The sequence below is a fragment of the Numenius arquata genome, chromosome Z (assembly GCF_964106895.1).
Source record: "Numenius arquata chromosome Z, bNumArq3.hap1.1, whole genome shotgun sequence".
NCBI lineage: Eukaryota > Metazoa > Chordata > Aves > Charadriiformes > Scolopacidae > Numenius > Numenius arquata.
In genome coordinates this window covers 11,492,345-11,548,143 of record NC_133616.1, presented here as the reverse complement: position 1 = coordinate 11,548,143, position 55,799 = coordinate 11,492,345, and the positions used below count along the sequence as shown (strand labels likewise).

At 54.1% G+C, this 55,799-nt stretch overlaps 2 protein-coding genes across 2 annotated transcripts; both read right to left on the bottom strand.

Annotated features, from left to right (window-relative positions):
• Positions 1 to 1,066: 1,066 nt before the first annotated feature.
• On the bottom strand, positions 1,067 to 26,076 carry LOC141477196 (receptor-type tyrosine-protein phosphatase F-like). The gene is given in 29 exon segments (XM_074166283.1): positions 1,067 to 1,642; positions 2,223 to 2,358; positions 2,624 to 2,790; positions 3,376 to 3,501; positions 3,928 to 4,062; positions 4,485 to 4,564; positions 5,081 to 5,180; positions 5,360 to 5,509; positions 6,643 to 6,778; positions 6,858 to 7,015; positions 8,091 to 8,207; positions 8,378 to 8,475; positions 9,242 to 9,278; positions 9,691 to 9,761; positions 10,375 to 10,462; positions 10,605 to 10,747; positions 11,040 to 11,107; positions 11,280 to 11,385; positions 11,942 to 11,981; positions 12,262 to 12,508; positions 12,647 to 12,758; positions 12,989 to 13,181; positions 13,710 to 13,807; positions 14,103 to 14,393; positions 15,155 to 15,397; positions 16,938 to 17,186; positions 17,584 to 17,832; positions 18,274 to 18,501; positions 25,897 to 26,076. Coding segments are annotated over 29 exon segments (4,044 nt in total). The 5' UTR covers positions 26,000 to 26,076; the 3' UTR covers positions 1,067 to 1,567.
• A 12,020-nt stretch (positions 26,077 to 38,096) lies between these two features.
• Positions 38,097 to 54,257, bottom strand: RUSC2 (RUN and SH3 domain containing 2). The gene is made up of 11 exons (XM_074166266.1): positions 52,286 to 54,257; positions 49,395 to 50,183; positions 48,668 to 48,868; positions 47,271 to 47,414; positions 46,115 to 46,191; positions 43,827 to 44,001; positions 42,960 to 43,065; positions 41,830 to 41,876; positions 39,404 to 40,382; positions 38,576 to 38,749; positions 38,097 to 38,277 (listed from the first exon to the last, which is right to left on the bottom strand). The coding sequence occupies exons 1-11, from the start codon at positions 54,255 to 54,257 to the stop codon at positions 38,097 to 38,099; spliced, it is 4,845 nt and encodes a 1,614-aa protein (XP_074022367.1).
• Positions 54,258 to 55,799: the final 1,542 nt, after the last annotated feature.

Genomic DNA, 55,799 nt, shown 5'->3' with positions numbered 1-55,799 from the left:
CAGCAGCTCTGGGGTCCCATCCAATTCAGCAGAGCAAGGAGGATTGTGAGCTTTTTATTTCCTCACCGCCTTCACCTCCCAGCTTTCACTTGCTGCTGTTTTAAGGCCTTTGAGTGTGACTTTCTGTAGTTATTTTTTTTTAGGCTTTGCTTTAATTTTTACTTTCCTGGAAGCAGGAACTCTGCAGCAGGTTTCCCAGTGCCTGACTCACATGGGCTCAGGCTGAGGGAAGGTTCGTGCTCCTTCCATGTCCTGGGTTCCCATACTCTCTCCCCGGTTTGTCTGCTGGTATTTAGCCAAACTCTGGTCTCTGCTGGATCTTGGCCTGCCTGGGCTGCCTTTGTGACTCTGCCTGCTCTGGCTGGACAACCAATAAAGGCTTGTGGTTTGGAGGAAGGGGCTGCCCACCCCTCTACAGCTCCTTCCTGGCCTCCTCATTGCCCTGTGGGGTCATATCATCCTGCAGGGAGCTAACTGCACGTTGTTGAGGGGAGGCCATGAGCAGGGCTGCTCTTACCCTGTGTCCCTGGGTGCTGGGGACCACCTTTACGACCCCCAGGGCTGTGCTGGGCAGCTCTCAAATGAGTTTGGATGGGGTGCCTGGTGGGAATGAGTGAAGGGAGATGTCCCTCAACACACATCTTGGGCAGGAGTGTGTTCTATGCCCATGCTATGGCCAGAGCTGAGGGACCTGTGTGCTCTTAGCTCCTTTTCAGCCCCTGTGTCAGGTCAAACGTGGAAGAAAAGAGGAGAGGTCACCACCACCATGGCCACAGCACGGTCTTTATTGGTGAGACACAGAACAGAGCCATGGGGTCAGTCCTGGCTCTGATACCCCTTGCCCTTGAGCAGCAAAGGCAGAACTAGTCTCTGTGGTGCAGCAGCCTTCTGGAACAACATCCAGCATGTCTGAACAACCAGGGATTTCCATGGTGGAGTCAGACAGGCTGGTGAGGGAGCCTCTCTGGAGTTGGCAGGGCTGTGGCACCTGCATCAGCATCAGGCAGATGGAACTCCAGGAGGGGATTGCGTGGGGTGGGAAGGACCAGGCTAGCACTATGGGACTGGATTGTTCCTCCTTTGGCTTTTATTGGCCTTGGGCTTCACGATTTTCCCAAAGTAGGACAGATAACCTGTGCTTCTGAGACTCGCGGATCTTACAGTGATGCTCCCCTGGCAAAACACAGTTTGGGTGTTGGTGGAGCTACCCACTTTCCCTGAGGCTACCTGAAGAGACAAGGGAGCCTGAATGGGACAGCTGGTTCTCTTCATCCCTGGCACAGTCAAGTCCTGGTGCCTCTGCTCTGATCTGCATACTCAGGCTGTAATTCCAGGTAAGTTCCTGTGCAAACTCTGGGCAAAGGGTCAGGTTCCGTCTTCAAAGCCTGACCACAATTTGGAGACAGTCCAGCCTGTGCTCTCCAGCCGCAGAGGACACTTGGGGTGGCTTTTCATGGGAGTTAAGCATCTTGGAGCTGTGCACGCCCCTCTTGACTCTTCTGGTTTCCACTGTGACTGGTGGAGGGCTGTTGAGAGAGTCAAAGTCCTGGCCAGAGATGGGCTGCCTCTACTTGAAATTCCCGTAGGTTTCAAATGAATTCAAGTAACTGAGGGCTAGTTCGTAGCAGAGCCCATACTGCTCCTGTGGACAGAAAGGTGTATGTGAGAACCTGGTTACACCAACACCTGCAGTGGAAGGTCAGCCTTGGTTGACAACAGCTCCCTGAGCAAGCCAGGTGCGCATCCTGTCCACTTTCCTCCTCCCAGTTGGAGCCCACCTTCCACCACTAAGGAATTACAGGCATGCGCTCCAGTAGTTAAGAGCTGGAGCCAAACGCTGGAGCCATCTGGTCTTGGGAGGAGAGCCAGCATCCATGGCAGGATGCAGCTGCAACTCACTCCCATGCAGGGTGCTCACCCTATGATGGCCTCTAGCACCCAGACTAGGTGGTGAGGTGGGTGTAGGACATGCACCTGAACATCCACCAGTGCACCCCCAGACCCACTGAGCAGGTCAGGTGGACCAGATAGTGGCAACTCAGCCCACAGGATGCTTCTGCAGCATGTGCTCCTGAGTGAACGGGCATGTGCCGGTGGCAGAAAACATGGTTTTCAGAGGTCTCATCTGCCCTTTCTGGCCCAAGGGCAGCTGCTGGGACAGTCCAGGCTGTGGTTTTTGCTCTGGTGTTGCCATCCTGGCTGAGTTTGAAGTCAGCACCTACCACATCTTTAATCAGCTGTCTCCGCCGCCTCTTCAGTGTCCTCACAGCCTGGGATACATCCACCAGCCCCTCGCTTTGGATCTGCTCACACAGGAAACTTGCAGCACAGAAGATTCCGCTCCGACTGGCACCATCGCTGCAGAGGAGAGCAAGGGGAAAGTCACCTGTCCTAGGATCACCTGGCAGTGCTGAGCCTCAGAGGTGTCCCACTGGCCATGCAGGCTCTCAGGATGGTCTTGTCCACAGATCCTGCACCCAGCCAGCCTCCCCAGGGAAGCCTTCCTCCCTGAACACAGCCGAATTCATGTCCATAAGTCCACCCAAGATGGAGCTGTGACCCAAGTTCACTGACGCAGCCTGAACTGAGCGAGCTCTGTGCCACGGCTGCTCCTCTGAGAGACATCACTCACCAGCAGGTGATGAGGATATGTCCATTTTGGCTTTGGCGATGGTGTGTCTCCACCTTCCCTAGCAAGCTGATGATGGTGGCAGGGTGTGGGGGAAGACGTTGCTGAATGGGCCAGTTTTTCAGTTGCCAGAACCGGACTTCCAGTGCAGACTTTTTGGGCTAGTGGAGAAGAAAGACAGTGGGCTGGACAGAGAAGAAAGCCGTTGGCTTCATGGAGGGAAGGGAAGGACAATGTGTGTCAGTCCTGGCTCAGTCATGCACACTGGATCAAGGGAGCAGCTTCACGGTGGGATGGCCCACTGCCAGACTTTGCTCTTCTCCATTGACTGCTCTGAGATCGGCAGAGCACAAAATAAGAGCTGAGCACCAGGTGCAGCTCAGATTGATGCCAGCCCAGCACCCAGCTACCTGTGATAGCTGTCACCATCCACGAACCACCACTGAGATGCACAAACTCTATTCACATCTGCTGTCCTCCAACTTAGAAATGTATCTCTGCCTTGTACCCCTGTCTCCAGCCTCACCCTCTTGGGACTAACCTCTCTCTCAAGGCAAAAGACCCTGCTCTGACCAGTGCCCTTCCAGGACCCCGTCAGACCCCTCTGACCGTTGTGGCCTCTGCCATCCCTAGCTGTGACTTTGACCCCAAATCAAAACCTGCTCATGTTGGAGCCTAGTGGGTCCTCCCAGCTCTTGCAAAGGCTGATCTTAAAGGACTTCTCCCTCACTGTGCAAAGAGCCCACCTGCTGCCTGTTGGTAAGGGCAAGTGTCCAGGCTGTGATGTCATCTCCTGGCTCCTCTGAGATCAGGTGCACGTGGAAACGGCCATAGGCAGCTTCACCCTGGGTGGGCCAGAACTCCACGTATGTCTGCAGGGGAGACACGCATGATCACACACATCCCCAACCTATGTGTGGCAGAGCTCAGCACCTCGCATGGGTATGATGGTACCAGCCCATAAGCCACAGCGCTCATGTGGGTGCTCTGTCTGCCATTTGCTGGGGACCAACTCATGGTGCTGCAACCAGAAAAATAACATTCCCACAAAAGAGAACACCTGGGAAGGGGTAAGCAAAACCTGAGGGATGCTCCCTTGCTCTGAGACTGGGGACACCCCACCGCTGTAGTGCCATGGTGCTGGGACTATCCTCAGGGGTGTCCCAGGTGGAGCCCACAAGCTTGCAGTGGGCTCCTGTGGCAAGCTGGGCTCTTGTGAGAAGAGCTGTGTGTGGGCAAAGGCAGAAATAGCCATGCAGGGAGCCAGGAGAGGGGAGGGCTGCCTGTGGGCTGCTGACCTTGTCCAGCTCCTCCAGCTGGTTCAGCACAACCACCGACGTGCAGGTGTAATCCCAGACCAGAGCCCAGAAGTCCACCAGCGTGCTGAGGAAAGGCAGCTGGGTGATGATGAGCCTGTCCTCCTCGGTGTAAGTCTGCAAAACACACCCACCGGCGCTCTGGGGGAAGAGGTCACACAAATCCACCCCCGGAGACCCCCTCCGGCAGCGGGAATGGCTTCCTGTCTCCTTGCGGTCAGGGCTTTGCAGGTCCGAGGGGACGCAGGGCATCCCAGCCCTGCTCGCACGCTGCTGCTTCCTCAGCTCATCACACCCGGTCTCTGCTCCGAGCAGGAAAAAGCCAGCAGCCCTGCCGTGCAGGCAGGTCTTAGGCTGATCACGGGGGCCACCTCCTGGCAGCAGGGACCCAACAGCCGGGAAGTAGTCACTGTGAAGAAGCCCCAGGGCTGGGGCACCTCAAACCAGGGCGGCACGGTCTAGCCGTGCCCGGCGCAGTGGTGCCCCGGGGGTGTCTCTGCTGCTCTCAGCAGCCCCCACCCCCACACCGGGGCTCTTACGTTGGCAAACACGGCGTTGATGTAGCCTGGCGAGCCCTCTGCATTCAGCGAGGACATCAGGATGGGCCGGTAGGAATCAGCTGCAAGGGGCAGAGGAAGAAGTGATGAGCCATCCTCTCCCCGCACAGAGGCACGGGGCTTTCCCTGCAAGCTGGAGGGGGGGTGGTCAGCGTGGCTCCCCGCAGCAAGGGCTGGGGAGGCTCGAATGAACAGGCACTACCAGCTCCATGGCCATGCAGCTCAGGGCTGCCTGACACAGGATGTCCGAAACCCCGTGGAAGTACAGCAGCACCACCCTCCTTATTGCTCCCTGATGCCTCAGAGATTAGACCCAGAGATGTGTTTATCCCAGGTGTACCCCATGAACGCGTGCCTCCAGGAAGCCCAGAAGGAAGCAGAGGTGGGTGTCTTGCTTCCATGGAGGGACCAGCCTAATCTGTATTTTTTGCCAACCAGAAAATGACAGTTGGACCCTGGGCAGAACCTGCCAGTGGCATAGTGCTGGGGAGGGAAGTAGCAGGGCAGCATCATCCCCACACACTGCTCTCAGGCGGTGGATCACAGAGCAAGAGGCTGCCCAGCCCTGCCCCTGGTACCTGGCAGAATCCCTGGCTTGCGGTTCTTGGGCTGGTTGCTGGGCTTCTCCGCTTCTCTGCATGGCAAGAGCTGGAACAACTCAGAAAACTTCTGCAGGTTCTGTAGGGATGATTCAGCCAAGCAAGCCCTGCCTGTCAGCTCCTCCCCTTCTTCAGCCACCCCAGAGAAACGCTCACCCATCTCCATCCCACAGCTGGGAAGAGGGGAGCAGTAGTGGGGAGGCACCACAGACCAGCCCCCCACAGCACCAGACCCAGCACAACAGATCCTGGTGGTACCTTGAACTCCTTCTCCAGGACATTGTTGTGCCTTGAGGTCTCAGCTTCTCGAAGGCAGCGGACATGGCTGGCGATGTTCTCCACTGGGATCCCGGTGCTGCCGCAGAGCAAGCCTTCCAGCAGCACCTCATACAAGAAGACATACTGCTCCTGTGTAAGGACATGAGTCAGCTGCACAGCCTGGAGCAGCTCCATGAGGACCCCTGCGACTCCAGACCATGACCTCATTGGCATCAACCTGTGCCAGGAATGAGCCAGGTTCATCCTTCACCTTCCTGCTGTGGGGCCCCGAGGCCAAACAACTCTCAGTGCAGGCAGCTCTGCTCTGAGAAACAGCCAGCAACTGCAACAACCCAGACAAGACCATCTTCCTATGATTTAATGCTCCCTCTCAGACCAGACCCCTGCTCTGGGGAAGGAAACCCGGAAAACAAGTGAACTAGTTAGTCTGACAAGAAGCTGTATGATCCTGCCCAAACTAGTTTCCTCTACAGGGTCCCAGTGCTGAGCACACCATGGGGTTATAGTCCCTTGGCCAGGACACTGCTGCCCAGGAGATGCCCTGAGGGCAGACATCCTGAAAGCCTGAAGGGCATGTGGACTCTCATTCATGCTCCTATCACAGAATCATAGAATGGTTTGGGTTAGAAGGCACCTTAAAGATCATCTAGTTCCAACCCCCCAGCCATGCGCAGGGACACCTCCCCATTAGACCTGGTTGCTCAAAGCCCCATCCAGCCTGGCCTTGAGCACTTCCAGGGATGGGGCATCCACAACGTCCCTGGGCAACCTCTTCCAGTGCTTCACCACCCTCACAGTAAAGAATTTCTTCCTAATATCTAATCTAAATCTCCCTTCTTTCAGTTTAAAACCATTACCCCCCTTCCTACTGCTATATTCCCTGATCAAGAGTCCCTGTCCATCTGTCCCATAGGCCCCCTTTAGGTATTGGAAGGCTTCTATAAGGTCTCCCTGGAGCCTTCTCTTCTCCAGGCTGAACAACCCTAACTCTCTCAGCCTGTCGAAGACAAGCTTGCCTACAAGACAGCCTTTCTATACTAGGATGACTGGTGTGTATGAATGCTGCTGGCACCTCAGAGGGTCTGGGTTTGGACTCAGCATTGAAAATAAGATCCTACAGTCTCCACCACCCGGCAGCTCCAGTCCCTGTGGCTAGACCGTGAATGGCATGGCCAGTGTGGCTTTGCACGCCACATCCCTGGGAAGGGTGGGAAGCAGATCTGCAGCCCAACAGCGTGCAGGGAGCAGGTAACTCTCCTCACCTGGGTCTGCACCATGCTGACCCGCTGCTCCCGCAGCCTCTGCACACAGTGAAACACATCCACCTTCCCCTCAGCCTTCCCCATCTTCAGGAGGAAGTCCAGGGCGATGAAGGTACCTGTCCGCCCGATCCCTGCACTGAGGACACAGAGAATTGGGGGGTCAGCGCTGCCCTGGACAGCCTTGCCCTGGCACCCAAACCCTCCCAGCCCAGTACCTGCAGTGCACCAGCACAGGTCCAGCAGGTGCGTCCAGCCCCCTCTTGTTCACCACCTCTACTAACCACAGGAGCTGGGCAGGGTTTCTGGGGACCCCATGGTCTGGCCACAGCAGGTAGTGAAACTGCTCCACCACTCTTGGGAGAGCACAGCCTGCCTACAAAGAGACGGACATGGCTTAGAGCAGGAACCAACCTAGAAAGCTGAGTGAAGTAATCGCATGCCAACAAGTAGGGAGCAGTGGATGAAACCACTTCAGGGAGGCACCAGCACACAGTGTTCCCCCCCGCCCTACCCCCTGCTGCTCCACTACAGCTCATCAGACAGCAAAGGGCAAATTCACCCAGCTCACTGCCACACGATTCACTTTGTCCTCTGCTTACCCATGCTGTGAACACTGAATCCAGAGCAGTAAAAGCCTCTTGTGCCCCAGAGGAAAAAAAAAATAAATTGCATCATAGGATGTGTCTGTAGTCATCAAAAAGCCCTGGTTCCCCCAAAAAAGTATTTCCTAAGGCTGATACTGCACTGAAGTGAGTGTAATCACTTTTGTTACCATCATGTTTTTGTCCTAAAAATCCCATTCACTTGTCCTGTACTAATGAACTGTTATGTCCCTCTGTATGTCCCTCTCAGAGCTTTACCTTTCAGCTAGACTTTGCTCTGGACACAACAAGAAAATACAAGAACATGCATAACTACATTTTCTTTATATTGTACCTGTTTCCCCCTCCTTGCAGCTCCTTCAGTTCCTGCTTATTGTCTGAGCTCCAACTTCAGCAGAAGTACCCGTCTTGAGAAATGTCATTATGTAAGTTATCTTAAACCATGAACTATCTGTTTGGGTTTAGGAACTGTGCTTCAATATGGACATTCTGCAGATTGGCCCAGGTGACAGGCAGGCACCTGTCCCATCATCCTGGATGTACAGACATGCCATTTGATACCCTTTGTGATCACCTCATCCAAGCCCTCAAGGATGCACGATCTGCCCATGTGCATCATCAGTCCAGATTCAGCTGGGGTGACCACTGGAGCCGACCAATTGCCTTTGGCTGGCACAGAAACCTGGGGACGATGCCCTGGCATGGCATCCAGTGATAGCAATGCTGATTTGCCACTGCTGGAGACCAGACAGGGTTCCCCACATGGTTTCTTGGACGACAGCACCCACCAGCTGCTGAAACCCAAAAGCATCCTTCATCCCCTTCTCAGCTACAACCCAGGCTTACCTTATGCAGGCAGAAGATGCGTGTGACAAAGCCCGTGGTGGTCCTGGTGTTGTTGAGTGTCACGGTGAAGTCCCCATAGACGTGCTCTTGTTCTGGCCAATACTGTTCACATTTGGTCTGTCAAATGCAAGACCGCTAAGCATGAGCAAACTCGTGAGGGGAGTGTTGCAAGCCAGCAGCGGTGCAGAGCTGCTCTCTGCTGTCATTGACAGCTGAACTGAGAGCAAAGCAAAGCAGAGCAGGCAAGGAAGCCTGGGCTCTGGGGTTGCCCAAGCTGTTTTCTCTACCTTGTTCTGTTCCACTAAGCCCGTTAGCATCACAATGACTGAGATCTTCTCCTGCCAGACCATCTGCCAGAAATCCACCACCGTCCCAGGCAAGGGGCCTTGGGGAGGAAGAGGAGAGCCCTGTGCTAGTGTCCAAGCTGTGGGGCTGTAGCTGTTTCCAGGTGTTACTCAGACATTCCCAGGCTACGAGCAGCCCTGGGCTTCCCTCTGCTGGGGGACTAACACTGCACAGCCTTGACACAGCAGCACCTGGCAGGGGGTACTGGGCACCTTGGCTTCATCACCAATGTTAGAAACTGGGACAAGGAAGAGGGAGGGCAGGTGAGCCCAGGATATGTCAGGGATTCACTGATGCTTCTGGGGCTTCCCCATCCAGACCCTCAAGATGACCCCGAGCTGCTCCCACACTTAGGATCCTATTTCCCAAAGAACATTTCTGCAGCTCTACAAGGAGCCTAGGACCTCCTCACCACAAGCTGCATGGAGCAGACTAACCCATCCCAGCTTTGGACCATTGGAAGGAGCCTGTCTCTGAGTGCATGGAGCACAGACACGTCAAGCATTTGCAGGTTTGTCCCTGTCACACCAGCCACCAAAGGGAACAAACCAGGCTTGTGGGTGGAAGGACCATCTCCGCAGCCTGGGCAGTGCAGGGCCCAGCTCCAGCTGGCTGCCGCCAAACGCCCACTGAGGCCTTCCATGTCCTGCTGCAGCCATAACCACCATCCAAGGCAGAGGCCTGGGACGTGCAGGGCTTGGACTGGGCCATTAACAGCTCCTAAGCTGCTATCCCAGTTCCCCACTCCCCTTAGTGCTCAGGGCAGCGACCAGCATCTCCTGAGCATGAGGGCTGGGAGCACCTACCTTGAGCTGCAATGAAGAAGCGTGGACTCCGGTAGGTCTATGGGGGAGAGGTTCAAACAGCTCCAATCACACAGGTTAAACATTTAATGGGAAATTAAATAAAGGACCCATCCCCACAGGCACCAGAGACCAGAGCTCCCCGCACAGTTTATCCCACAACACCACTCCTGGTCAGCACAGAGAGTGGGTACCCAGGGGCTGCATCTCAGCACCTGTCCCCTCACACACGTCCCTTTTTGGCAGCCATGAGAACTGCACATAAACCCACAGTACTGTGAGCAGCTCAGAGGATACAAGGAAAGCGATATCCCAAGATCTACCAGCACCTGAGGGCAGCAAGTGCTAGCCCTTGGCGCCACCCGTGTGAGCAGGATTGTCCTCACCCAGGGCAGCCAGGCATCTCTCCTACCCTGCCCAGGCACCTCTCCCCTGTATCCTTCACTACCTACATCCACATAGCTGGCATTGATGTAGCCATTCCCCGTGTCAGAGGGCTGCAGCACCACACGGCAGTGATCATCTGAAAGAGAAGGGAGGTGGGAGTTGGTGGACTGTCTCTTTGAGGCAGCAATGAAAGAAGGGGGATGCAATTTAGGAAAGTCCGTGACTGTCTGCCCCCTCCTCAGCAGCACTTCAGGCCTCAGGACATTTTCAGAGGAAAAGAACAGCTAAGGAGACAAAAGGTGATATGGCACAGCAGGAGATGCAACATGGTTTTCAGGGAAGGCTGTTAATGCAATGGCCAAAAGCGCATAACGTGGGGCCCAAAGAAGCTTTAAGTTTTGATAGACATTGGGTCACTCCCTCTGCTTTCCCACTGGAATAATAGCCACCTCTGGATGGGATACGGCAGCGTTCAGCAATGACTAACAGCAGGAACAGGAATACAATGATGAATGATTAAGCTTGCAGGGAGATTTGAGGAGCAGAACCAGGGTTCTCCAACTGGACATAAAACAGTGGAGCCAACATGAGGATTTTGGAAAATTCCTCTAGGTTTCAGTGGCCACAGAGGATGAGACGAGAGGCTCAGCACTGCTGGATAGCTGGAGGGCCCCCTACACCAGCCCAGCACCCTGTACCGCCCAACTACCTCCAAGTGCCTGTGCCAAACTCTGGAGAGCTCTGCTTACATGGGATGATGCTGGTGTAGCGGTTCTTGCTCTGATTGCACAGCTCCTTCCCGGCATTGCAGGGATGCAGCAAAGTGGAGGACAGTTGCTGCAGAGGAAGAAGACAAGCCGGCTTTGCATTGGTGTGTATTCTGGGGCTGGCCAAGGCCCACTGCACCCCTTGGGCATCACACACCCAAGGGTTGAGGGCTGGGTGGACAGGGCAGCCAGGTGGGAAAGCTAAACCAGACCTGATACTCTCTCAGACGCCCAGCACCATGCCTGTCGACTGATTCATCCTCTGCCTGCTCTGCCTCTATTTCTGCCCTCTTAAACCTCTTCAGAGCCTCCAGCAGTTCCTCCACTGGGATCTGTGTGCTCAGCTTGCACACACCTACGGAGACCACGAGGCCAGGAGTTTAGCACGCACCTGATGGCTGGCCCTGCAGCTCTGCAGCTGAGACTGAGCTGGCATTGTGGTGGTCAGGACCCCACCAAACCCTAGATTGTCCCTCCCCATGCAGATCCCTTTCTCCTGGGAGGTGATGCCAGCCAGCTCATGCCAGCCACCTCTGGTCCCTTGTCCCTGTAAGGACCTTACAGGCCCTGTGAACACTCTGCCTGTGCTTTTAACAGCCAGCCTGCTGTTTAACAGACAGCGTGCAAGGCTTCTACTCATACTGCACCTCCTCGACATCTTCGCAGGGGGATAGTGCTGCTGTTCTCTGAGGATTTTGAACGGTTGTAGTTTCGCCTGCAAAACAACAAGTCAGACCCACAGAGCAGCAGAGGACAGAGACACAGGAGAGGCTGCTGCCCATGTAACAGCCCTGCCTCCCACTTTGCTTTATCTCAGCGTCCACTTGACCACCCCCTGGCAGTGCAAGGTGCTGACCGAGAGCAGGAGATGCAAGGCACATACAGACCTGAAGAGCACGAAGAGGAACAAAATCCCCAATATCAGGAGTACAATGACCAGTGCTACTGCCATAACCAAGGGCATCCTGTCCAGCAGAGACCCCGGCTCCTGCCCTGCAACCAGCACAGCCCAGACTCAGGTTCCAGCACAGCCTGAACCAGGGGTCAGGAGATCCCACAGGGGCATGGGGTAAAAAACACCTTCTCTCAACTCCCTCCTGCCCACCCCAAGACTTTGCATTGGAGAACAGCTAAGCTGGTGCAGAAAGAGTGGGTGCTTGCTTGGTGTGACACCCTCCAGTGTGATCCCTGTCTCCCTGATGGCCCCAGGTGCGGCTAGAGCCTGGTGAGGTGTTCGCGCTTCTGGGTTTGCACATGCACCAGAGGAGCACCAGGACTGAGGTGCAATACACGATCATCGCAGCAGTGATGCACCATGTCCAGCTGCCATCACTGCCACACCTGCCCACGTGGCCTGAGGTTCCCCAGAGCCCATCCACCATATACAGCCTCAAGATCCAGAGAACTTCCAGGAAAATGGAAGTAGGACAATGAGATTGTGCAGGTCCTGCACTTGGCCAGTTCCTCTCTGGAACAGGAACTGGCCAGGCTGGGAAAAGAGAACATCTAGGAGAAACCCTTGGGCACAGGGAGCAAGGAGCCCACTTACCTACAGAAAAGCTGTAGCAGACGCAGGTGAACTTCTCTGCCTGTAGAAGGAGATGGGAGGGAGAGCTCAGGCCACTCCTGCCCCACTGCCCACCCTGCGGGCAAAGGCCTCCCACTCATGGCCACCAAATGCCCCAGCTGTGGCCAAGGACCCGGAGACACTGTCCTGCCAAGGCACTCGGGCTCTCACCGCAGGGGCTGGGAGAAGAGTCACAAGAGTGGCATTGCCACTCGCCATTGGCAGCTGGCCCAGACCCCAGAGAGGGGCCCGGCCATGGCTGGCAGTGTCCCCGGGGAGCAGGAGCCTCCCATGATGGGTACCTGTTGCGAGCGGTGGACATGGCGGAGAAGGGCCATGTAGTCCCATCCCGGCCGGAGGGCAGCGTTGTGGTAGCCTTGCCCATGGGTCCCATTGCCCAGCACAAAGTCCATGGGGGCGGTGAGGTTGAGCACGGCGGCCACGTAGGTGCCAGGCTCCTGGCTGGCGTTGAAGGGCTGTGGCTCCCCCGAGCAGGCGCCTTCCAGCGCCGTGCCGTTGTGGCCCACGGCCACGATGAGCTGGTGCTCCCTGCAAGGCAGGGCGGTGAGAGGGCTGGGGGAGACGGGGATGGCGAGAGCAGGACAGAGGGGGCTGCGGGCAAGTGCTGCTGGTGGGGAAAGCCATCCTGGGGCTGTGGAGAGCAGAGCTGCCGGGGGCTGCCCTCACCTCGCTGCTGTGGGGGGACGGGCGATGGGGCGTAGGGGGAGCACGGCCGTCCCGTGGGATGGGGAGATGTCATGGACGCTGCGGCAGCTGATGTCAAGAGGGTGCGGGGTGTCTGGAAGGGAAGATGCAGAGAGATTCCGGAGGGGAAGAGGGATGAGCAACAAGCGGGCAGTATGGCGGGGGCAGTGCCGGGAGCAGGGGCAGCCCCGGGCAGTGCAGGCTGCAGAGCACAGCTCCTCTGTGCCCAGGCTCCTCCGCATCGTCCAGGAGGCCACCGGGGGCTGCCTCAGCCGGGGCACACGCCATGCCCACCCCGGAGGGATGGGACACAGCGAACCTTACTTGAGCCCTTGGTCTGAAACTCCCAGAGCGACGCAGCCCCGGCTCCGGCGGCCGTGAGTCCCTGAATCGTCACCACGTAGCTGCTGTCGGGGCTGTGCTGAGGCAGCTGGTGCTCAGTGATGGAGCTGCTCAGCCGCAGCCGCTCCATCTCCAGGAAGCTGCCATCCTGCACACTCCTTGTTGTGATGTTCAGCTGGGGAGAGGAGACAGAGCTGGAGGGCAGCAGCTCCCACCTGCCCTCTGGGATCTGCCCACAGCACCCCGAGACAGAGCAAAGAACCCCTGTGAGCCTCCCCTTCCCTCTGACTGCTCCAGGTGTGGAAGCTTCCCGGAGAGGAACCAGCAAGAGCCTTAGCCCCATGCATGGACCTCAAAGCAGAGAAGAGGAGGAGAGGAGGAATTTGAAGCCCACGCTCAAGACGTCAGAGTGGCTGCCTCTGTGAGCAAAGGGTCAATTCTCTGTGAAGGGCTGGGGGCAAGAGGGAGGCCGTTTCTTTGAAGAGGTGTAATGAGCCCGCAGCCAGGTCACTGGGATGATACTGCAACACCGCAGGCACTATGTGACATCCCCCACAAGATGAGCCCTGAACTGCTCTTTGCTCACAGGAGTCATCAAGGCTTTCCCTTCCCCACTCTCCTCACCAGCCTTCACAGAGCTCCAGGACAGGAGGAGCCTGGCAAGGTGAGGGGGACCGTGGGGAGTCTGTGGTCCCCCTGATACCTGGTATCCAATGATCTCTCCTTTGCAGGATGGCAGCGGCTTCCATGTGAGAGACCCCGTGTTGGGATCCAGCCACAGCTTCTCTGGTTTGTCCGGCACTGGAAGCACAGGAGGATGGGGTCACACATGGGGCCAGTGAGGAGGGTCTGAGCCCAGAGCAGGGTGCAGGCAGCTCCTGGCCCAGGGGAGAGTGAGGAGGGACGTGGTGTTTCCAGGGCCCTGCACAGCCCCTTCCCCAGAGACCGGGATCCGAGTAGCCCTGGCTCCAGAACCATCACTACAGGGAGTGGATAATCAGGTTTAGCTGCCGGGCAAAAGGGACATTGATCCACCTCCCCTACCTGTGGCATAGCCCAGGAGTGTCCCTTCTCTCCTGTACTCATCTGCACATACCTGTTTCCTCTGTGCTGACCAACCATGAGAAAAGAATCGTGCTGGGGGGCAGGGAGATGGTGACATTGTAGGAAGTGTAGGGCTGCAGAGGGGGACAGGTGAATGTCCCCTGCTGGCCTTGCAGCATCTCCTCTCCCTGCACCTCCTCAGCCTCACAGGGAGGGGAGGAAGGCAAGGCCAGACGGCACGTGGCCCGCATGTGCTGGCAGGCATCAGGGAACTTGCAGGTCCAGTTCAGTTTGATGCTGGTGCTGGAAATTTCCAAGGTCCCGGGGACAACCTGGAGGACCTCTGTAAAGGAAACATTGCAAGAGAGTTACTTCCTTCCCTTCCCCTGGCAGCCTTGCACAGGTGCTGCGGTCAGACAGCCCTGCTCCCCACCGAGCTGAGTGCGAGGGAAAGGGAGAGGCTGAAAGGGGTGACTCCAGCTCTCTGGCAGGGGAGCACAAAGAGGCTGGACAGGGATGAACGTGGGTGAAATGTCTGGACTACTACTGCTCAAGCCAATTTTTCCCACCGAGTCAAAACTAAAGTATCTCTGGGTCCCAGCATCTCTACGATCCAACAGATGCAGCTCTTAGGAAGACCCAGCCCTTTCCTGCTCTATATAGATTCCAGAAGAAAGGATCGTTTTCCCAGGCTGTATAGTGAGATATGGATCTCTAGGACACCGTATGGAGTAGCCCTCCTAAACCACATCCCCAGGAACGGGCTGTGGGAAAAAGACCCCTTGCTGCTTCCCTCAGGCCTCCCAGGAAAAGCCAGAAGGAGCAGGAGCTCAAGGAACGGGGGAACCCATGAGGGGCTCATACTATGCACAAAACTTGTACAGTGACTGATGGACCAGCATTTGACCCTGGCACCTTGTGGCATAATCGAAGAAGCCAGGGATATTTCATGCCTCATGGACCTGCCACATGAAGTCAGCAAAGCACCCAAGGGGACCAGATGGGGCACCCTGAAAGTTTGGGTCACGCATGGCACAGACCGCCTTCCCCTGCTTAGGAATGGCAGAGCTGGGCAGCCAGAAGACCTCCTGATGCATCCCTTACCAATGCACTCCAGCCTGGACTGAACGCGGGTCCAGTCACCTCTGGTGTTTCTTCCACGCCAGACTTCCCTGTTTACAAGTTTCCCATCATGGGTGGACTGGACTTCACTTGAACACTTGACGTGGGTGAAGGATGGCTGAAAACCATCGATGCAACTCAGCATCACTTCTTCATTCTTCTTGTAATTTTCCTGGTCTGGTGTCAGACGCAGTCTTGTGTCCCATCGGGGCCTTTGGCACATTCCTGGCAGAGGTGAAAGTGGGTGTTAGTTGGTGCAGGAGGTGATGAGGTGGGACATGGAGGGATGGTGGGAGAGAAATCTCCAGCAATCCATCCAGCCCCCCACATCTGCCAGGATGTGACCTGCAGGCAAGTCTTGTTGGGAGGGGGCTTTTCTTCATTTGCCCAAAGTGTGAAGGATCACCCTTCCATGAACCTTCCCCATCCACCCTCATGTCCAGGGGCACTATATTTTCTCCTCTACAGCCCACAGCAGGGACCTTCCCAGGACAATCACCCCTGCACTAGGAGACTCCCTCCAGCCTGTCCTTCAGAAATGTCACCCACTCCGGCACAGGCTGTCCTTGATGGGCCATGGCACCACCAGCCCTGCTGGGATGCATGTCTCTCCAGCTATGGCTCAACTCATCCCTCCCACAGGGATCACAGGTGCCCCTGTTACACTTCTGGAGTCCCTGTGTGGGCTCAGTTGGTCCCTCAGCTGAGTCCCTCACCGAGCTGAGTGGGAGGGAAAGGGAGAGGCTGAAAGGGGTGACTCCAGCTCTCTGGCAGGGAATCAGGAGGTGTGGGGGCTAATGGTATGTTCAGAAGCTGGACATGACCTTTTGGGGAACAAGTGCAGGAAGTGTGTACCCGTCTGGGCTACATGACAGATCAAAAGGACCAACAAAGGGGTCCTCCTGCCCTTATACCCTCTGAGTTACGTGGTTGAGTCTTACTTTGGTGCCACGGGAGAGCACAACAGGACAAATTTCATCCTGCCTTTGCAGGAGCTGGTTTCAGGTCATCACACCTCATGGCACTAGCCCCCAGCGGAAAACCATGACCTTCCCATGCTGACTCTCACCCAGGCACATTCCCAGCATCCCACCCCTGCAAAGTAGCATCCTGCTTCTGATGTCTTCCTTACCAATGCACTCCACCTTGGACTGAATGTGGATGCAGTCACCTCTTCTGTCCTTTCTCAACCATGAATCTCTGTATACAGATTGCCTGGGACAGCCCATGTCCCCATCACCCAAGGGAGGGCATTGCTCTTCCCCCAGCTGCATCTCCCACAGCCTCCAGCCCCAGCGCCAAGGGCTGAGCCAACCCCAGGCACTCGGAGCTCCCTTCAGGCCCCTCCACTCCAACTCCTGGGGCTGCATAAGATGTCCCCAAGGACCCTCACTTGCATGGGCAGCAAGGGGCACATGTAGATTTGTGCACTCCCAAGTGGCACCTGGAGGTGCAGCAAAGACCATAGCACTCCCGTGGGCACCTCATTGCTGGTCCCAGATCCTGCCCCAGGCCCTGGCACCCATCAGCAGGGCCCCATGCCTGGCCTGCTCAGGAAAGACTGCAGGAGCTGCCAGCTTGCCCAGCTGGCTCTAAATTGTCTCTTGTCTCCTGCCTGGCCTGTCCTCTTCAACACTTTGCACAGGCAACACAGCATCAAGGAGGGACTGTGGCGTGCCTGCTGCTCAGCTGGACAATGTCACAAGTGGCTATCAAGGGTGAAGGCAGAGCGGGTACATGGGAGAGTTGCTGCTACTTCACTTACCAACACACTCGACGGCTCTCTCAATGTGTGTCCAGGCACCTGTGCTGTTCCTGCCCCACCAGGCATCTCCATAGACTGCTTCTCCAGGACTTCCATTTATTCCCAGAGATTGTCCTGCACATCTGACATTGGAGAAGGATGGCTGGAAACCATCAGGGCACATCAGCACCACTTCATCGTTCTTCTTGTAATTCTCCTTGTCTGGTTTCAGCTGGAGCCTCGAGTCCCATTTGGGTCTTTGGCATGTTTCTGGCTGTGCTGAAAATGGATGTTAGTTGGGGTGGAAGGTTTCAAGGAGGTCAGGCAGGCACAGGCTGTGGGATACCAGCAATCCCTCCAGCTGTTGAAGGGAGAGGGAAGGTGACATGTCCATCTGCTAGTACATGACCCCTCGGCAAAACTTGTTGGGAAGGGACTCTCCTTCTGTACTGCTCAGGGAATACTGCAGGAGCTGCCAGCTTGCCCAGCTGGCTCTAAACTGTCTCTTGTCTCCTGCCTGGCCTGTCCTCTTCAACACTTTGCACAGGCAACACAGCATCAAGGAGGGACTGTGGCGTGCCTGCTGCTCAGCTGGACAATGTCACAAGTGGCTATCAAGGGTGAAGGCAGAGAGGGTACATGGGAGAGTTGCTGCTACTTCACTTACCAACACACTCGACGGCTCTCTCAATGTGTGTCCAGGCACCTGTGCTGTTCCTGCCCCACCAGGCATGTCCATAGACTGCTTCTCCAGAACCTTCATTTATTCCCAGAAATTGCCCTGCACATTTGACCTTGCGGAAGGATGGCTCGAGATCTCCAGTGCAGTTCAGTGTCTTTTCTTCATTCAGTTTGTAATAATTTTTGTTACGTTCAAACTGGAGTCTTCCATCCCACTGGGGTTTTGGGCACTTTCCTGTCAGGGCAAAAGTGAGATTCCTTCTCAGGACAGGAGATGCTCAGGCAGGAGGGGGATGAGGCTTTGCCATGACTGACTGTGGTGTCAGCATTCAACACCGCGGGAAACCCAAGGGCCCTCCTAAGTGCGGTAAAGGACCGTGTGCCTGGGCAAGGTGGTGATATAGGACATTGGGGAGAGGTGAAATGAGGGACAGGATCTTGCCTCCTCTGACTTCCCCATGTCCTGCAACTCAGGTACAGACAGGGAGGAGATGGAGGGACAGTGACAAAAATCTGTACCGCACTGGAGGCTTCTGTCCCTCCTCATCTTGGAGAATAGTCCCAATTGGGGTGCATCTCTGAGGACAAGGTGTCTCATGGACATGGCAGAATGTCAAAGGTCCCTCCTCGGGGAGAAGCACATGTAGCAGGGGAAACTTAGTGCTCCTGCACTTACCTGTGCGGCAGGTCAGGTTCACTACCACCCGCTGCCATACTCCCTCAATGTCCTTCACCTCCCAAACACTCTTCCAACCTGGAGATATCTCTTTTGCACATCTGATCACAGCAAGGGGAAGAGGATCCTTCATAGGGCAGCCAAGTGTCACCTCTTCATTAGGCTCGTAAATCTTCTTCCTTGGGTTAAAGTGGAACTTTGAGTCCCACTGGGGCTTCTGGCATCCCTCTGCACAGAGGAGAAGAAGTGAGTTTAAGCAGGATGGGAAGGGACCTGCTGTGGGGTCTATTGCCCTGATTTTGACACTGTCCAGCTCCTTTGGTTACCACATTCAATGCCAAATCCCTCTCTTGCAGTCTAGAGCAGAGGTAACAAGAGCAGCAGGCCACCCCAAGAGAAATCCCATCCATCCCCACAGATCCCTACAGGATCCATTCGGGTAAAGCTGACCAGGGACTGCATTCCTCCCCGGTCTTCATCCAGAGGTCCTTCCTTTGCCACCACCTCGGCCATATGCCCAGGCACTGTCTGAAGGCACTGGACTTAGTGTAGCCCCCAGGACTGTCACCTTTGAACCCCTCCCCAGGAGCACAGACCCCTGGCAGCTGCCTGTGGCAAGATGCTGAGATAAAAGGTGCCCTGACACTGCCAGGACAGGGGGGAAAGCCAAGGCACTCAGGTTCCCCCTGTCCTGGACTGTCACCCAGGTGGGGCTGAGGCATGACCATGTCACGGAGGGTCTGTTGCCAGCTGGGGTCACGGTGATGTGGGGCTGTGCTTACTCTTTCAGGTGGCAGTCCTGTTCCACAAGGTCTAAAATCTGCTGGAAAAGCATCCCAGCTAGCAGGACCCAGCAGCCCGGTGGATGCTGCTCTCTCCTGCCCTCTCTCTCCCAGAGAGGGAGAGAGGGTTGGCAGAGGGGCTGTAGGAGTGCACCAGCCCCCGTGAGTCTGAGTCTGCGCTGGCTCCACTCACCTGCATTCCCATCATCCTGATGGGCACTACCTGTTCACACCCTTATGTGTGCTTATTTGCAGCAAAAAGCCCACTCAAGTTGCCAAATTGCTTTCACTCTGCAGGTTACACTTGTTATTTTCTCCTTTCCATCCCTTGCCCAAAATACCTGGCTCCTAGGACTGGGTACCTCCTGTGCTATATCCCTCCCATCCTCACCCAGGATGGGCAACACCCCCACATCTGGGTTGGCAGAAAGGACTCAACAGGGGCTGCAGGTATGTATTTAACCAGCTGCATGTTCAGTTGCATTTTGCAGTATATAGATTGGGCAATTGAGGGAAGTAAATCTCCATATTCATTTTCTGTTAGCTTCTAGACAGGAGTGCTGCTGTCTCTCTGCATGGCACTAATTTGGGCCTCTACCCTCTGACCAGATACCAATTTTCTTGTAGTAAGTAATGTGCCTCTCTGTGAGCTCTCCTCATTCAACAAATTCATCTGTAAGTACCCGAACGTTACCCAAAGTTACCAGGGTGCTTCCAGGCTGGCACAGTGAGTTTACGCTGCCCCCAACACACCCAAATGGCATTAGGGCTCACCGTGAAAACACGATTGCCCTGCACTCGTGCAGCAGGCCAAGAGACCACAGCAGCTGCATCACATCAACCAGAATAATGCCCCTGCCAAATAACTTGAATAAAATCCCACCAGACTGGCAAATCAAGCAGCAATTCCTTCAGGCAGGTGAGAGCTACCTGTGAAGGGACTTCCAATGTTTCATTTTGCATTTCAGGGTCCAAAATCCTGCCTGTACAACGTTTAATCATTGATGGGGATCCTTCCAGCTTAGGGTCACAGCAACAACATGAAAAATTGTTGCTTGAAAAGAGGTTTGCGGGGCCTGACCTAAAGCAAGAAGCAGTTTGAGGGAAGGAAACACCTCCAGGGGAGACAGCCCCAGGAGCTGGGGGGGGCTGCAAGTGCCCATGGCCATGGGTGGGCTCTCCCGTACTGCCCCCATCCTGATCTTCAGAGCAAAAGGGACTTGTCACTTTTCCTTTTATAAGTGCTTCCTTCCATATCTCCTGGTAGCTGTTACAGTCCCCGTAGTGACACAAAACCCACCGGCAGCAGAGGACATGGCAACCTGCCAGGCAGGAAATGAGGAGGGAAAGAGAAATTCTCCTTCCCGTGCAACCTGCTGACACAGGTGCAGATTTCGAGAGATATCGGGGACAGTGACTTCCTACAAACACCGATGCGCTGCTGGCAGGGGTGGTTGCAGATGTACACCAGAGCTGTGCCTTGCTCTGAAGCCCACCAAAACTTTTAGTGCTCTCTGTGTAGCAAAACATTTGCTGCTGATACAGCCATGAAGGAACTTCTCAAGAGGTTTTTGGTCTTGTATGGTGTTTCCTTACAGACACCAGTGGCAGCACTACATTTAAAAAGGCCACATCTCACAGTTGCTGCTTTAGAAGTGTAATACAGCGCAGACTTACTGTAGTACAAAGAATTAGCCTTTGTTTAAAGTTTATGACTTTTTTTTTTTTTTTATACTAAAAGGTGAGGCTTCTGCATGCTGATATTAGGCATATTCAATGTTATACTAACTATTGCGGACAGGCACTCAGGATTGATTCAGCCTTTCCCTTAGATATGGGTTGTTCACTAAACTGGAAGTAAATACGTGCCGTGTAAGGCTCCTGGGCTGGAAGCGGGTGTGAAGCCACATGTTTCTGACTAGGCTGACTATGCCATCTTCATCAGGACTCCAGTGAATCACTTCTCTTAAACCCGGGTGTTTATCAGCCCTTATGCTTTGCCAGAGACATCAACATCTTTTCTCCTTTTTTTTTTTTTTTTTTTTTTTTTTTTGGTGGAAAGGTCCTAGCAGAGGTGCAGTTTTGCTCCAGGGCTTCCTCAGTCCACCCACTGGTGTCTACTGGGGGGTGTCAGGATGCTTCTGTGACCCAGCGTGGTCTCCACTGTGGCATCAGGCAAGGGCAGATGGCTGAAACGTGCTTCTTCAAAGACTGCACGTGTGCCAGCAGTGTGTCTGTGGCCACTTCTGCCCTTTGGGCACAAAGTCTACACTGGTGAGCAGTCCTGCAGGCAAACTCTCTTGCTCCCTGGCTTTGCTCACATTGCCCCTTGCAAACACCAGCAGGATGACTGTCCTCTGCAACTTATCCTTTCCTGTCCAAGCCCTCTGGGCTTTAGGGGTGGTCATTTGGCCACCTTTTTTCTTCCCCACAGGCTCCCCTGTGCTCTTTGGCCTGCCAGATGTGGCCCTGTGTGCTCACGCATGGGTCAGGCAGGGGCTGATAACGGCACCCAGACCCAGGCTGGGCATGGACCACTCCACGCATAGCCTGAGACCTGGGCGGGAGAGATCAGAACAGGCAGGGAGATCCCACAGCTCAGAGGGCTCAGAGCCCTTCCTGGTGGCATTTCTGATGGCCGCTTGAGGGTAAACCCTAGAAATCTCTGCTTCCCCACAGAAGAGAAGACACTTTGAGTCCACCTCAGTTTTTGTCTCAAGAACATCGCTGAATGCAATCCAATTCAGCCTCACTTCTCCAATCAGCCCAAGCCTAGCAGGTGGGTGATTACCTCTTGAGACTCATTGGGAGAAACCAATCCATGGCTGCTGGGTGCAGTGGAGATGCACAGGCTGGCGGGGGACACACACATCTGTCCTTGCCCTCTTTCTCACACTCCTTCCCCAATCACTCTGTAACATTTACATTGGGAAAAGAGCTCCTTGGAGCCAAGAAGCCTTTGCTCTAACCCAGGGTGGCTGTTTGTGCGCTTTGGTGGTGGCCATGGGAAGCTGTGTGGCACAAGTGAGTCAGAGAGTATCAGATCTCCACCAAGCTGGAGCTCACCACTTGTGAGAAGGAGACAGATGCACACCCCTGTGCGTGGGGGGACAGGGCACTACTGGAGAAGGGAGGGTGCTCAGAGAGAAAGGGGAAAGAAACACTCAGCTTCTTGCCTTGTAGGGACTAACAGCATCCGGGAGAATAAAGAAACAGTCATCAGAAAAACTGTTTTTTACCCTGCACTGTGGTATGCAGACAGCCGCCCACAGGCCCTCCGCCCCCAGCTATAGGAAAGAGGCTGAGACAAGTGAAATTTCCGCATGGAAAATATGGTGTAGACGTGACCAAACAGGCACCTCTTGTAACGTACAATGTGTGCTCACTGCAAAACGGGAGAATGCTGAATGCCTAGGCAGAAGTGGTAACAAAACGTTAGTCTATTTGCCTCATATAGTCAGAAATTAACTGTTTTTCTTCATCTGATGCTATTAAATTAATACCCTCCTTGTTAATCTTGTTTAATACCCATGAATATAGTAAGCATTTTACAGAAGTATCTGGACTGTCTGTCCCTGCTGCAAAGGAGTTATGAGTCTGGCAGGCGAAACAAAGCCCCAGCATGCCCCTAGAAGCAGATGTCAGGGAGGATGAGGAGAAAGGAGAAATAGCTGTGCTGGTAATTCAGGTCGGACTCCTGGCTTCAGCCCTTCGTTCACCAGCAAAAGACGTACTTTCTTGTGTTGTATTATCCCACACACAAAGAATAAAAGGCAAGGTAAAATCTAAGGAGCAGCAGGCAAAGTTCAACCCTTTTCCCATGGCAGTTCAGCAGCTAACAGAGGTGACAGCACAGCGCGCTGGGGTTTTGCTGGGTTTGATGCCATGTGCTTGCTGAGGAGCTAAGAAAAGCAATCACTCTTTCCACCAGTGGACAGTGGTATTGCAAACCACGGAGAAGACATGCACCGGTCTTAAAGCCTCTCCTCGCAAGCAACCAAAGCTGCCGAGCAGATCTTTGAGAGTGATGGGTAGTGTGAGGTTGGAGAAGGGGAGGAGAGACCCTGGGGCTGCTGAGTTTCTGGACGGTGCCAGGGAAAGGAGGAGGCGAAGCAGGTGCCTTAACAATGCGCCAAGGGAAGGGGAGGGAAATGGCAGCACTTTAACCTGTGCTGCTCTGCCATACAAAAGGGCATGTGACACGGTTTTAAGAACATGAGGTGACATACTTGTTTCCTGAATCTGTACTCTGGTAACGGGAAGTGGAAGCATGGCGGAGCACACAGTTCACAGCACCAGGGATGTCCAGTCCCAAGGCACTTCTCCGCAGCATCTCTTAGTATTTGTGTTCCCTGCAGGATTTACTCTGAGCACGGTCTGAAATTCAAGTCCGACTGACACAAAAACTTCAGGTTTGAGGTGGCTTTCTTTTACCTAGCCACCCTCCCACCCACCAGGCATTGCAGCTTCCCTCCCAGTTAGGGCTTGCTGTCAGCTGCATTAAATCACTGCGTAATGTCAAGCAAGGCTGATGAGAAAGGGGCCAGGTCCAGCCTGGATCACAGACCCTGCCTCTGCAGGGAAAGCATCCCCTAAAATCTTCTCCTCCTGCCTCCCAGGCACATGGGGACTGTAAGATGAGGAGTGAGGTACCCCAAGGGAGAGAAAAACCCCATGAGAAGAGCACAGCAAGACAGTAAGGTGACAATAGGACAATGAGACAATGCATCCTGCTCGGTGGAGGAGTGGGCAGAGCGGCAGTGCTGCGCTGGCTCACGCTTGTACCACATACAGCAACCACATCCTCTGCCTGCAACTGCTCGGCTCTCTGCCGGGCTCCCAGAGACACCACCGTGTCCCCTCACCTCCTGCCCAGTGACTGGACACAGCTCTGCCTTCCAGCCTCATTTCCTTGGTGATTGCCAGGCTCCAGGGCATGTGGCCCTTCCCCAAAATTATTGCCATGCCTGTGACTTTTCAGGAACCAGCACCGCCAGGGCTGTGTTGGGAGGAGCAGAGACAGGGTGAGTGATGGAAGCTAGCACTGCAGTTTTGGCACTCTGAAAGGGCACAGCCCCACACTTCCTGGCACCCTGGTCCCTTCCAAACGTGGAGGGGGTTTTGTGGGTGCCTTTAAGGGGACAGCACTGTGCAGTAGGGGCAGCTTTGCTGTCCCCACTGGGCTGTTTCCCCTCCCTCATTGTACCCTACCATCTGCTAAGGTCTTGGGAGATGCTCAGGGACCCTGGGAAAGGGGATCCTTTGGGTTACTCCCTGTTCCCATGTTCCTCATCTCTGCCCAATGGCTTTACCCTGCCCCACTGCCACTGTCTGTCCCACAGAGGCCCATTGCACCCAGCGGAGATGGGAGGGACCACCCTTCCCTATCTTGCCCGTTTGCCTTGTCTGGTCCCTCAGTGGAAGAAGACCCGTGATCCATCAGGTGGGGACCTCCACACAGGTCCTGGGACGGAGTGAGGACACATGCAGAGGATGCAGGCAGGGCTGCCTGTGCTGCTGGGTGCGGCTGCCAAATGTTTTTGTCTCGGTTCCTCTTTTCACAAACACCAAGGTGCAAACTCAGCAATACCCTCTCTGCCACAGGCAGCCCCAGGCTCCTCCAGGGACAGCTGGGGGACCGAGATGGGCAGAGGGTGCCAAGAGTCTGCTGGCCACCATGTCCCCACTGTGTCCCCACAGCGTATAGTATGGCCAGGTCCTGGCTTCAGTGCGCACCGTGCAAACGAGCTGGAGAGCCATGCAGCGCTTGGACACGGTTGTACATGCTGGCCTGGGAGGATCTGGGCTTCATTGGAGTATCTGGGCAAGGGGAAGCTGCTCTGGGCAGGAGGATAACCTCTGTTGCAGGTTTATCTCTTGGTTTTTGAGTGACAGTGCACTGTGCTCATGCTCCCTGCAATCACTGGGACACATTTCCTGTGGGAACGGGCTCCCATGGCCCATATCACACAGTACAGACCCTGCCATCAATTCCCATCAGCAGCTAAAGGTCCTGGTCACATTACCTGGCCTATATCATAGCCAGGGTCATTAATCAGCTGGTTTCTCTATCCTGAGTCAGCCCAGACATATCCCTGCAGTGGTTCGGGACAACACAAGTAGATGCTAGTGAGTAGATGCTCGCTCCAGCAAGGTTAGTTTAGAGAAATGCTCCAGGTCAGGAAGATGCAGAGCAACACAAAGTCATGGCCCTGGGACCACAGCTCAAACCCCAGATGGTGCTGCACTGTACTGATTCACCAGCCTTCTGGGAGGTCAGATAACATGTGAGCCTGAAGATTTCCACTAACTGACCCTGCTGGTTTGGAAGTGTGCAGCCTGTGTAGGAAGAGCCCAGCAAAGCTCTGGGGCTGCCCTGCCCCTCCAGCACCAAGCAAGGATGTTCAAGAGCAATCCCAGCACATCATAATTCCTCACAGGGTCTCCTGGAGACATAGAGGCTCAGGTCGTGGCTCCCCAGGTCTTTTCTGGGCAGCAGCACCCATCTCCACTGCAGTGAGGACGTGGCATCTACACACCATGCAAAGAGAGATGGCCACCTGCTGCTTCTAGGGACATTGCCCACCCCACAGAGGAATGACACGGCCCCTGTGGAAGCTTTCCCAGCACACCAAGGTTTGCTGACCTCCATCCCCAAACAGAGCTTCACCCCACTGCAAGCCGACTGATGCCTGAGTGTCTTGGTCCCAGGTATGGACATCAGCTCTGGTCCTCTCTGATACAGCTACTGGATCCTGCATGCAGTAAAGATACATAGCAGCCTTGCAGCAGGAGAACAGTGAAGCCTTCTCTTGCGGGGAGAGGAGTGAGCACTTCTTACCTGTTTCCTTTGGTACTCTGGAGCTGTTGGTGTCTGGGCTGTCCTGCTGCTGTGCTGCCAGCAGAGATGTGAGGAGCGTGAGCAATATCCATCCCAGGTCCATGTTTGCTGATGCTCCCCGGGGAAGACCGAGGTCTCAGCCCCGCTGGCTGCCTCACAGCACACCCGCCTGACTGCAAGAGGTGCAAGCACAGAGAGGAAACAGCCACACAGAGAAATCACGTCTGGTGCAAGAGGCTTCCTCATTGGAGAGGGAACCTCCGTCAGCTTCAGCGCTGCTTTCGTTCTCCTCTCCTGTGCACCGGGGCCACTTCATGCCCCTTTTGCAGTCTTGCTGCTCTCTGACCTCTTGTCTGAGAACCACAGTTTTCAGGCTTTCTGGCAGGAGCAGCTACTAGCCACAGCAGCTGGCTTGTCTCCTCTCCTGGCACAGATCTCAGCAGTCCCAGAAGAACTTGTGAGCTGTGCTCGTTCATGGTCCTCTGGGACTGGGGTTTTTTCAGGAAGACGTAGCTTCCACACTCACACGGTAAAGTCAAGCAGAGACTACATCAGGACAACCCTCACCTTGGTGTTGCCTGATAAGGATTGTGATTAAAAGGGCTTCTGAAGTGCACTGATGATACTAATTACTTGGCAGTGACTGCCATGGGCAGAAAAGCAGATGCTTAGGAAGAAGCTGGTGAGAGCCCTGGCGACCTGGAGCCCAAGTGCTGTGGCAAGTTGTGTTGCTGACACATGCTGGAAGTGGGAATGTCTGTGAAGGGGTGAGAAGGCACCACAGGCATGGCAGTAGGCAGGGAAGGGGCTGATGGTTGAGTCTGTGTGGCTGGCGGCACTGACCACAGCAGCAGACCCGACCATCAGAGCTGGCCCAAGGCAGGAGTTGATGAATTTGTGCTCCAGTCTTCCCAGCCAACCAGCAGCTCTTGCCGGAGGTGCTTGGCCCCTGCCCCAGCTGAAACACACTGCTGGGAAAAAACCAAACCCTGAAATCTTTTCTGAGGCTTTGCAGTAGGGAAGCAGCCCCTTGTGGTGGCCTTCCTTTTTATTATGCTCTTCAGCAAGGCCCATGTCCTGGTTTCAGATGGGATAGAGTTAATTTTCTTCCTAGTAGCTGCTGTGTTTTGGATTTAGTATGAGAATAATGTTGATAACACATATTATTTTAGTTGTTGCTAAGTAACTCTTACATTAAGACAAGGAATTTTTCAGCTTCCCATGGAAGCTGAGAGGGAGCATAGACAGGACAAGCTGGCCGAAGGAATATTCCATACCATAGACATCATGCTCAGTGTACAAATGGGGGTTGGCCAGGGGCAGGAATCCATAATCATAGAATCATAGAATCATAGAATCATTCAGGTTGGAAAAGACCCTTGGGATCATCGAGTCCAACCATCTTCCCTACTCTACAAAGTTTTTCCCTACACCATATCCCCCAACACCCCATCTAAACGACTCTTAAACTCATCCAAGGACGGTGACTCAACCACCTCCCTGGGTAGCCCGTTCCAGTGTCTGATCACTCTCACTGTGAAGAACTTCTTCCTAATGTCTAGTCTAAACCTACCCTGTTGCAACTTGAAGCCATTCCCTCTTGTTCTATCGCTGTTTGCTTGTGAGAAGAGACCAGCACCAACCTCTCTACAATGTCCTTTCAAGTAGTTATAGAGAGTGATGAGATCACCCCTCAGTCTCCTCTTCCTCAAACTAAACAGTCCCAGCTCCCTCAGTCGCTCTTCATACGATTTATGCTCCAGGCCCTTCACCAGCTTCGTTGCCCTCCTCTGTACCCGCTCCAGCACCTTGATATTTCTCTTGTATTGAGGTGCCCAAAACTGGACACAATACTCCAGGTGTGGTCTCACCAGTGCTGAGTACAGGGGGACAATCACCTCCCTACTCCTTCTGGTCACACTATGTCTAATAGAAGCCAGGATGCCATTGGCTTTCTTGGCCACCTGGGCACACTGCCGGCTCATATTCAGCCACTTGTCAATCAGAACCCCCAAGTCCTTTTCCGCCAGGCAGCTTTCCAGCCACGCTTCCCCAAGCCTGTACCGATGCATGGGGTTGTTGTGGCCCAAGTACAGGACCTGGCACTTGGTCTTGTTGAATTTCATACTATTAAGGTTCGCCCATAAATCCAACCTATCTAGGTCTCTCTGTAAAGCCTCCCTGTCCACATGCAGATCAACACTCCCACTTAACTTGGTGTCATCTGTGAACTTGCAGATGATGCACTCTATGTCATTATCAAGATCATCGATAAAGATGTTAAACAGAAATGGTCCCAACACTGAGCACTGGGGAACACCACTTGTGACCGGCCGCCAGCTGGATTTAACTCCATTGAGCACCACTCTTTGGGACTGTCCAGACAGCCAATGCTTGATCCAGCAGATCGTATGCTCGCCCAGGCCGTGTGCAGCTAGATTTTCCCACTAGAATTCTTTGGGGAACAGTGTCGAATGCTTTCTGAAAGTCCAGGTAGATAATATCCACATTATTAGCAGAAGTTACTAGACTATCCTGTTGGCAGTCTTACAGATTTATTATAACAACATGATTCTATAAGAAGGGCAGTTTGGAGCAACTTCTCTGTAAATCCTCCTTCAGCTTCTGTAGAAGCTGAATATGTTCATCATAGAATGGTTAGAGTTGGAAGGGACCTTAAAGATCATCAAGTTCCAACCCCCCAGCCACGGGCAGGGACACCTCCACTAGAGCAGGTTGCTCAAAGCCCCATCCAGCCTGGCCTTAAACACTTCCAGGGATGGGGCATCCACAACTTCCCCGGGAAAGCTGTTCCAGTGCTTCACTACCCTCACAGTAAAGAATTTCCTCCTAATATCTAACCTAAATGTCCCCTCTTCCAATTTAAAACCATTACCCCTTGTCCTGTCACTACATCTCCTGACAAAGAGTCCCTCTCTGGCTCTCCTGTAGGCTCCCTGCAGATATTGGAAGGCTGCTATGAGGTCTCCCCGGAGCCTTGTCTTCTCCAGGCTGAACAACCCCAGCTCTCTCAGCCTGTCTTCATAGGGGAGGTGCTCCATCCCTCTGATCATCTTTGTGGCCCTCTGCTGGACCCGTTCCAACAGGTTCATGTCCTTCCTGTGTTGAGGACTCCAGAGCTGGCCACAGTACTCCAGGTGGGATCTCATGGGCGCAGAGTAGAGGGGTAGAATCACCTCCCGTGACCTGCTGGCCACACTTCTCTTGATGCAGCCCAGGATGTGGTTGGCTTTCTGGGCTGCCAGTGCACATTGCCGGCTCATGTTGAGCTTCTCATCCATGAGCACCCCCAAGTTCTTCTCCTCGGGGCTGCTCTCCAGCCATTCTCCGCCCAACCTGTATTTGTGCCTGGGATTGCCACGTCCCAGGTGCAGGACTCTGCACTTGGTCTGGTCGAACTTCATGCGATTTGCACGAGCCCATCTCTCAAGCCTGTCCAGGTCCCTCTGGATGGCATCCCTTCCCTCCAGCATGTCAACCGCGCCACCGAGCTTGGTGTCGTCGGCAAACTTGCTGAGGGTGCACTCTATCCCACTGTCCATGTCTCCGACAAAGATGTTGAACAGCACTGGTCCCAGTACCAACCCCTGAGAAATGCGATGCTGCTTCTATCTGCCTATAGAGGGCCCCATCCTCCCTGTCACTCTGATCTGGTGGTCTGTAGCAGACCCCTACTGTAACATCACCTGCCCTTGTGCTCCCTTTAATCCTGTCCCATAAGCTCTCCAGGGTCTCCATTCATCCCCAGGTGGAGCTCCACACACTCCAGCTGGTCATTGACATAGAGGGCAACCCCCCCACCCCATCTGCCCAGCCTGTCCTTCCTGAAGAGTCTGTAACCCTCCATTCCAGCACTCCAGTCATAAGATCCATCCTACCACGTCTCAGTAATGCCAATAAGATCGTAGCCCTGGAGGCGTGCGTGCGTGCATCTCTAACTCCTCTTGCTTGTTCCCCATGCTGCATGTGTTTGTGTAAAGGCACTTCAGCTGTGCGCCCAGTGGCGCTCACTTACTAGCTGGAATGGCTCCATTTCTTTTGTGTCGCTCTTCAGGTGGCCTTCCTTTGTGGTGCTTTATCTGTGTTTCCCAGATTCCTTTTGCCTCAGGAGCCTCTAGGACAGGCCTGATGTTATCACCCCCCTCCCCTTTCACATCTAGTTTAAAGACCTGTCAATCAACCCCGCAATCTCTTGGGCCAGAATATTCTTCCACCTTTGGGAGAGGCATCTTCCATTTCCTGTCAACGAGCCCGGTGCCGTATAGGCCAACCCACTATCAAAGTACCCAAATTTATGGTGGCAACAACAGCCACGGAGCCATGTATTGACTGATTGGATCCGTCTGCTCCTCCCAACATCATTGCCTGCCGCCGGAGGGAGTGACGAAAAAATCACTGCTCAGGATGGGCTGGGCATCCGATCACCACGTGGTGAGCAATTGTATTGCATCACTGTCTTTGTATAGTCTTTTACCACTGTTTTTTTCCCTCTTCCATTACTGTTCTATTAAACTGTCTTTATCTCAACCCATGAGGTTTTGTTTCCTTTTTCTCCCTCTTTTCCCTATCCTACTGGGGGGTAGGGGAAGGGAGTGAGAGGATGGCTACATGATCCTAGTTGCTGGCTGGGATTAAGCCACAACAGCCTGGTACTCCCAAGCCTGGGGTCAGGCTCTGCTTTCTGCTAATGCACATCCTCCGCTTGATTTGCACACTCTGCAACACCTTTACTCAGCAGCATCAAGCAGGCCAGTGTGGGGTGCTCTAAGTGGACCTGCTTTGGCAGGGGGGTTGGACTAGATGATCTCCAGAGGTCCCTTCCAAGCCCATGTGATTCTGTGATTTTGTTGGTGGCCCTCTCCAAACACACTCTCCCCAGCTACCCTGAGCAAAACATGGTATAAGTCTTGTTTTATATTTTTTCTGCAATGACGGTGCTTAAGAGCAGACACTCAGCTGTCTTATACCTCTCAGAGACAGAGCTGGAGTCTGCCCTGCTACCTTTCTTGTGCCTTCCTGTGCTCAGAAAGGCGGTCTCAGCCTCTTCTACCTTGTCTGTGCTTCATCTCTTCCTGCAACAGAGCTGGCAGGGTCAGTGCTAACCCCCAGGAACCTCCCTTTTTCTTTCCTTCACTTGGATGATGAAGCTCACCCATGGACAGTTTACCATACTCAAAGACACTTTCCTTAGCAGAAGTGCCCTGGGGCTGCAGGGCATCGCAGCAGGGCATGTCCTGGGAGGTAGCTGGGAGGTAGCTGTGCTCGACCTCTAGTGGGGGGTTTTTGGGTGGGAGAAAACAACAGCTCCTCTGCCTCCAGCAACACCCCAGACTTCACCTCTCTTTGGCCATTGGTGCTGCTGGGTCTCTCAAGGAATAACCAAAGGGCTGCAAAAGCAAACTATATCCTTAGGAACTGATGACTTGTTTGGAGGATCTTCGGAACATAAGTAGGGAAATTCCATAAATCAAAAAAGACTAAAAAAAAAATCACATCCCTGGTCCCTCTGTGCACCACTGCCAGCACAATAATTGTTGTTGCCTGTGCTAACAGTCCGTGACATTTCCAAAAACCCTTTATTACTCCATCTGAAACCTCAAAAGCCATGCAGGAAGCGTGGACCAAGCAGTTGCCAGGAAGCCTTTTTGCTCTCTCACTCTTTACACTTCCCCTTCCTCCAGATCAGAAAATCCAGCCTCGAGCGTAATGTGGGCTCTTGCACAGAGGATGGAGGGGTGTTGCAAGCTGGTGCCACCATCCCCAGTGGATCCAGCAGCTATGTGCTCTGGTCACACAAGGCAAACGCAAAGCCAGAAAGACAGCTTTAGTTTGTTTGCAACACAACAGGATGTGAAATTCTTGGTTCTGCAGGTGTCACTGCTGTGTCCCCGTGTCACCCCATCGCAGAGTGTGCCTGGCAGACCTGGTACAGCCGGGAGTATGGGCAGGGTGTATTTCAGCTGGGTGTAGGCAGGGACCCGCGTCCTGCTGCCATGCCGGAGTCAAGGCATGTGTCCCGTTTTTTTACAAACCTCGCAGTGTGCTGGCATTTGAGTCATGTTTCACAGCAATCTTGCCAGCCCGACGGACATCACTCTTCCCTCTGCTGTGAGGACATGCTCTCCTACTGACCCCACAGACTTTGTGGCAGATCTGAAGCTCTTGAAGTGTTTGCAAAAAGGACTGCTGGCTGCTTCTACAGCCTGTTCCTTGCTCTTTTTTGTTTGTCTTATGGAGCTTTTAGATCTTACCTGCCTGATGCTATTTTTTGTCATCTCGACATGACTTCAGCTCTTTGAAGGGGCCTCTCTGTTTCGAATAACTTCTGGCCCTGGTTTTTCTCTACCTTTTGATAGCAGGAGCCTTACAAGGCTGCCTTAAATCTTTGTGAGCTTGCTGGACTCTGTGTGACCATGCTGCTTCTTTTTGCTTTGTTTTATCCAAGTTTCCTCATTTCACACATTTCCCCTTTCTGAAGCTGAACAAGTTGTCCCAGGACTTTTCAATGTTCAGTGATTATGCAGGGTCATGAAAACAAAGCATTTTGCGGCCACCACCAGCAGGCAGCCCTTTCCTGAGAATGTGTTTGGTCCAGCCCTGCACAGAGCTCAGTTCTCCATCTTCCCCATTGGACTTGTCACACATGTGGAGGACCCACACGCTGATGCCTTGACTGCCTCTGCCTGGTATTGCAAACCAGCCACCAGGATGCCTGAAGACCAAGGGCAGTAGTTCTACCACCTGCCTCGTCATTTTGTTTGGGATTCCTGTTCCCAAAGGTGTATCTGTGGTGCAGAGGGGTTTGCACCCCTTTTACCACAGTGGGGACCCCATTGCTGGGACCACACCTTGGAGAAAGGTGTTCTCCTGCCTGCTTCTGGCCTCCTGTCTGCTGCTGGAAGTCGGTGTCTGCACCCACATGTGCTACTCCCCTGGATGATGCTCTCCAGGAGCAGCACCTGGCTTGCCAGTCTTCACCTAAACCTCCTTCACGGTGCTACCCATGGACCACGCAGAGCTGCTGGCATGCAGAGACTGGCTTTTGCCCCCTGAGCATCGCAGCAAGGGGAAACAGGGGCTCCGGACCATGAAAGCTGCTTGCAGGCAACACTGCCACTAGAGTTCATTCAGGGGAAACCTCGGGGTTTTCATTGTACAGATGGGAGCACTGAGGCAGAGAGGGAGACAGCGAGAGGAAGGAAGTCCACACAGCAGATGCCAATTTCAGTGCTGGGTCCCAGGACGGTGCTGCAACCACAGTGTTCTCCTTCCTCCAGCTGAACGGGAACCGGGCTGCGCCTCAGCACCCCTGGGCTACTGCCACGAGTGGGGTCACACCAACCAGGGACATGGGAAGCAGCTCCTGTGACCCTGGGCTGGGACAGCCACCATGCAGGAAACTGACCTGTCCCCAGGCTATGCTGTGTGTTCAGCAGTTTTGAGCATGAACAAAGCTCTGAGGGGTTAATACGAGCTCATACACTGATGTCCCCAGAGCAGTGGTCACAGAGGTGTCAGAGCCACCTGCATGCCCCCCCCCCCCAGCCTGGCAGTCCCTGCCCTGTATGGTACAGCTCCTGCATAGTGTCTTATGGAATCTAGGGATGTGTCACTGTCAGCTGGATGCTGGCAGGGTGAGCTCTGGGTCTGGCTGCCAGGAGGGGCATGGGAAGCAAAGGCACTCCCCCTCCTCCCCCAACATGTGGGACTTTCCTTCAGACATAGACATGCCAGCTTGTGCCCCACGCTCCCTGGTGCAGATGTCTACCCCACTGCTGCCCTACAGTTCAGTGCTGCCTGCAGCCCTTGCAAGAAAAGGGTTAATCCCAGCCCATTTCCCGCCACACTGACACTTCCCCACTTGCTTGGCTTTCAGTGCCTTGAAAAATCTGCCATGTTAATTCCAAACCTTCTTTTATTCTGTCAGATGCCTCACAGTCGTGGTGATATGACAGTCACACTCCTTTTCCAGGCCTGATACTGGCTGCTACAGTCTGTTTGATGAGACACCCTCTGCTTTCCTGTGAGTCTTGCTGGCTGACATGGCTTGCAGGTCTGCTCAGCCCAGGGCTCCGCATCTGAAAACAGCTCTCCATCAGCTCACTGTGGCTCCTGTGCTCACTCTTGGAGCTGCTTGTCCTGCTCTGTGTACATCCCTGTCCCACTTGCCCCTGCCTGTCCTGAGTCCATGTGCATCCCTGTCCCACCTCTCCCTGCCTGTCCTGAGTCCATGTGCATCCCTGTCCCACCTCTCCCTGCCTGTCCTGCCCAAATGTGCATTCCCACCTCAGCTCTCCCAGCCCAGCAGTTTGCTGGTGCTCAGCTGCCTCCTCCTTTCCCAGTCTTCCGCAGCAGCCTCTGAGACCCACTAGCATTTCTTCAGCCCTGGCAGGCATCAGGGGCCATGGCCACAGCCTTTGCCCTGAAGATGAGCCAGGCCTGAGCAGAGAAGGTCCAAGGGGACCTGCCAGGATCCCCTAGCACTTCGCACCAGCAGGTCTCCATCCCTCAGCTGGCCTGTGCTCCCAGGTTGTCATGCACATCTGGTCTCCCACTGCACCCTTAATCCTCCCCCAGCCACGCTATCACCCCATGCTTTTTCCTGCCCTAATCCTGGGTTCCACAGTCCCCCAGCCCAAAGCAGATGCCTGTACCGTGAAGCTGGACTCCTCTCTGCTTCCCGTGTGATAGGTGCTCTGCTCCCAGCGTTCATCCCCAGAGCCCAGCACTTTTTTGCTAGGACCTGCTCCGACATCTGCAAGGAGAGCAGGAGGAACTTCGCTGAGCAGGGGCTGAGAGCTGCCTGCAAGGAGCAGGAGTGGAGAACACCACCACTGCTCCAGGACCCTGCACAGGAGGGTGACATGAGAGGGGCAGGACCGAGTGTGCATCTCCCTGCTGGTCCAGAACCACCCCCACCCTTGCTCTGCACCTCAGGGCATGCAAAGTGGGCACTGGACTGGGGCTGGGGACTGCTCTGCTCTCTGGATGTAGGGCTGGTCCTGACAGGCAGCCTGCCACTGGGGGGCTGGGAAGGGATTTTAGTTGGTGCAGTAACAAGGCCAGGGACCTGCACCGTTTGCTAGGGTGAAGGGTTGCTGGGTTTGGGTTCAGGGAAGTGCCCAGGTGGTGTTCTGCACACCGCATGACCGACTTACCTTCTCCCATCCACTCAGAAGGCCGTGGGCTAGCATCTGCCCTTTCCTGCATCGCCACCCACACCCCACAGCACCAACCTTTCTGCTGCTGTGTCCCAGCCAAATGGGTGCCAAGGGATGCTGAGCTCCCTGTGCCAGGGGCTGGCTGAGCTGCCCTCCCCAGACCAGGGTGAGCTCCAGAAGACTCCAGCAGCACCCAGCAGCTGTCGCCCTGCTCAGCCTGCTCCCAGTGGTACTCACAGCCCCATGTCCCCATCAGGATCCCACAGCTGATCCTCTGGGACCAGGCCACCAGCTGGGCCACCCAACCACAGCAGCAGCACTGACAGCCACTGCTCTATACACATTGCTGCATGACTTTGCCATGTAGGCTTCAGGGGCTTCATGAAGCCCAGTTCCTCATCAGGACAGTCTATGTGATAACCACCAACACAGCCTGCTTGAGTTGAGGCAGATGACCCTGGAGAAGAATTCAGCAGCTGTAAACTCTGTAGCAACAACCCCATATCAAGCTTCTGACACCCAAACCACTGTTCCATGCCTCCCCTGCATCCGAGGCTGCCTCAGCAGCGAGCATCCAGTCATCTCCATGTCAATGCTGCCAACCCAGAGAGCTGGAAATCCCCTCTCCTGGTGACTCAGCACCCTATGGGGCTGTTTGCCAGCACATGGTCCCCTTCCCCATTTGGGCCAGCCCTGGCGTGTGGGGAGAACAGCCTGGCTCCATGTAAACAGCCCTGACCACCACCCCCTCAGAGAGGTTTATTAAAGCAGCCCATGTGCAAGCCCTGGCTGCTCCAGCCTCCCCAAGCCAGGACAGGGGCTTACACTGCTTCATTTCTGGATCTTTTTAAACTGTTTTGACTCACTCTAGCACTGCAGACTCTTCATTTGTGTGGATGCAACAACCTCCAGTGTGGTGTCCTTGCAGCAAAGACTGGAGCCTCAAGCAGTGCTCTTCCCTTCTCCCAGGAGCTACCCAGGTGCAAAGGGATGGGCTCTTTGGGCTCATTCCTGCTGGACTTGGAGGTCCAACACTTGTGTGAGTCTAAGTTTAAAAGCCCCAGAGCCCTTCCCTGTGAGTGAACTACAGTGACTGAGCCTCACGGCCAGGTTGTCCCAGACTCTGGGTTCCAGCCCCACAACCCATTGTTAGTTTTGTCCTTCCTGTGGGCTCGGGACTTTCTCCCACTGTCCATGGGTTATAAGTTCCAGTTTGGCTGTACCTCTGGACACCTTAATGGCAACACCCTGAGCACTCTGGGGAAGTACATGCCAGACTGAAATGGTGTGAAGGCCTGCCCAAAACCTCCTTGGTTCCTTGCTGGCATGCACGAGGAACAAAGACAAGGAGCCTCATTTGTCTCCCCACGACATACCATCATCTGATGATGTGACATAGTCCCCCCCAGCCTGAACTGACAGGTCTTATAGCTGAGGCAACTTGTCTCCTTCTGAAGGTCTGGTGTTGGCTGTGGTGGAGGCAGGATGAAGCCTGCAGTGCACTGTCCCTGCACAGGTAACCCTCAGTCCTTTCTCAAGGAGGGGCTGAAATCACAAGGCTGTGTAGCAAGGAGCTCAATCAGCACCTTTTTTATTAATATGCATCATAAATAAAGAAATAAATAAAGGCGAGACACCTCGTTCTAATGGGGAAATACAAATTAAATACGGTGCAACGTCCGCTAAGCGATGTACAAGCAGGAGGTAACCTTGCAAGACCAGGGCCCCTTGCCATGGGGGAGCCAGCCCAGGCATAATGCTGTGACCAGTATCAACCTGGAAAAGGCACCACTTACTGGCATGGCCTTTCATTAACACTATTCCCCACCTGACGGGCAGGTGAAGATCCCCACCCTAGCGGGCGACATGAACATGGCAAGGAAGGGGTTGACTGGCATTGCCTCTGCTGAGGACCCCAGGACCCCCAGTATCCCCTTGTGCTTGTGCACAACACTCGTCCCCCCCCACCCCACGGCACTGCTCAGCAAGACCAGAAACCCTATGCCAAGGGGAGTGCCACCCCTCCCTCCCCAGCTCCCCTGCTCCCTCTGGGAGCACTCCCCAATCTACCTGCCGGAAGCACTGCCCCCAACTCCAAAGAGCATCTCTCACCCACTCAGGGACCCTGCCCTCATCCCTTCCCCTCCAACCCCCCCTCCACTGAGCATCCCAGGGCTTCCCAGGCACTGGGTCCCTGCTCAGCGTGGAGGGCACAGGGCCACCCCACCCCGCCAAAGCACAGGGTGGCACTACCCATCCCGGACCTACGTTAACACTGAACATCCACGTGCCTTCCTCATGACCCCATGCACCCCTTTGCTCTGCACGCCCACACATATCCCGATCCCCTTCCCCTGGCCGTGGCCAGGCACAGCCCCAGCCCTGCTGCGTGGCCATGCCAGGCTACTTGGCCCAGTACAATCCACCAGACACCACTATAACATGTTAGGACAGGGCTGCTCCAGCATAGGAGAACCTACCTTGCAGTCCACCCATCAAACCTCAATGCAACCCATCAGCCCAGCCTTTCAGAGACCGTGACAACGGTGCTCCCATCCCTATGGCTGATGATGCCAGGGGTGCTGGAGGCTGCAGACACTGCCACCCCCGGGGAGGGGATGGCCAGCATCTTGCACCCTCCAGCACGAAACGGAGCCGGGCAGCGGGGCAGCGCTGCCCTGGCAGGGACTGCTTGGGTTCCCACTATGTAGGAGTCCATGGCCTATTGGTGCTGGAGATGGCATGGGGTGGAGGGGGGCTCGGGCGATCCCCAGTGTGGCTGCATGCACGGCAACGCCTGGCAAAATGAGGTGCAGCTTGCAGAAGACCCCGGGGGCCGAGTCGGCCTTTGGCAGCTGCACGAGGAGGAGCAAGAAGGAACCACCTATGGTTACTGTATTTTATAATGGCAAGAAAGGTAAGAAACTAGCAAGAAGCTGTGTCTGTTCCTCTGGCAGGATGTGCTTCCCCAGAGGAGCCTCAGCAGCCCGCGGTACTGTGCTTGGCCTTCCAGCCAGGTCAATAGTCCTCATCCTCCGGGTGGGTGACGTACATGATGGGCACCAGTCCCTTCTCGGAGCCGAGGCTGCACTGGAGCCAGTCACCATCCACTTTGGAGATGACTTGCAAGATATCCCCTTTGTTGAAGCTCAGTTGTCCTGCCTCGGTGGCAATGTGATGGCAAAGAGCTTTCACCTCACTGCAGGTAAAGGGAGGAGAGGAAGGGTTAGCTCACTACAGGACACTCACCTTGCTGAAGCCCAGGGACCACCATAGGTATGGAGGAGCCAGGGAAACATCCCCTGCCTCCCCACCCAGCCAGGATCCCAGCTGCCCCTTGCCAGCAGATTGCAGAGTTGGGGTGAGTGGATGCAGAAGCTGTATCACTGTCCCAAACCGTCCCCCTCATCCACAAATACAAAGCAGGCCAGGTAAACTGCAACAGGCAGAGCCGTGCCAACCCCAACCCACCACATTCTACCACCTGCAGGACTCACCAGGGAGGGTGAGGAGACAGCCCCCGGGCCGGACGCCCCATGGGGGGCACTTCAGGTGACTCTGGCTGGGGGCGTTCTGGCTCAGGAGCTGCTTCTCGCCACATGCTTGCCCCAACCGTCTGGGCCACCAGCTGGAACACAGACTTGTCCAAGCTCAGCCAGCCAGAAGGCAACCTGCAAGAAGGAGACAGAAGCAGGTAGTGGCAGGGAAGCGTTACCTGCGGGCAAGGAACAGCTGCTCTCATGCCAAGGTCATGTCTTAGAGGTCTGGATCCATGCACAAAGTGCACTGAGGTCCCCAGGCTGTCTCCTGGTAGGGAGGGCTCAGCATTCTCCAGACACACCATGGCCTAGACTGGGAAGGATTTTTCTAGTGGCCATAGAAGCAAAAAAGGTGCAGATGGAGAGGCAACGCAGGGAGGTCTCAGCTCCATGTGGCAACTTTAGCCCTCCTCCTTACCCACTGTGTGGAACAGGGATGACTCTCTATGTTCTGTTCTCACTTACCACACACTTTTGAGAGGCGTGAGGTGATGATGGGGGTGGTGCAGCAGAAGCCCTTCCCCTGGAGAGAAGGCTTAGGAGCCAAGACAGGAGAGGAAAGCTAGTGAGGTGGATTAACAAGGGTAGGAGCGGAAGAGGGGAAGGGTGGTGTGGTAGGAATTAAGGCAGTCTGGTAGGGCTGGGCAGGGGTGGCAGACCACTCTGTTCACTCACTGCCTCTGGTCTATCACTGTGGTGTAGCCCAGCAGTTTGACTTCCACCTGCACTGCTGCAACCCCAGATTAACCAGCCCTCTCCAGTCCCAAACTATCCCCATCTCCCTACCTGTTAGGCTGCCTGGGCTCTTTCTGCGCCTTCCTGGACCCAAACAAGTGTCCCCACTTGATAGGCTGACTGCCCTCTGATGCACTGGTGTTGCTCTGCTCTTGGGGGGCTGCTGCTGCTGCTTCCACTCTTTGCTGAGTCCCAGCCTCCTTCTCCTTGCTGCGCTTCAGCTCTGTAACCACCGAGTCTGGGGGGCTGCCCATCCAGAAGGGCCAACTCCGTTCCTTCACTTCTTCACTGACCACTACCTGCTGGGGCTTTTCCAAGGGCTCTTCCACAGCTTCAGGACTTGGCTTGCTGGCAGCCTTGGGTCTCTCCTCCAAGGTGCCCTCAGCAATGGGGCAAGCCTCTGCTCCCTCCACCACTCCTTCACGGGGTGGTGGTGCCTTGCGAGTCTCCGCTGACCTGGGAACATCATTCAGAGCCTTCTTCTTCTTCTCATAGCGGATGAACTTTGAGCCTTCAGGTGAGCCCTCGATGTAAATCTGAGAGGTCTGCATGAGCTGGTACCACCAGCCCGCCTGCTTGTCCTTCTTCCCTTCCCATGTGCTCTCCTGCACCTTCCTCCGCTCTTCATCCCTCTCAACATCTCCACAGGAGGCTCCCACCCCCTTGACTCTCTCGCTGGCAGCTTGCTGGGAGCCGTGGCCTGGAGAGATGTCACCATCTCTGGTGCCCACTTTGCCTGCTTCGGGAGCGGTGCTGCAGCCATCGGGATCATCGCTGCTGCCCCGTGTCCGCATCAGCTGCAGGGTGGAGTGGGCGGAAAGCAGCAGGTCCTGCTTCACACGCAGCAGCTCCTTTTGCTGCTGCTGCTCTTTGCCCATCTGCATCAGGTGGTGCTCGAAAAGGAGGTCCAGGTTGAAGGGCAGCAGGGAGAGCGGCTGCAGCAGGAGAAGGAGCTCCTCGAAAAGAGGCTGGCACACACTGTGAGACAGGCACAAGAAGCCCACCGGCTGGTAGTGTGCCAGGATGATATCTGTAGGGCAAGAGACACTAATTAGAGGACAGGCCCTTGCCTCCTTTGCCAAGCCACCAAGAATCTGCTGAAGCTATGGGGAAAGGAGCTGGCCACCAGTTTTTGGGCACAGCTGCAGCTGCAGTGTGAGGCTCAGCACTGGGTCGGGAAGCAGCAGATGCTCTGGGCAATCTGGCCCAGGTCCTGCTTCCAGTCACACCTGCAGCCAGGAACCTGCCTGTCAGGCTATCCAGTAGGATGTCCTCCGAGATTCCATTCCCCATTTCCTGGAGAAGAACAAGGAGCTGCAGACCTGGACAGTCCAGGTCCCTGCAGAAAGAGGTGTTGGGGACAGCAGAGAGGTGTCTGTCTTTCCAGGGACCTGGCTGGGCTGAACAGTGAATCCTAACAGAGAATGGACCGGCATTTCTACATGCAGCATTCATCCTTCACTTGGCCACATCCCACCAGCTTCGTTGTCAGGTCTCACTCCCAAGGAGAGGGCTGGGAACAGGATTCATGGCCCTTTTGCCCCAGTGGGATAACAAGCTTACACCACAGGCAGGACTTGCACCTTATCTCCAACCCCTTTTCTAGCCTTCATCATCCCGACAGCCCGAGTTATTGCTCACACTTCCAGCTCTTAATGATGGCTTAAAACAAATGGTCTTCTTCTGCTCAAGAAAATCAGGGTACCTTCTCTTACCTCAGTACAAAGGCAAGTCTACTCTCCTATCTGCTCCAGATAGAAGTGCTGACTGCACACTCAGACCTGGGAAACGCCTGCTGTCAGCCCCCAAAACTGACAGAAGATACTGGGCTGGACTTCTTGCACTGTATGGGGCCCTGGGCTGCTCCAGCACCACTCTCAGGGGATCCAGCAGATCAAGGGTGTCTGTCTCACTGTGCACTTAGTCATGCTGCTTCTAGGCATCAGGCAGCTTGAGCGTGCTGCTGGGTTATCTGCACACTCTAGAAACATTTCTCGTTGAAAAAACAGATCGTCCAGTAAAATCTGCTTTTTGTCAGGAGGTTTTCCTTTCCATTTCTTTCCATTTCCCACACCTGAAGGGTTTCAGCTAAGTGTGCACATCTCCAGCCATACAGAGCTCTCAGGCAGGGAAAGGAAAAATTTGGGAAGGGTTAGATCTGGTCTTCTGCAAGTAGACTGAGGGATCTCACTAGAAGTGATAGCCTCGGGTACTAGCTGCAGCTGGGAAGGACATGGCTTGCCAGGCAAAGACAGAGGGAACTGCATGGAGCTTTGACTTCCACCTTGCTCCCTTGAGCAGAGCAGCCCTCTAGCAACACTGGGACTGCATACAGTCTAGCCCTTTGGCTCAGAGCAGAACGGAGCAGCTTAGGCTGACAGATCAATAAGAGACACATGTGCCCTAGAGCTTATATTGGTGATCTATATTGTGCAGAACTTGGTTCCTGCTGCAGCCCACGCCCCTCAAGCTCTTACCTTCATGGTTGTAGAGGTGGTTGAACCAGAACTCCAAGGACCGGATACTGCAGGAAGGGAAAACAACCAGGGAAAGAAAGAAAAAGTAAAAATCAATTCATTCCCTTCATCCTAGATGTTCTATAACAAGAGGTGGCTGGAAAGTGGCATTTACAGCACAGCCCCGTGAACCTCAAGACCTAGTGAAAGGACAGTGGCTCACTCCCATCAGCATGGGATGCTGCATGCACTGATCACAGCCACCCAGCCAGTTATGGAGCCATCCAGTTTGCTTTACATGAGGCTTTGGGCAGCCATAAGCCCTAACAATCATGTTTCCAGAAGCTGCCTCATGATTTGGCAGGGCTTAGTTTTGCTGAGAAGGGCTCATGTGGAAGAGGGAAATCATCTGCAAACATGAGGCCATTGCTGCAGGCTTGGCCCAAAGTATGCTGGCATCCTTTGCCCATGGCAAAGTATGCTGCCATCCCAGCAGAGGAGAGCTGGGCCACCCTCAGTGGGGAGAGCAGGGCAGGGCTTGCTCCTGCTTGCAGGAGTCACCCAACATCTGGAGATCTTGGGGACTCTGTTGCCGCTGCCAGAGCTCTTGCTGACCACTGGGGAAGAGCAGAGGAATACCATCCTAGTAGCACTCATCCCTCCACCGCTGCCGCCTTCTGTTTAACACTGAGTGTAGTGTCTATCCTTCTTATGCAACCTGGAAGGGTCAGCCTTAATTCCTGGACCAGGGCAATTTCTCCTTTAGACCCTCATGCACTGGATTCACTACAGCTCCAGGAAGCAGTGATTTAAGCAGGGATTTTCAGGAGTAATTTATGCATGTTATGTCTATCCTTATATGAACCATGACAGACAGACTCTTCCCACCTAATGTTTTGGGGCTAAAACAAGCTGACAATATTCTTCAGTGGGCTACAGACAGTGTTTCTCAGTCCTGGCCTGGTATAGGGGTAGGTTTTGATCCTTCTGGAGTTCCCTGAGGCTCACAGCTTCTTCCTTCTCTCACCTACAGCAGCTTCCCAGGTTTCTTAAGTCTTTCCACTGGCAACTGTGCCTGCCACCAGTAAAGGACCAGCACCTGCTGCCAGCCCTGGACCATGACATGCAGCCAGCCCAGGGAGTCTGCTTACTTGAGAAGGCCAAAGAGGAACGCGTTGAACCTCATGGTGTGGTTGGTGAGCTCTGTGTACTGGCTGATCTTGCTATAGAGGCTGTGCAGCAGCTTGGTAGAGGGGCCTACAGAGAGAAGAAAAAAGTTGAGATTCAGCAAAGCCAAAATGGCAGCACAGGAAGGAGCATCAAGGCAAAAACAGACATTGGCTGGGTGTCCATGGATGTATGTGCACTGCCTCTACACCAGCCATCAAGACAAGCTCACTCCATCCCAACTGTACAAGGGAGATGGGTTGTGGTCTGTCCCAGACTGCCACTCCAAAACTTTGGCTGAATTTCTATAACGCAAGGACCTGCTTCCCACACTTCAGGGACAATCACGGCCCTTGGCTCAAAATCAGCAGGTAAACAGAATATTGTGGTGGGTGGTTATAATCTGGGGTGTCTGCAATCAGAGAAATATCCCTAGAGCTGGGGATTTGCCACAAACAGGCTAGAAGGCTTCCCAGCCCTGGATATAAGCTCTTCATGACACAGAAATCAGTGTGGCCCTGCCATCTGGAACCTCAGAAAGGAGTTTTCCTGGATGGTAGCCACTGGCACAATCCAGGGTGCAAAACTGGTACTAGTGGAGGGTGCATTCCATTGCTATGGCCTGTTATAGGAAAATTGGGAATTTTTAGGGGCAATTACAATAAATTTTTGGGCAGAAGAGAGCAGTGGCTCTCCCGCCTTGCCAGAGAAGGTCAATGTTCACCCTGTTTTGTGCAGGGAGCTGGGTACTACTCTGCAATCCCATCCTTACAGCCAACCTTCCCCAGCACCTCCCAGCCACAGCACGGGAACACCACAGAGCAATGGGCATCACTGCACACCCTCCATACCAAGCTGAGTCGATGCCTCCACCACACTCCAGGGGATGTTCCTCCTTTGGCCAATGATCATGTCCAGGACGTAAGCCTTAAGCCCATCACTCAGGATGTCCCGGACAGCAGGGCATAGATATTTCAGGATGAGATGCCCCACGTTGGGGCTCACAGAGCTGTTCCCAAGTTTGGCCTAAGGGACGATAACAACAGGCAACAGGGAGAGTGTTGGTAACTGCTCTACAAGGTACAGATGCATGCAAACAGTCCAGCCCCACTTGCCTACCACAGACACCCAGCAGGCAATATCCAGGCTACGATGATGCTCAGAAGCTCCTCGAACAGGCAGTCACTTCCCCTCCCCCCCCCCCCGGCTGCCTTATACACCAGTTCTGGGTTGCTCCCTGCAAGGTCTGCCCCAGGCTTGGGGCTTGTTGCTCCAGGGATGAGGCAACAGCTTGGGAAGAGAAAATCCCAGCTTGGGAAGAGCATATCCCAGTTAGAAGGGATGCTGTGCTCTGCCTACAGGTATAACAAGGCTGTCCTGCTGAAGGAAGAAAAGAGTAAGGGATTTTTCTGCTGCTGTAGATTTTCTTGTTGGTATTTTTGAGGCAGGAAGCAGCAAGCCACATAGGAACTACCAGCACTGAGGGGTTAAGGAGCACTTAACTCAGTGACATGGCGAGCTATAATTCCCAGGGATTACTATAAATAAAGAGGGTGAGGGCAAAATGGATGGACAGGGCTCAGATTGAGGTGATGAAGCATGTAAGAGCCCAGCACCAGCAGAGCGGGGATTATATTGTGCTACATACAGTCCCTGAGCTGCCGAGGGGTCAATCCAAAGGGGTCAGCCCCGGGTCCTGCACGTCATGTCGGTGGTCCCAGGCAATTGCGCTCAGGGCACAGATTTTACCAGCTGAGCTGGAATTACACTGGCCACTTGGCACAGGTCCACAGAGGCCCTGAACTGAGACTGAACTTCTGGGTCAGCAATAATCCCGCCAGATCCATTGAGCGTGGGAGCAACGGGGACGGGTGCTGCCTTTTGACAGGTGAATGCTCAGCCCCTGGCACTCTGATGCATAATGAAAGCCCCGGTCAAAAATGGCAGCGCTGTCTGGTAAGTAAAGTAATGGGGGAATGTTGCAGCTATTCCCCAAACCAACACTTCAAAAACAGGAAATTCAAAGCAAAGCCTTAAAAAAGCTGCCTGAGTCCAAACAGCTCTCCTTAACGCTGCACAGCAATCTCTGCATCAGTAACAATTGTAATTAGGGGCAAATTACCCTGGGCTCTGGGATAAGATTGAATGGGCTTGGAATCTGACCCAGTCAGGTTTCTCCTTGGGGAAGGCACTCCAGAGCAGTTGCCATGTCCAAATAGTGTCACGTTGCTGCCCCCAGAGTTCCCGTGACTGAAGCAGAGCACTCAGCATTGAGAGGAGGCACCGCAAACATGCAGAGTGTCACAGGACTGCAAACACTGGCTGGTACAAACAGAAGTGAGCTCGCTCTGCCTCTCTGTTATTCCAGAAATGGGAGATGAGGGAAGCACAGGCCAAAGTCAGCCAGCCCCATGGGCAACCTAGGCTATACAATCATAGAATTGCCTAGGTTGGAAGGCACCTTTCAGATCATCTAGTCCAACCATCATAGATGCTCTCTGAAGCTAGTGGGTTCATGGTAAGGGTTGTAGGGGATGCCCACCTGCTCCAGATCGCCAATGACTGATGCACTTTCTTATCATTATGGAGCCCTGTTACACATGAAGGCACGGGGACATTGCACTGTGTCCTGGCACAGAATCATGGGACATGTGGAGGAGGTAGACACAACTCTCCACCGTATGAGAAAAAAGAGCTGGTGTACTGCATCAGACCACGAGTCCAGCTGTCCTGGTATTCTCTCTTATAAAGAGCCATAAGTAAATACATAAGAAAGAGTCAAACCAGAGCACACATATATAATATTTGCCCTGAATACTCTCACAGCCTACTTTGAACTCAGAGACTGACTAAGCTGGATATTATTGCTACGTGTTTAGTAGAACCCAGTGAATTTCCCTTTCCCGTGTTTTTCTGATCTTCCCTTAAACCCACGTACTCTTTTAGCACACCCAGCGTCATATCGCAAGAACTGTTACAGATTTACTACCTGCTGCATGGTGCATCATTGCTTTTGTTTGGTTTGTTCTTGGTACTACTGCCTCATTGGATACCCTCTAGTTTTTGACTGGAAGAGAATGGAGAGGCAATCTTTCTCCATGCTCTCCATGTCACTCATGATGTTGAAAGCAAGACATACCTTCACTCCTGGATCCCTGCTGGTTCCAAAGTGAGCCACAATCAGGTCAACAGCAGTGTTGATGGCCTTCACCAGACCTAGAGGGAAAGAACAAGTCAGAGAGCTACCTGAGGGACTTCTAGGACAGACCCTGACCAAATCATGAAGAAATCAGGCCAGGGCATTTCAAGCCCATGTCAGCACGTGTCCTGTCTGCCAAAAACATGCAGAGCCCCTCCTACCTCCTCAGCAAATCTATCCCTGCTGGTTCCAGCACTCACCTGTCAGCCCGACAGCAGGAGAACCTTTAGAAGTGGCTGAAGCATAAGACACCCTGTCAGTATTTTTAAGGGACGTGGACCATTACCTCCATGCACCATCCCTTGAGGAAGCAGAGACGGGGTCTGAGGCAATGAGTCTTTTGCTGTTTTGGTCCTACAAGGTGGCAGGGAAGAAGCCATGCATTTGGCAAGCTGTGTAATGACTTTCAGTAACAAGCCAGTGGTGGATAATCTGACATCTGCATAAGTATGATGAAAGAACAGAAGTGGAATAAAGGGGAAAGCTGCCTCCTGGTAAGCACTAACACATAGCTGGCAAAGGTATGGGAACCTTTCTGCACATCCCTTCCCCCTGCAATGATACGGAGCCAGATGTCAACACAGTCCCCAGCCCTGCCTCTAGCACAGGTCTCATCACAGCCAACCACACCTTGTCCTGCTTTGGAAAAATTTCTCTTACCTTTTTACACAAACACTTTACCATGTAGGACCCAACAGACCTTTTACCCGAATTACAAAATCTCATCTAGCACACCTGCAACATCAAATATATTCACAGGTCTACCCTTGCACACTGAGGCAGAGGTGGTAGCATGCATCGCCTTAGGGTCATACTCATGTGTATGCCTGCTCTCTTTGCCCCTTCTTGTGGACTTACGATCCCTTTTAATCATATTTAATGGGACAAGCAGCTCAAACATACTCCATGGCACGTGTCATGGTGCAGAGAACACAAGAACCTGCCATGGAAAGAGCCATCAGTCCAGGGGGACATGTAGACATGGTGCTACAGTAGAGAAGGGCGAGGAAAGAAACCATTGGGTCTACAGAGATAAGATGTGTTTGCCTTATGCTTTGCTACACACACTCTCATCCACGAGAAACAACGAACTCACCCTTCTTCTGCAGCAAGTCGATGGAGATAGACTCTGTGTTGCCATCTGGGGAGAGGCAGAACTCAGCTGGGGGTTTCTCTGCTAGTGAGAAGTAGTCAGGGAAGAAGTCGGTGTAGGTAAGCTGGAATTGCTTCATAGACTGTCCTGCAGGACCAAAATAGTGGGGAGAAGGATCAGTCCCAAGCCCTTATACCAAAGCTTCTCCCACATTGTTTGCTTTTCCCAGAAGCAAACTGCACCAGCAGGAGTGTTCACACCAGCCTGTCCAAGACTGGGACAGCAAGGTTACAGGCTTGTTACTCTCCCAGCAATGGTCTGCAATGTGAGCCTGTAGAGTTCAACCCTGCAGCCCCCCGCAACATGGAGCTCCAGCTTGACTGGAAACCCACAGGCACTGGATGATGCTGTGCGAGGTTCACCCTCATGGGCTGGTACCAAGGGAACCCTCACTGCACCAAACTCTCAGGGCTGCTGTGTGGATAGCCCCCAAAAATGGGGTCAAAAGCAGAGCAGAGACAGAATCCATACTTGACAGAAACAGGTATTCACAGGCAACAAACTACATGTCTTCTCCTGTCCCCTGGGAGGGGGCCTGTTTTCAGTGGATGACTTCTGCAGGAGCTCTTTCATGTGCTCAATTTCCATCTGGTTGATTCCCCAGCTCCGTGTTAGGCATTTTCCCATGAAGGGGGGGATGAAGAAACTGTTTGAGCTGGCAGAATGAGGTATAGAGCTTTAAGGAATTCCCTCTGTGGCTTGGGGCTGCCTTGAAGAACACTCCCTCCCATAGACAGACCCCACTGCCCTTCCCAGAGGACTCTCAAAGGTTCAGTCAACAGCAGCCTGTCCCTCTCAGCCCCTCCTGCACAGGTTTTGGAGGACAGGGAAGACCTTAAGGGCAAAGCATGGAGAAGACAGAGCCCCACAGAGCCCTACAGTGTTGCCAGCTGCCCCATGAAAGCTAGAGTCCAGCACCTAGCATGCTGCCAGAGTTGAGGCAGATCGGCAGACACCGTGGGGCACAGACAGGAGACATCCAAGGGCCACAACTCCTAAACGAGACATGAACTACAAGCTGGCCATAGTTCAGGAATACTTGCCGAGGTCTGAGCCAGCTCTTGGGCCATTCACCTTCCCCTTCAATCCGGGCCAGAGCTGGACCTGACTGCTCTCAGCTTGTGGAGAAAAAGGGAGGCTCCACACAGAGTGTACCCACCAGTGAGAAAATTTTTACCTTCCTCTTGTACCCCTTGGCCCCAGGGTGAGCAGATGCATCATCCCTCCCGCTCGGAGCAGACAGAGCAGTGATGTTGTCAGGCTGAACCCAAGCCCCAAGGGAAACAACCTGAGCCCCAAGGTCTCTTCCCAAATCCCCCCAGCAGGAAGGTGGTGCGCACCGTTCAGCTTGCAGTGGAAATGGCTGGTGTTGAGGCTGCCAGGGAGCTCAAAGATGGGGTTCCCCCGGTTCAGCCGGGGCTCTTGCTGCCTCCTGTCTAGGCTGCTTGCTAAGCCAGGCAGCCCCGAAACACGGTCCAGACCCAGGGGGTTCCTCCGCCTGTACTCCCGCCACTTCAGGGCTTGGGGGGAGAGGTGGTTCGCTAGGACGCCGCAGGCAGTGAGCACCAGATGGGAGGATGTGAGCAGATGCGAGGACGTGAAGGGGAGACAGGGAGAGAAGATGAGAAAGAGGAAGGACAGAGAAAGAGAGACAGCACATTAGTTAAAAGTCCAGCAGCGTTTCAGGACGTTAGCACACGTACATGGAGGGAGGGGGATGCCACAGCCTGGCAGAGCAGGGCAGGAGCCTTGGTGGCTTGTGGCTGCGGGCATAGAGGGAGCAGGTTTGGGGTGCAAGCACTCGGTGTGGGGTGCTGTAAGATCAGCAACCCACGCTGCCTTCTCTGAAGACACAGTGTAGGAGTTGGGACTGGAGGGACAGGATCTTAGTGCAGGACTTTTTTTTGCAGGCAAAGTGATGGTAGGGGCTGTTGGGCACTGAAGCCCCCAGAGGCAATTTTGCCCTGGGCTGTGGCTACAAGACAGGGCGGTCCTACATGGAGCAGCTGTAGCCATAGGGAGCCAGAGATGTTCCAGACTAGTCCATCCTGGCAGATGGGAACCTACCATTGAGGGGCCGTGTTCCCATGCTGTTCAGAGGACCAGAGCTGCTGGTCTCACTGCCACTTCTCCAGCGGGGATCTGCGTGGCCTCCCACTCTGCTCATGGGCATGCCACCCACCGAGAGCGGTGGGAGGGACACACTGTGGAGTCGGTACTCAGAGAGTGGTGGGCTTGCTTCCAGCGGTGCCTCCTTCTTGGGAACCGGCTTGGGGTTCTCCTTCTGCCTCAGAGCATCAGCTTTGGTGGCTTGGGAGGGCTGCATGGCACTGACCGCAGGGGAAGACCTGGTGGGAAGCAGGCTGGCAGAGATGGGGCAGGACCTGCTCCTGGGGGGCTGGCTCTCTCCAGCTCTTTCCGCGGTGGGCGAGGAAGAAGAGTCCACGCTTTGGAAGAAAGGCACGTTGCATCGCACAGGAGAGTAACTTCCCAGGGGGGACGGCCGGGTTGTCTCGGGGGCAGCCTTCTTAATGCAGCCATCATTGCGGGAGGCAGCTCCGTCCACCGAGCGTTGGGTCAAGAGCGCGCTGTGGGCTTGGCTCCCCACTGCCACCGGCTGCTCTGCCGCGGTGGCCGGGGCCGAGGACTGGGAATTGGAAGAGATCTGCTGGCTGGCAGGCCGGTTGCTGGACAAGCTGTAGAGTTGGGAAAGGCTGGAGGCAAAATGGCTGTGCAGGGCACGGGCCTTGGGTGGCTTGCTGAAATGGTGCTGGAAAACAAAGGGCTGGATGGGCAGAGTCGTGGGACGCTGGTCCTTGCTGTAGCGTACCACGGGCTTGCCGTCTATGCCACCACCTTCGGGGAGAGAAAGGGGGACAGAGTGTGAGGACAGGCAAAGGGACAGTCATTGCCAGCCCAGCAGATCACAGGCAAAAAACAAATGTGCTGTCAGCTGCAGGAGGAAGAGGCTGAGCTAGAGGCCAGTGACACATACAGACTGGTTCAAGTCTGAACTGCACACATCATGAGCTGGCAGGGTAAAGACACATGGCCCCAAATGCAAAGTTTCCAGCTGTTGACAGCTGTCTGGAAGAGTAAAGCACTGCACCGGGAGCTTGTCACCAGCTGGGTCACCAGCTTCACATCCCTTGCCCATCCCTTGCTCCCAGGAGAGCACAAAGTCATGGTCCCATTTGCCTGCCCACAAAGACATGGCCCAACACACTGTGGTACAGCAAGACTTCTTACCCCGAAGGACTGTCCCCTCCCACGTGTGCTGAGGACTCACCCAGTTGAGCACAAGTGTTACATGCAAGAGCACTGCAGCTCTGCATCCCACATCACATCCGGTGCTGTCGGAAAGCCTGCTTGCTTCCCCTTCTCCCTTCCCTCTTCTTTCTCCTGTAACTTCCTCTGAACACACAGCTCCCTTCATCCCCCTACCTGTACCAGACCTAGGCAGGATGTTCCCAACCAAATCAGGACCACAGCAGAAACAGAAGAGCTTCCAACCCTGGAAAGTGCAGGTCTGCTCCAGCAAATGATGGACAGGGATGTCCTAAGGGAGTGTGCTGGGGCTGATCTCCTATGCGTGCATCCTCCAGCTCCTGGTGGGGCCACAATATCCTAAGGGACACAGCTGAAGCGTGACACGCTGTGCACTCAGTGTACAACACACACAGCACTGGATGCGCACATGGGGCTGACTGGGATCCCTGATCACCTTCTCCCTTGCTTCCCTGCCATTCCTCCGGTCCACAGCAAATTCTGGGACAAAGGACCCGTCCCAAGCATGGCCCTGGTGTTACCTGCTGCTTGTGGGGTGTCACAGGCCTTTCTCCCTATAGCTAGCTTCTAGCAGGGCTTGATTTCCCTCTAGTCCCCTCTCAGACCCTCTAGGCCTGCATGCTGCCCTCAGCTGGAGCAAGGCAGCTCTGCCTCTATCTCCTCCTGCTTTCTGCAGAGCACTAATGCCTGCCTTGCTGTCATAGTGCAGAGGAAGGGACTGCAGCAGGGGCTGCAGGAATTGCTGGGATATATTGCCATGAGAGGTCCTGTCTGCCCCCTCATCCCTGAGCAGCTTTTGCTCCTTCCAAGCACTCTCTCTGCAAACCAAGAGGGCTGCTCCCATGCTGCTTTCTCCCATCAGAGACCTGCCTTCCCTGCCATCCCACACCAGCACGAGTTCAAGACTCAATAAACAAACAGGACAATACCTAAAAACCTTTTGCTCCAAAGGCCAAAGTCTCTCCCACACCTGCCAAGGCAATGAACATGTTCTTCCTATCTCCTGCCAGAAATCTTCAGGGAATTAAATGGAGACAGTCTGGTCCTTGGCATGTTAGGGGCTATCTACCGCAGCAGTCTGGTCAGAGGCATTTTAGACAGGCTCCTACCTGTGAAGCAGGTACAAGGACTGTCTAGGGCAGAGATAGAGGTCTCCTGCCATGCTGGAGAAATGGCTATACTTCTGATGGGGCTGCCATCACACAGCTTCCTCACCAGGACAAGTGATGGAAATATCAAGGTAGAAAGCAACTCATGCAGGCTTTCCTGCAGAGGGAACTGTCACAATTACCCTCTGTAGGAACCTTTGCTGCAATCCAATGCACTGTGGAGGATATGACCAGGATACTCCAGCAGGGACTCACAGCTCCTTTAATCTCTGCAGGACTCATGCTCAGACCCTAAGTGCTAATGCTGTGTCCTCCCTCACGTGATATGAGAGGTTTGCACAAAACCTCAAGAGGCTTTAGAAATACAAGGATGAGACGCTTGCACTGATCTGGGTCTGAAGTAAGCACAGCAGGACTTTGGCCCAGTGAGGGTTAGACCAGGAAACAAACTGCACAGGCACTGGTCTCCCATCACCGTGCAAGTTCCTCTGCTGTTCCCCTCATGTCCCAAAGAGCAGCCTTTCTTTTTACTTCTCCATTCTGCCTAGTTTGGCTCCTTACCGTCTGCTCGGGCTCTAACATCTCTTTGTCCGTGGCCGCTGGCAGAGCCGCCTGAGAAGCTAGCATCTGCCTCCATCAGCAGGGAGAGAGAGGCTTGCTCACCTGCCCCATGCCCACTGGGGACCTTCTCACTGGAGACCGAGTCTTTGGTGGAACACAAAGCCTGGCTGTCCCCAAAAGTGTGATTCAAACAGAAGCCATCACAGCTCCGGTTCAGGCCATGGACAAAGGGCATGGGTGGAAGACTCTGGCTGCGGCGAGCTCTTTCTTCAAGGAAGGTTGGGCAATCCCGTTGTGTCTCAGGGATAGGGGAGAACTCCAAGGAGGAATCACCACTGGACCGAAGCGGTGGGGAGGTGCCATTCTTTTTCCGGCCTTTAGCTAGTTCAGCAAAAGATGTCACTCGCTTTGGCGGGGAACTCTGGATGGGTATTGCTGGACTTTCACTTAGCTTGACTGGACAGCTCACCATGCGCTCCAAGGAGCCCAGCCTGCTGCTGGGACTCCTGTCTAGGTTCTGATCATAGCTCCTGGAGCGCTGACGGCTTGTGTTGAGGTTAGGTGGTGACACATTCACATACACCTGACCTTCAATCATGTTCTGTGTGGCTTCTCCCTTTGCCTCCTCTTCACTGCACTCCACATTATCTTCTTCTTGTCTCAGATCAGGCCTTCTAAACAGATAGTATTCAGTGGGCTGGGCTGGGCTACCTTTGGTATGGTCTTCCGAGCAGCTAGTTATGGAAGATCCTGCTGGGCTGGGGGATGACTGGGAAGACAAGTCACACGTGACTAACTTGTAATAATTCTGAGTAGCCACAACAAGCCGTGCTTGGCTCTGGAAGCAGGCAGTGAGGTCTGAGCTCTCCGAAGCGCAAGGCTCACAGTGGAGGTGGTAGGAGTTGCAGTTAGCATCAAGGACAGGTGAGGAGGAGTGTTGACACCCACACACCTTCTCTGAATTCTCTGGGTGATGCGACTCACAAGACATCTTGGATTCTGTGGGTGATGAATGCAAATCCAGGTAAAAAGCTCCTGTGTCTGAGTGGCTGCAGAAGGAAGAGTCACAGGACAGGTTGGCTGAATTCAGGTTAGATCGAGAATGGCCATTCATTTTGTTGTAGAGAGCACTGAAGTTCACCAACACCCCATCAGAGCTGTTGCAGGAAGAGTCGCTGATGTAGCCCATCTGTTGGTCAATCACTTCAGACTGACTTGATGAACTGTAGCAGCGACAGTGCTGGAGCTCTGAGCTGGAACAGCTGCACGTCCGGCTGCGCAGGGCATCCTGATTCCTCAGCAATTCACCGGTGTTCTGGTTCCACTCTTGGGCACCACCATCAAAGGAGAAGCTGGAGGAGCTGCCGCGATGGCAGCTGCATTCATCCAGCTCCATGCGTTCTGAGGCCTGGTGGCACCTGTTCGCGTTGTTCCTCTTCTGGATGTCGTCACTGCTGATTTTGTCCTCTTGCCCGTCTACCACACCGGACCGGCTGGCCATGTTCCAGGATTTCACAATGTGGTTGGAGCCGTGGAGGTGGAAAGGGGGTAAGGCCAGCTCGTGCAGCTGAAAGGGAGGTTTGCCAGCCACAAGTGAGTTGTGAAGGTGGAAAGATTTTTGACCCAAGTCATCCCCAAAGACGCTGAGGTCTTCACCCTCACTCAGGAGGAAAGGGTTCTGTCGCTTACTGACACTAGGGACAATCAAATCCCTTGCTTTGCCTTCTTTGTTGTCTGAGGCCTCTGCTGAGGTTTCAGAGGTCTGGAGAAAGCTGCTGTACACCAAGGAGTCAGTCTGTGAAAGGTCTCTGTCTGGAAGGGCAGAGGTCCGTGTAATGCTGAGCTCTGGCTGGCAGAAGGGGTTGGTCCTTTTGCTCACGGAGCAGCACTGTCTATCAGGGACCTGGCAATGTACCAGGGGAATGTGATGGACAATCAGCGTCTCACCAGTCAGTTTGGGTGGACTATCCATGGTGAGGAAAGCTCTTCAGGACATCAGTTAAGCTAGTGCTGCCCATGGACAGGTAGGGCTGCACATGAGAGGCAGAGAGGACACTTCTCATGAGGGAGTTCAGACACCTAGAGAGAGACAAAAACACAGAGGAAGTCACCTCTCAGGAAAGGGAGTGACTATTTAGATCATTCTTCGTTTGACTGACAACTTCACGTGCTCACAAGGACCAAACAGTCTGGTCCTTGTCAGCACAAGTACCCAAGCACAAGGTCCTGAGTTGTCCTTCTGGGAAAGCATCACAGTGTAAGACAAACACGTTCCCCTCACTGCAGACTCCTGGGACAACACTTGTGCTTCCAGCTGACCCCTCTCAAACTTATCTGAAGTGAGTAACTGATTGCACTCAGGAGGTCCGAGGGCTGCACAGGCTTTGGGCCAAATGAAGATCTCACTGTGGATGGCACTGCACACTCACAGGAAAATGGGCAGACAGCACAGGGTCTGAAATGAAGTGCTGCACTTCGGTGAGAGCATTTCATCTTCTGACACTGGATTAAATATCTTTGCCTCCCTTTAGGTGCCTTGAACTTTCCTTTAAAAACCAAACTGCCAGGCCTTGCAACATTGGAAACACACAAGTCCAGCCAGAGACTGGAAAGCAGGAACAGACTGGAACAGGAAAGCATCAACAACCATTCCTCTCCAAAACCCAGGAGCCCTCATGAGGTCCTGAGCTGTTTCAATGGCGCCAGGGGAGCATGCCAAAGTATGCAACTAGTTATGTACACAAGGCCCTCTCACATGAAAAGGAGCAGATGACTTCAGTGGGGCCACGGTGAGCCACTGGTGATGGTTAAATAGGTCCCATCGACCACATTGCCTTCTGCTGACCTTTTGCTGATGGCTAAGCCTCAGCTTAAACTGGTTCCTCTTGTGGTCCAGGGCACCTGGTTCACAGTTGTCTGACACTGTGTCACTTTATCTGTGGTTCTTATCTGCTTATTTCATTACCTGGTGCACTTCACAACAGTAAGACTGCCACAGCCCACAGTCCCAGGAGCTGTACAGTAAGAGCCCCACTCCCTCAGCGTTCAGCTAGTAGCAGGTTCTCATAAAGCCAGAAGAAGATGTTACCCAGCATTTGATACAGGAGAGGAGAGAATATATTCATTCCTCCTTCCCCATCTAATACTGAGGTCCAGCCTGCAAACGCCTCCAGGACAGTCTGGAGGGGGTTTCCCTCTTGCCTTCCCTTCTGCACGTCAGAGAAGTCAACATAGAAAAGTACATAGGAGGGCAGCTAAGGGAAAAAGGAAAGGGAGAAACCACAAAAGACAACAGTGATCCAGGATGATCCTGAAGGATTAAAAAATGACCTAGTGCTCTCACAGATCCGCCACTTGTTCTGAAAACCCCAACCCAAACACCCTTGGTCAGAAATCCACATCCAATATATCATCCAGGCATCCCTAGTGCTTGCAGCACCCTAACACCGCATATTGCGACCCTGCTCTGGACTCCAAGACCCCAGGTCTGCTGCCACCGCTGACCTTCAGACTC

Bases quoted from the DNA above. Each gene is read 5' to 3' on its own strand.
- RUSC2 (XM_074166266.1), bottom strand. From the start codon at position 54,257: ATGGATAGTCCACCCAAACTGACTGGTGAGACGCTGATTGTCCATCAC. The intron at 43,066-43,826 runs GTATGGAGGGTG...TTCTCTCTGTAG, and splicing joins GGAGGCATCGACTCAGCTTG to GCCCCTCTACCAAGCTGCTG. The intron at 38,750-39,403 runs GTAGGGAGATGG...TCCTTCTTGCAG, and splicing joins GAGCCCAGGCAGCCTAACAG to GTTGCCTTCTGGCTGGCTGA.